The sequence below is a fragment of the Nicotiana attenuata genome, unplaced genomic scaffold, assembly GCF_001879085.1.
Source record: "Nicotiana attenuata strain UT unplaced genomic scaffold, NIATTr2, whole genome shotgun sequence".
NCBI lineage: Eukaryota > Viridiplantae > Streptophyta > Magnoliopsida > Solanales > Solanaceae > Nicotiana > Nicotiana attenuata.
In genome coordinates, this window is record NW_017670508.1 from 25,054 (window position 1) to 97,142 (window position 72,089).

At 40.3% G+C, this 72,089-nt stretch overlaps 3 protein-coding genes across 3 annotated transcripts; 1 reads left to right on the plus strand and 2 right to left on the minus strand.

The window, feature by feature from the left end:
- Positions 1–15,097: 15,097 nt before the first annotated feature.
- LOC109240361 lies at positions 15,098–15,487 on the plus strand. Its single transcript, XM_019406992.1, has one exon. The coding sequence runs from the start codon at positions 15,098–15,100 to the stop codon at positions 15,485–15,487; it is 390 nt and encodes a 129-aa protein (XP_019262537.1).
- Positions 15,488–28,285: 12,798 nt separating this feature from the next.
- LOC109240368 (metal transporter Nramp2-like) lies at positions 28,286–32,239 on the minus strand. The gene is made up of 4 exons (XM_019406999.1): positions 31,481–32,239; positions 30,642–30,778; positions 29,892–30,544; positions 28,286–29,009 (listed from the first exon to the last, which is right to left on the minus strand). The coding sequence occupies exons 1-4, from the start codon at positions 32,029–32,031 to the stop codon at positions 28,806–28,808; spliced, it is 1,545 nt and encodes a 514-aa protein (XP_019262544.1). The 5' UTR covers positions 32,032–32,239; the 3' UTR covers positions 28,286–28,805.
- Positions 32,240–32,935: 696 nt separating this feature from the next.
- Positions 32,936–37,496, minus strand: LOC109240369 (metal transporter Nramp2-like). The gene is made up of 4 exons (XM_019407000.1): positions 36,609–37,496; positions 35,737–35,873; positions 34,982–35,634; positions 32,936–33,639 (listed from the first exon to the last, which is right to left on the minus strand). Exons 1-4 carry the CDS (start codon positions 37,220–37,222, stop codon positions 33,415–33,417), a joined length of 1,629 nt encoding a protein of 542 aa, XP_019262545.1. The 5' UTR covers positions 37,223–37,496; the 3' UTR covers positions 32,936–33,414.
- Positions 37,497–72,089: the final 34,593 nt, after the last annotated feature.

The window sequence follows — 72,089 nt, forward strand, 5'->3', positions numbered from 1 at the left end:
TTGTTTCATGCTTTAATTGTTGAATTGGTGGTTGCAAACACTAATTCGTGCCAATTTGACTTAGACTCTTCTTGAGAAAGAGAGACTAAGTCTAGGAAATTTAGGCTAACAAGGAATTGGGGTGTATTCAAGAGATTGATAGCCCCAATTAAAGGGTTAAACCTAGAGATAGTAATACCCGACTTGAGCCAATTTTGCTTGTTGTTTGAACACCCAATTGGGCTTGAGAAAGCCAATTAGGGCAAAGTCACTCAAACTACCGTGAGGTATAGAGTGAGTAATTATGTGTCGCCAGGCCAATGACAATATTCCAGAACCTCCCCCAGTTCCTCCGAGAGTTGCTCCTCGGGTGCTTCCAAATGAAGGCTACGCAAGTGCAATTGTCCCACCCCGAATCCCGGTGGGCAATTTCCAAATTACAAATGTGGTGTTGACTTTATTGGAGCAACGAGGGTACTTCACAGGTGCTCCCCATCAGAATGCATATAAACATCTCAAGGGTTTTGTGGATACCTGCTGGGGAAGCAAACATACTAATGTGTCGGAGGATGCATTGAGATTGAGATTGTTCCCTTTTTCACTTAGAGGGAAAGCTTTGGACTGGCTTGAAAGGCTTCCCAACCATTCATCACTACGTGGGATGAGTTGGCTGACAAGTTTATAGGTAAAATTTTCTCCCCTGGGCATATGGCGACATTGAGAGATGAGATACTAGCCTTCAAACAGGAACCTAATGAACCACTTCATGAGATCTGGGAAAGGTATCGGACAATGATGAAACAATGTTCGACCAATGACATGACCGAAGCAATGATCCAGCAAACATTCTACCGTGGCATTAACACGACCAATCAGTGTGTAGTGAACCAGCTAGCAGGGGGAAATTTTATGAACACACCTTATGCTGAGGTGTGTGAGATATTGGATGAGATGGCAGATACTTCCTCAGCTTGGCAGAGTCGAGCTAATGTGCCACAAGGTGATCCCACTGTCATTCACCTGCACAAAGAGCTCCACGACCATGGCCAGGCAATAGCATAGTTAACTACAACAATGAATCAGTTGGCAAAAGCTCAATTGCAACAAGTTCAAGCGCTAAGACAACTAAATGTTATGGAAGGGGTGAACATGTTGGTCAACAAGAGGCAACAAAGAAGTCAACAAGGTCAAGGAAGTCAAGATCAATATGACCAGGGTAATAGCGGTTTCAACCAAGATGATGGGTATGATGAACAAAGTGAAGAAGTCCAGTATGTGAACAATTACCAAGGACAGCGGGGCAATGCTCCAAACTAATAACAACAGTGGAGATCCCAAGGAAAATGGGGGAATCAAAACCAAGAAGGAAATATCAACTGGGGGAACAACAATCAGAATTGGGGCAACCAGAACAACCAGGGCAACTGGAAATAATGGAAATTGGGGAGGAAAGAACAACCAAGGGGGTTGGAATAATGGCAACCAAGCGAATTAGGGGCAAGGCTTTCAAAGGCCTCCGATGTATCAACAACCAAACAACCCGCCTCTATTTCCGTCCCAAGGTCCTAGCTCATCAAACAATGAGATGGGAAGGATCGAGATGATGTTTGAGCAGATGATGAAAAAGAACGCCGACTCTGATGCCCAGTTGGCATCCCATAATACTTCAATCCGAAACTTGGAGGCTCAACTTGGCCAGATTTTGCAATCTTTGAACACTCGCCCTAAGGGGGCTCTACCTAGTGATACGGTAGTAAACCCGAAGGGTGGGAACAATACCAGGCATGCAATGGCGGTGATCACAAGAAGCGGTAGAGGTAGTGAAGTGAAAACCTCCAAGCAAAAGGAAGTTGTGAGTGATGAGGTTGAAGTGCTAGATGATGATGTCCCAATAGTTGATGAGCAAGTGAGTGAAGAGAATTTGAATGCGGAAGTGAGAATTGATATTCATGATAATGAGGTGGAGACTGAAAATGATGTGAACCCGTCTAGGGAACACGTGATAGACATACCGGAAATGGTAGTGCCCAAGGTTAAGGCTCCTTTGCCAAGGCCTCCTCCACCTTACCCTCAAAGACTGGAAAAGCAAAATAATGAAAACCAATTCAAGAAGTTTATTGAGATGATGAAAAGCTTGTCGATCAATGTTCCTTTGGTGGAAGCTCTTGAGCAAATGCCGGGTTACGCCAAGTTTATGAAAGACTTGGTGACTAAAAAGAGATCTATGGATTGTGAGACCATCAAAATGACTCATCAACTAAGTGAAATTGTGCACTCGATGGCTCCAAAGCTTGAAGATCCCGGCGCTTTCACCATTCCATGTACCATTGGGAGTGCGGATTTTGCAAAGGCATTGTGTGATTTGGGAGCAAGAATAAATTTGATGCATTACTCCGTGTTCAAAACTTTGGCGGATAGAGCTACTTCAATGAGATTGCAAATGGCGGATAGAACAATGAAGAGGCCGCTTGGTATTATTGATGATGTTCTTGTCCGTGTTGACAAGTTTATTTTGCCTGCGGATTTTGTGATTCTAGAGTGCGAAGTCCACTATGAGGTGCCTATAATATTAGGAAGGCCTTTCTTAGCAAGTGGGAAGGCATTGGTTGATGTGAAAGCAGGGGAGCTCACCTTCCGGGTGGGTGACCAAAAAGTTGTCTTCCATGTGTGCAAATCAATGAGGCAGCCGAATAGTACTGAAGTTTGCTCTTTTGTGGATCTTGTAACGGAGGTGATAGTTGATGATACTAGTGCCATGATCAATGTGGAGGATCCTTTAGAAGCGGTATTGTTGAACCATGATGTGGCTGAGGATGAAGGTATGGTGGAGTGTGTCAATGCTTTGCACAGAATAGGTTATGAGCCCCGTAAACTCTCCTTGGATCTTGAGAACAGAAAAACTCCGCCAACAAAGCCCTCAATTGAGGAACCTCCCGTATTGGAGTTGAAGCCTTTGCCTTCACACCTCAGGTATGAATTCTTGGGCCCTAGTTCAACTTTACCTGATATTCTTTCTTCGTGTCTTACTTACGTGCAAGTAGATGCCACACTGGAGGTGCTTCAAAGAAGAAAAAAAGCAATTGGATGGACTCTAGCTGATATTCGGGGAATAAGTCCCGCCTTTTGCATGCACAAGATTATACTTGGCCAAGCCCTCCGTGGAACATCAAAGGAGGTTGAACGAGGCTATGCAAGAGGTTGTCAAAAATGAGGTGATCAAGTGGCTAGATGCAGGGGTTGTGTACCCCATCTCGGATAATTTTTGGACTTCACCGGTGCAATGTGTGTCGAAGAAGGGTGGTATGACTGTGGTCACCAATGAGCAAAATAAGTTGATTCCCACCAAGACTGTTACGGGATGGAGGGTGTGCATGGACTACCGAAAGATGAATAAAGTGACCCGCAAGGATCATTTTCCATTGCCCTTTCTTGACCAAATGCTGGATAGACTTGTTGGGCGTGCCGTCTACTGCTTTCTGGATGGGTACGCATGTTACAATCAGATTTTGATTGCTCTGGAGGATCAAGAGAAAACCACCTTCACATGCCCGTACGGGACCTTTTCATTTTCACAGATTCCATTCGGTTTGTGTAATGCACCAGCTGCATTCCAGCGGTATATGATGGCTATCTTCGCGGACATGGTGGGAGGACTTCTTGGAAGTGTTTATGGATGATTTTAGTCTTGTGAGAGACTCCTTTGATGAGTGTTTGAATAATCTTGACAAGGTTTTGGCTTGATGTGAAGAGACAAATCTAGTACTCAACTGGGAAAAATGCCACTTCATGGTCGAGGAGGGTATTGTCCTCGGCCATAAGATCTCAAAGAACGGTATAGAGGTGGACAAGGCGAAGATTGAAGTGATTTCAAAGCTTCCTCCTCCTACTTCCGTCAAGGGGGTTAGGAGTTTTCTTGGGCATGCGGGTGTCTACCAAAGGTTCATCAAAGACTTTTCTAAGGTAATGAATCCTTTGTGCAAACTATTGGAAAAGGATGCAAAGTTTGTGTTTAATGATGAATGCATGAAAGCTTTTAAACTTCTCAAGTACAAACTGACAACCACTCCTATTATTACCGCACCCAATTGGAGCTTGCCTTTTGAGATCATGTGTGACACAAGTGATGTTGCGGTAGGAGCGGTCTTGGGTCAAAGAGTGAACAAGATGTTTCACCCGGTGTATTATGCAAGCAAAACAAAGAATGATGCTCACGTAAATTACATAGTGATGGAAAAAGAATTGCTAGCAATTGTGTTTGCAATGGAGAAGTTTAGGCCTTATCTCATGGGTGCCAAGGTAATAGTTCATACTGACCATGCAGCACTCCGCTACTTGATGACAAAGAAGGATTCTAAGGCTCGGTTGATGATATGGGTTCTATTGCTTCAAGAGTTTGACCTTGTCTCACTTGGAGGAGGAGGAGAGGCCCCGTGATGGCCTCGAAATTAATGATTCATTCCCTGATGAGCAACTCCTCTCCATATCTGTGAACAACATGCCTTGGTTCGCGGATGTTGCCAACTTTCTTGTGATCGGCATTGTTCCGTGTGAGCTCTCTTCTAACCAAAGGAAGAAGCTTAAACGGGATAGCTTGGACTACTACTGGGATGAGCCTTATTTGTTCAAGATTTGTAATTATGGTGTGATCCGGAGATGTTTTCCAGAAGAGGAGCAAATGAGTATTCTTGATGCTTGTCATTCCTCCCCCTACGGTGGTCATCATGGTGGGGCGAGGACGGCTTCGAAGGTGCTTAGCTATGGTTTTTATTGGCCTACATTGTACAAGGATGCGGGTGAGCTTGTGAAGAGATGTGATGAGTGTCATAGATCTGGTGGAATTTCAAAGAAGGATGAAATGCTTCTCACCACTATTTTTGAGGTTGACATATTTGATGTGCGAGGAATTGACTTCATGGGGCCTTTTGTGAGTTCATGTGGCAACACATACATTATGGTGGCCGTTGATTATGTTTCCAAGTGGGTTGAGGCCGTGGCTTTTCCCAACAACGAAGCTCGGAGTGTAGTGGCATTCCTCAAGAAGAATATATTTACAAGGTTTGGCACTCCTAGAGCAATCATCAGCGATGGGGGTTCTCATTTCTGCAATAAGGCATTTGATACTTTGCTTGCAAGTATGGTGTCAATCACAAGGTATCAACCCCTTACCATCCTCAGGCTAGTGGGCAAGTTGAGGTCTCCAACAGGGAGATAAAGAGCATATTGTCAAAAACAGTCAATGCAAATAGGACTGACTGGTTAAAGAAGCTGGATGATGCTTTGTGGGCTTACAGGACTGCTTACAAGTCTCCAATTGGTATGTCTCCATACCGGTTGGTATTTGGGAAAGCATGCCATCTTCCGGTTGAGTTAGAGCACAAGGCCATATGGGCTTTGAAGAAGTTAAATCTTCAGTGGGATGTTGCAGCAAATCTTCGGGTGAGCAACTCAATGAACTTGATGAGTTTTGGTTCCATGCTTATTCCAGCTCGTCCTTGTATAAGGACAAGATGAAGTACTGATATGACAAGTATTCCCGTAGCAAGGAATTCAAGGAAGGTGATTTGGTTCTTCTATTCAATTCTCGGTTACGACTGTTTCTGGGAAAGCTCAAGTCAAAATGGAGTGGCCCTTTTGAGGTGGTGCATGTAACTCCGTTTGGTGCTCTTGATTTGAAAAACAAAAGTGGTGAAATCTTCCGAGTTAATGGGCATCGAGTGAAGCACAATCTTGGCAAGTTTGATGAGCCACGTGGTGGCAATGATCCATCTCAAGTGATTGATGGTAACCTGCGTCGTGCCGCAACATTAAATCAGGCGCTTCTTGGGAGGCAACCCATGTGTTTTCTTCCTTTTGATTTACTTCTTAGTGTAGGATTTGTATTGGACTAACTGGTTGTGAGATGTGTGTAGAAATGTTTGATGCGCTACAGGACAATACTGGGCAAAATTTGGCTAAGGCTGTAACTGGACCGCTGACCGCGGTCAGCAGAAGCATTTCGTTGAGGCATAATTTGGTAGCGGACGCGGACTTTAAAAGTCTGAAATGAGACCTTTCTGAAGTTTCATCTGCGTCCGCGGAGGTTTTTTCGCGGTCAACGGAGAAGTTCCGCTGCCGCGTCTTATTTTTTGCTCTCAGTGGATATGTTGAATCGACATCCTTTCTGAAAGGTACAGCGCGGACCGCGGTGAAATTCTGCAGCGGCGCCAGGTAAGATTTGTGGGCCCCTGTTATTTAGTATAAATAGAAGGTCCTGGGACCTTTTACCCTTTTCGCTCCTTGAAATCTCAAAAGACTTTTTCTACTGTTCATCTGCCCTAAATCGCCCATTTGCACCACTCTAATTAGAAGTCCATTTCCAACACTAATTCAATCCACTGGTATGCACAAATCATAACATTGTTTCTTTATTTTGTTTTCTTTTCTTTTAGTTTAACTTCATCCTTTTTTCCTTTTAGTTTCAACTAGGGTTCATTGGTGTTAATTGAATTATGCTTAAATGGTTAGGGTTAATTAGTTAATACCTAGTAGAGGTCAGTGGTGTACATGATACCCGCTAATGATAAGAAAATTTGGAACCTTAAGATTGCCCAGTTAATTTGTGAGTTCCGCGGCCGCGGATGTTTTTCCGCGGTCAACGTTTATATGAAAAATTGAGTTTGAATTCCACGGACAGCAATGGAAAATACCGCTGTCAGCGGACCTATTTACGCTGAGGCGCTTCATTTTCCGTGGTCAGCGGAATTTATATTTAGAGAAGTATCACATTGAGTCCGCGACCGCGTTTGTTTTTCGCAGACAGCGATTCAACTTCTGCGGCCGCGCCCAAAATTCCGCGCTCAGCGGTTTCTAGATTCAAAGGATGGGTAGTCTGATACCCATTCCTCTGCGGCCGCGGACCTTTTTTCGTTGTCAGCGGTAATCATTCCGTGGCCGCCCTCCTTTTTCCGCTGTCAGCGGATCTGAGCTTCTGAAACACTGTCAACTTTTATTTGTTTTTCTTTACTGTTCTTTCAGCACCAATGCTAATGATCTTTCACAGATTGTGTATGCAGACAATGGTAAAATCTAGAGGTGGAAGCGAGAAACAAAAAGGGAGACCAGAGTCCTCCCAGGGTAGGGGACGAGGGAAAATCAAGTTACCCCTTGCAGTGTGACAATCAATTGGGAAAATGTGGAAGGATATCAAAGCTGCGGACAGAGCCTCATCTCACTCAGAGGGCAGTGACTATGTTCCTTCTTGGGAAGCCTCAGAGGGTGATTCCGTCCCTACTCATGTGCCGAACTTCTCAGGAAGATTCCAGTTGAGAGATGAGCCTACACCCCCTACTTCTCCTGCTTCTTCTACTTCTTCTGAATCGTCTGATGGCTTAGAGGAAAGTGGTGAATCTTCAGCATCAGCTTCTCCTCTAGTGTCTCCACCTAGACAGGAACCAATTAATGTACAGGCTGAGATCCCTCATGACGGGAGAGGTGGTGAAACCCAAACAGGAGGGTTGGAGAGGACAAGAAACCCGGTGGTGTGGTAGCAAAGATTTGTCAGTGAGCAAGCCTACCACAAATTTCAGGAGTGGTGGCCTCAAAGGTCACTCATACTTGAGCGTCAATTTATAGAAAGGGATCTTCTACCCCACAACCCCAGTGTGAAGCGGCAATTTGATGAAAGGGTGGGGTGGAAACACTTCATAAGCAAGCTGCCGGATGCTAATGAGCACTTAGTCAAGGAGTTTTATGCCAATGTCGCCCACATCAAAAAGGGCACATTTATGACTAAGGTGCGGAACCTGAAGATCAGATTTGATGGAAAAACTCTGAACGTCTATGCTGGGTTCAACGACGAGGATGAATCCTTGTATCTGGAGAAAGTGGTGATGGATCAGTCAGTCCGCCCGTGGTTGGCATCAGTGATTGCTCTCCCGTGGACTGCCCTTGCTTGGCTAACTCTTGGGGTACCAATCTACAGGAACACCCTAAGCTTCGAGGCGAAGGGTTGGGAGACGTTTGTGTGCAGCCGGTTAGACCCCACTACTCATGACAGTGACATGCCAGTCTCCCGGGCGATTATAATGGGGGCCATCATGGCGGGGTACCTGATCTATATCGGGAACATTATGTCCAGGGTGATCACTAGGGTGGTCAACAAAAATGAAAGCTCATACCCTTTCCCGAACTTCCTCACTATGTACCTGGAGGATCAGGAAGTTGAGGGAAGGGACTTTGATACGAAGGTGAAACCAAAGAGGCCATTCTCCTGGTACAACCTTCAGGGTTCCGACAACCCCAAGGCCAAGGGCAAAGCTACTACTTCCACTGGACAGTCTGAAGAGCCAGCAGTGGTGGCCACTGCCTCTGAGCCCTCCTCTACCATGCCACATACTTCCACAGGACCATCCACTTTAGTGCCTTCTTCATCAGCATACCGTCCGACTGCACATAGGGTTAACCAGACTCTCTCCAGCATCAACAATTGGATGCAGGCAGCTTCATCTAAGCTGTCTGCCATATCTAGCACAATGGCAGCTCAGTCCATTCCAGCTCAACCTAAGGTGCCCGCTTCAGTGGAGGAGTCTCTTCGGGAGCTTCTGGACAACCAGAAGAAGCTCCTGGACAACCAGAAGCTCATCATGGATGCTTTGGCAGATCAAGGAAAAGCAATCAAGGATTTGGACAAGCACACGAAGAAGCTGAAAAAGACTCGGGCCTCAAAGGAATCAGTGAAGCTGCTGAGAGGGGAGGTGGAAAAGATTAAATCAGCTGGCGACATCCCATTGGAGCTACTATGGGAGGAGCAAGTCCCAACAGCTCAGGCAGCACAGGCACCAGTGCAGGAGAGTGATAGAGAGCCCGTGAAGAGATGGATGATCGCTCAGCCTGATGATGTGGAGATTGAGCTGGAGGACCCTGATGGAGGCACCTCAGGTCAGCCACAAGACCCCGAGGGAGGTGACCCAGGGACTCAGCCACAGGACCCCATGCGGACAGAGGACTCATAGGGAGTTTTCTTTACTCTCTAACCCCTATTTGATCTTATTTTTGCTATTAGCATTGAGGATGATGCTAGTTTTTATTTGGGGGGTCGTCCTATTTTGATGATTTGATAATTGGATTGTGATTATGATACTGATTTTTCTTCATTATTATTTTTCACTTTTGGTATGTATATAACTGTACCATTTAGTTTTCACTTTTCGTTATTTTTCAAATTCGGTATGTATATAAAGTTACTTTTCCATGTATATGTTCATTCCCTCTTATGCATATTCGTCTCAATCCCCTTTTGTACATATTCAGCTTACTTTCCGTATTTTACTTTCTTTTGCAATTGTCCTTAATAGCATAGCTTCTTATTTCATTTAGTAACTTCTTTTTCAATTGGTAGCTTCTTACTTTTACAAGTTTTCGTGATCAATAAGCCTTTGGTTTTCTTAATGCCACGGTTCTTTCCAAAGGTGGAATTTGTGTGAACCGGGTGGCTCTTCCCGATGATGGATGGCATGGCAACCTTCTTAAGGGTTTGAGTCTGTTTTCTTTTTTGTTTTTGTGTAAATAGTAGCAAGTGAGAAAAAGCATCTCAAGCAAAGCTTCACTTGAGCCTAACACGTTTACCTTTGACCTTATGGTTAGAAATAAATTGATGTGTAAAGGATGGTGATAGTTGTGACCTTTAAACTCTTGTGTTGACTAAACAATCATCGAGTGGTTCTGCGGGACCATTTGTGTTGCTCAAATCTTAGCTAAGGTTGTTAGGGGCCCTCGACTCTGTCTCTTTAGCAATCCAATAGCTTGTGTGGTGAAGTATTGATTTGCAAATCCAAGTCCCGTGCCAATAAGTCTAGAACTTGCCCTGAATGTTTGTCTAGGCGAAATCCTAAGTGTAGCTCGACTTGAGAAATGATTATAGGCTCTCCTTTGATCCAAATTGAGACTTGAAAGCATCCATAGCCCACCAAATATGCTATCCCTAGTCAACCCCGTTGAGCCATAGCCCTTGTTTTTTTTTCCGATAACCATGATACAAGCCTTTATCCGTTGTAAAATGACCCTCTCTTGGCACCCGATCTTTCCTTAGCACAATCAGCAAAAGTATAAGTTTGGGGGGGGGGGGAGAGACGAGGAATGCAAAAGTGATAAGGCAAAAAGAAAAAGAAAGAAAAGCCAAAAAGTCAAAAAGAAAGTGAACAACGTAGAAAAATGAAGGGAGTCAATGAAAGAAAAGATGAAAGGTTTGGAATGATTAGAAAGGAGAAAAAAGATTGTCATGAACAAGAAAGAGTGACAATGTGCTATCTAGTCCCCCAGGGAAGAAGTAAATGACTCAAAGAGTCAAGAAAATATGAGCCAAAATGAAGAAAATGAAGTGCTTAAGGAAAGATGAAACCTACATAGACCGATATATCCTACCTTGAACCAAAAGCCTTCACTACATTCCCACAAAAGCCCTATTTGATTTCGAGTTGAGTGAGCTTACATTAGTGGTGACTCACATAAGGCGCAAGCTTATGGTACTTAGAGCCGGACTTGTGACCTTCCTTTGAGAGAGATGAGTGTATTTTCCACAATTCTCGTTCTGAGTGCTACAATCTAAAAGTGAGGTTTGCATATGGAGAGTCGAGGAGTATGAGTTTGGGTTCCACAATGACCAATGTATTAGAAAAAGTTTCCTTGATGAGTTGAGTCAACTCTTGATGCTTTTGTGTCGCACTATAGCCATGGTGCTAAAAAGGTTGTGTGTTGTTAATAATGTATTTGAGTTGAGGGTAATTGTTAGTCCCAATTGATGCTTGATGAGGTCACCTTAGGACAACTAAAATTTTCCTTTCTTTTATCTTGAGGAGGTGGAACTACTTTGTTTGCTTGAGGACAAGCAAAAGCTTAAGTTTGGGGGAGTTGATAACTAGGAATTCTAGCCTATTTTATGGTCCCTTTTGCTTAGGTTTTAGATTAAAAATGTGTACAAGCATTCCCGAAAGCTAACTTATTATGCTTGTTTGCAGTTTGGTCAAAAAGTTGCAAGAAAGTCATATCCAGCTCATAAAGGAGTGAAACCTGCACAAGTTCAAGCTGAGCCAAAAGCGCTGACAGCGAAGAAATAGTGCAGTCGCGGAATGTCCACCACTGAGGCGTTCTTAATTACGCTCTCAGTGGACTAGAGGTTCAGAGACAACAATTTTGGCTCAACAGACACTGCTGCCCGCGGTGAAATTGAGCGGCAACGGAATTACCCGACGCGGACGCGGTCCAAATTTTGCCCTCAGCGGAATTGAGAATCGAAGGACTAGAGATTGGAGCTCAATTGAAAAGCGCGGTCCACGAACATATTTCGCGGCCGCGGTTGAAGATAGCGCTGAGGCGGTTGCTTTTCCGCTCCCAGCGGAATCAAGTCCAGACCATGCTCAAAAGAGAAGAACCACGGTCCGCGCTTGCTTTTGTGCGGCCGCGGAAGTCTAAGCGCTGAGGCGACCAGTTTTTCGCTGTCAGCAGAATCTCTGTAGGGGCAATTTTGTTCAGAAAATTTAGCTGTATATAAATAGTTCTTTTTCAGATTTTTAGGGTATCTTTTGTTTTGTGGAGCACGTGAATAGCCACTTTTTGCCTTTTAGAGTAATTTTAGAGCATTGTTAACTATTAATCTTAGATTTTACTCTTGTAATTACTTTTTATGGCTTATATTTCATCTTCTCCTTTGATTTCTTCCTTGATTATGAGTAGCTAAACCCATTAGCTAGGGTTGTGACCTAACACTAGTGTGGGTATTTAATGGGTCTTCGATTTTAGGGCTTAATTGTTTATGGGTTAATGATATTTAGCTTGTTTCATGCTTTAATTGTTGAATTGGTGGTTGCAAACACTGATTCGTGCCTATTTGACTTAGACTCTTCTTCAGAAAGAGAGACTAAGTCTAGGAAATTCAGGCTAACAAGGAATTGGGGTGCATTCAAGAGATTTATAGCCCCAATTAAAGGGTTAAACCTAGAGATAGTAATACCCGACTTGAGCCAATTTTGCTTGCATTGTTTGAACACCCAATTGGGCTTGAGAAAGCCAATTAGGGCAAAGTCACTCAAACTACCGAGAGGTATAGAGTGAGTAATTATGTGTATTGGTTATATCATGATCCCAATTATAACAAGTTTGCCCTAAGTTTTAGACCCCGTTAGATACTCACCTAGGTGTAAGTCACTTCTCTAGTGCCTTTTTACCAATTAGAAAACCCTTACAAAAAAAATATTGTACTTAGATTATTTTCATCCTTCATTAGTGTTAAAAGTAGAATAGAAACCAAACAAAGCATTATTGGAAGTGCAACTAAGAACAATGCACATAGCTAGATTAGATAGAAGCCTAATTCCAAACTAATATTAGCTCTTTGTGGAAATCGATCCCGACCCCTCGGGTAAAAGCTGCATCGACCACTCTTGCCATTTTATAGTGGTATAGGGTTGGAGCCGATCAACGAACAATCCATTTACAGGGACCCTTCAGTCCCGAGTCTCGAAGCTAGAGAAGGAAGTGAGCACATTATATACCAAGCTTTTGAAATTATGGCCGCCGACCAATGCGAAGAACGGGCCCCATTCCCTCAACCTTGCCTATCTAATGCCTCGGTGATGGTCGCCACTAAAATGATTCGACATGGGTACAAGCCCAGAAAGGGGCTCGGGGTATCTTTACAAGGCATCACTGAGCCTATCACTTTGATCGCCAATGAGAAGTTCTTCGGCGTAGGTTTCCAAGCTATAAATACCGATAGAAAATGGGCTGATGAGCGCAAGGAAAATGGGTGTGTCCTACCCCATTCCATTCCGCATCTCGCCAAGTCATTTGTTAAACCCAAGTATGTAGAAGAAGAAGAAGAAGAAGAAGAAGAAGAAGAAGAAGAAGAAGAAGAGGCCTTCACGGCCGGAGAGATTGAGGATATTTGTGAAGACATAAAACAAATGTTGTATGAGTCTCACATGGTCCAGCCGGGGGAAGGCACGAGCATTGCTGAGGTGCTGTACATGGAACCAAATGCTAAGCTTCAGAATTGGAAGGCTACTCCATTCCCTGTCAGGCGGGAATCCCGGTAGTCCTGTCTTGCCATATTTTCTACATTACGAGTTATTTCAGGGTGTAACTCGAATGTTTTTACTTTATTGTCTTTTGATTTCGATACCCTCATATCTTCAATTCAAAGAAATGAAATCAATATTTCATCGTCAATGGATCTCTTCTTTTTCTTTATTCTGATTCTTGTTGTTTTTCTTATCTTTTTCTTTTTCAGTTCTAATAATGCGGACTTAAATAACATGACATGCTTGCAGACTTCATGCCCAGATCCTAAAATATTGTCTAACTGTGACATAATGAATCAAGAACCAGAATATGACGAAGATGAGGGTTTTAGGGAAATAAATCGAGAACTGGAATAATTTGCGAATAAGACTAAGCCAAACTTAAATGAAACCGAGCTAGTTAATTTGGGGCAGTCCAGAAGAGGTCCGGGAAACCATGATAAGCATTCACGCAGATAAAAGAACTAGAGATGCATTGATCCAACTTTTGTTTGAGTTCAAAGATGTGTTTTCATGGTCCTATGATGATATATCAGGGCAGAGTGTTGATTTGGTGGTACACAAATTTCCAACTTATCCCGGTTATCCACCCGTCCAACAAAAGCAAAGAAAGTTTAAAACGGACATCAGTGATAAGATCAAAGAAGAAGTCACCAAACAATTAAAAGCTGGTGTGATTCGTGTAGTCCGATACACCACATGGTTAGATAATGTGGTTCCAATGCCGAAGAAAGATGAGAAAACCCTAGTGTGTGTTGACTATCGGGATTTGAACAAGGAAAGACCCAAGGACAATTTTCCATTGCCAAATATTCATATCTTTGTTGACAATTGTGCCAAACACGAGATACAGTCTTTCGTGGATTGTTGTGCTGGGTACCACCAGGTTCTGATGGATGAAGACGATGCAGAAAAGACAACTTTCACCACACCGTGGGACACTTACTGTTACAGTGTCATGCCATTTGTTCTGAAGAATGTCGGGGCAACCTACATGCGAGCCACGACTGCAATCTTCCACGACATGATGCACAAGGAAATTGAGGTGTATGTGGATGATGTGATCATTAAATCTAGAACGCAGGAAGACCATGTGCAGGATTTGAGAAAGTTCTTTGAGCTTCTGCGCAGGTATGACTTGAAATTGAATCCAGCTAAATGTGCATTCGGAGTTCTATCTAGGAAACTTCTGGGGTTTATAGTCAGCCGGAGGGTTATCAAGTTAGATCCGACAAAGATAAAGTCTATCGGGATTTGCCACCTCCGAGAACCAAGAAAGAGGTCATGAGTCTGCTAGGGAGATTGAATTACATTAGCAGATTCATTGCGCAGCTCACTACCACTTGTGAACCCATATTCAAAATGTTAAAGAAAGACGCGTCGATCAAATGGATAGATGAGTGTCAAGAAGCTTTTGATAAAATCAAAGTATATCTGTCAAATTCGCTAGTATTGGTTCCACCTGAACCAGGAAGACCTTTGTTCTTGTACCTGACAGTCTTGGAAAATTCTTTCGTCTGTGTCCTCGGGCAACATGATGTGACCGGAAAGAGAGAGCAAGCCATATACTAACTGAGCAAGAAATTCACCAGCTATGAAGCTAAGTACACATTGTTGGAAAGAACTTGTTGCGCCCTAACTTGGATCGCCTAGAAGCTCAGACATTATCTGTTGGCCTACACCACATATCTCATAACCAGAATGGATCCTCTGAAGTACATATTCCAGAAACCAATGCCCACGGGGAGGTTGTCAAAATGGCAAATCCTGCTCACGGTAATGAAAGCCCAAGCCTTGGCGGATTATCTAGCTGAGAACCCGGTTGATGATGAGTACCGACCCCTAAGTACCTACTTTTCGGATGAGGAAGTAAACTCGATTGAAGTAATTTCAGAGGACACTAACCCTTGGAAAATGTTCTTTGATAGAGCTGTAAATGCAAAAGGTGTCGGGATTGGACAATTTTGATTTCGCCCACATGTCAACACTAACCAGCCACAACCAGGCTTCGATTCTTCTGTACAAACAACACCGCTGAGTATGAAGCCTGCATTATGGGCATGAATATGACAGTTGATCTGGATGTGGAGGAATTGTTAATCATGGGAGATTCTAATTTTATCATTCGGCAAGCCCAAGGTGAATGGAAAACTCGAGACATCAAGCTTATCCCTTACAGGCAACATGTTGAAGATCTCAGCAAACGGTTCAAGTCCGTCGAGTTTAGGTTTATTCCTCGATTCCACAATGAGTTAGCTGATGCATTAGCTACTTTGGCCTCAATGCTACCCTATCCGAGAAATGTCTATATTGACCCGCTGGAAATCCAAATTCGAGAAAGGCACGATTATTGTAATGCAATTGAAATAGAACTAGATGTTCAGCCATGGTATCATGATATCAAAAGATTTTTGAAAACAAACGAATATCTCGAGCAGGCCAGTAGAGATCAATAGAGAACTATCGGAAGGCTTGCCAGCAGTTTCCTTTTGAGTGGATAGGTCTTGTACAAAAGAAATCTAGATTTGAGTCTTTTGAGGTGCGTAGATGCTCGAGAAGCTAAAAAGATCATGAACGAAGTTCATTCGGGAGTATGTGGGCCTCACATGAACGGATATGTCCTTGCAAAGAGAATCCTCTGGGCAGGTTTTACTGGATGACTATGGAAAAGATTGCTTTAGTTTTGTCCGAAAGTGCCATCAGTGTCAGATACACAGTGACCTCATTCATGCACCGCCTTCAGAGTTGAATCCTATGTCAGCACTTTGGCCGTTCGTTGCCTGGGATATGGTTGTCATTGGGCCAATCAAGCCGAAAGCTTTAAATGGGCACAGATTCATCCTGGTTTCCATTGATTATTTCATAAAGTGGGTCGAAGTAGTCACTTTCAAAGCCGTTACCAAGAAAGCGGTGGTGGATTTTGTGCATTCCAACATTATTTGTCGGCTTGGTATTCCTAAAACTATCATTACCGATAATGCTGCGAATCTGAACAGCCATTTAATGAGGGAGGTACGCGAACAATTTAAGATTATGCATCGTAACTCTACCCCTTATCGGCCCAAAGCTAATGGTGCTGTTGAAGCTGCAAACAAGAATATCAAGAAGATCCTCAGGAAAATGATAAGTTCTATACAAAGGCATGAAAAACTGCCTTTGCACTACTGGGATATCACACCGTACGTACATCAGTTGGGGCCACGCCATATTTATTGGTTTATGGCACTGAAGCCATAATACCTGCATAAGTTGAGATTCCCTCTCTTCGAATCATTGTTAAAGCCGAGATCGAAGATGATGAATGGGTCAAGACCCGGTTGGAACAATAAACTATGATTGAAGAAAATCAGATGGCCGCAGTTTGCCAGGAAATTCGAACTGGGGCAACTCGTTCTGAGATGTATTCTCCCGCATCATGAAGAAGCAAAAGGAAAATTTTCTCCAAATTGGAAATGTCCGTAAATTATAAGAAGAGTGTTGCCGAAAGGAGCGCTGTATTTGGGAGACATTGAAGGAAATGACCCAGAAGCAACTGTCAATGCATATGCGGTCAAAAGGTATTATGTTTGACCCTTTTACGCAGCTTTAATGCTCTCTTATTAGGATGACGAATGCTTTCATTCACACTACCCCAAACACTACCAATCCTTGCAAACCCTTTGAGCCGGTTCCCTTTTTCTTTGGTTACCCTCTTTGGAACCTGAAAGTGTTATGAAAAAAAGAGAAAATAAAAAGAAAGAAAACAAAAGAAATCAAAAACATAAGTCCCTTGAACTACGTTCGACTTGATTCCGAAAGGATACGTAGGCAGCCTCTCATTGGGGTTCAGCAACACCAAAACAAAAATCAACATTTCCCCAAAGTTGAAATTGGGGCAGAAGTTATAATGATTCGGCGATGAGTTTGTCTGAAAGGTTCCAAAGTTGTAATTCAATCCGAATTCCATTAACCCAAATCATTTTCAAGTCCTTCCGATCGGTCGGCAAAGATGTTCAAGTTGGAGGATGCGATTACTTGGATCTGATACAACAAAATGAGAGAAATAAAATGAGAGTCTTATTGGTGAAAACCCTCACGGGCACCGTAAGGCGATGGTAAGTAGAGAAATTGAAATGAGAGAGTCTTGTTAGTAAAAACTCGCAAAGAGCACTATAAGGCGATGGTGAAAGAGAAATGAGAGAGGTCAGTTGGTGAAAACCCACAAAGGGCGCCACTGATCGAAAAGAGGATCCTTACAGCCATCGGTATTCGATAGAGTCCCGACAAGGTTTCTCGATTTTGAGGCATAAGTTGTGATAAATTTCTGAGAGTTGAACGGTTTACACAGATCGGACATCTAGTCCAAGAGGCATGTCATGTTCATTGAAGTCTGCATGCACTCCAGATAAGTCCTTCTTTCTTTTCTCTGAAAGGGATACCTTTCGTCTAAATTCATTTGTCCATTCCATTGTCTGTTTTTCTTTGAGCCCCTTTCGGTTTAACTCTGTTCCGAAACTAAGACAGAGAAGGGATGGAAAGACTAATTTACAAGGTTATCGCTTGATACGAGCTAATATGCGAAAAAGGCACCCAGCCTCGGCAGGGGCATCAAGTCGACTCCGACTGGCCATGGTGGCCGATGCTTCGAAATCAAAAACTCTTGAAAGAAGAAAATAAAAGTCAAATGCCCACAAAGGCAAAATAAAGTTGAACGTGACTAACCATCATGGTAAAGTTTGGAAAATCCAAAGGTTTCTCTAGAGCAAGAAATGAAACCGGTCTCTAGGAAACAACCAGTTGTAGTTGAAATCGACATCAAAGAAGCCAGCCAAGATCAAGTGATTGAAACACTCAAGGCCGCAAAACCAACCAACGTTTCAAACTGACAATTGTTATTTTTTTGAACCACAGGAAACAGGTGCAATCCAAAACAACTTTGCAAGAAGCAGGTGCAACCAAAAAGAAAGCGCGCAGAGACTAAAATAGCTCTGCAACAACAATAACCCCAAAAGGGAAGTTTTCTCCAAGTTCTTTCCCGCATTTTACTCATTCTCTTAAATAAAATTAAAAAGAAAAGAAGAAAGAAGGAAAAGAAAGAAAGTTCACAATCGTGTTAGTATAAGGTCTCCAATCCCTAGCTGCATTTTCCAACATAGTGTCCCCACTCCCTAGTTGACTTTATTTTTAGACATAAGGTCTCCACTCCCTAGTCTCCTTTTCCAACACAGGGTCTCCACTCCCTAGTTGATGTTTTATTTTAGACATAGGGTCTCCATTCCCTAGTCGTTTTCCAACATAGGGCCTCCACTCCCTAGTTAAAGTTATTTTAGGCATAGGGTCTCCACTCCCTAGTTTATTTTTCCAACATAGGGTCTCTACTCCCTAGTTGATTTTTATTTTTACACATAGGGTCTCCACTCCCTAGTCTCTTTTCCAACATAGGGTCTCCACTCCCTAGTTTATATTTTATTTTAGACATAGGGTCTCCACTCCCTAGTCTGCTTTTCCAACATAGGGTATCCACTCCCTAGTTGATTTTTATTTTTAGACATAGGGTCTCCACTCCCTAGTCTCTTTTCTAACATAGGGTCTCCACTCCCTAGTTGACGTTTTATTTCAGACATATGGTCTCTACTCCCTATTCTCTTCTCCAACATAGGGTCTCCACTCCCTAGTTGATGTTTATTTTTAGACATAGGATCTCCATTCCTAGTCTCTTTTCCAACATAGGGTCTCCACTCCCTAGTTGATATTTTTTCAGACATAGGGTCTCCACTCCCTAGTCTCTTTTCCAACATAGGGTCTCCACTCCCTAGTTGATGTTTATTTTAGACATAGGGTCTCCACTCCCTAGTCTCTTTTCCAACATAGGGTCTCCACTCCCTAGTTGATGTTTATTTTAGACATACGGTCTCCACTCCCTAGTCTCTTTTCCAACATAGGGTCTCCACTCCCTAGTTGGTGTTTTATTTTAGACATAGGGTCTCCACTCCCTAGTTTCATTTTCCAACCTAGGGTCTCCACTCCCTAGTTGAAGATATTTTCAGACATAGGGTCTCCACCCCGTAGTCTCTTTTCCAACATAGGGTCTCCACTCTCTAGTTGCTTTTATTTTAGACATAGGGTGTCCACTCCTTAGTCTTTGTTTTCTCAGGGTACACCAATCCCGATATTGTATTTGCTTTCAATAATAAAATAGTATAGAGTTTTGTTACAAATAACTCACAAAATTTTCCTAGTGAAAACTGGGGCAGAAAAATTTCGTTCGTTCTTTTATTTTGGTGTCTGAGTAGGTTTTACCTCGAGGCACAGGGTTCAACATGAACAAAAGAAGAGGTCTCAATCCAGAATAAAGAAAAAGAAAAGAAGTTAATCCAAAATGCAGTAGCGGATGAAAAGATGTGGACTGCTCAAGGCATTGAAGTCACGAGCATTGCATGTCTCGTTTTGATGAAGAAAAGCCGTAGAAGAATGAACTAGCACCTGCAGCTAGCAAACATCAAGATTCAGGTCAGAGTCTGCGTAAGGAACAAACCAAGACTCAAGATCAAGCTTCAGAAGACTTATAGATAGAAATCTTGTAACTCATAGTTGATAGGCTTGTTTTGTTGCTTTTCATTTTTGATTTTGGTGTAATAAGGAGCTCAGCAAGAAGTAACAACAGTAACGGCAGTAAAATCACAGTTTCTCGGTAGTCCCAGCTACCAAAATTCCTAGAACTACACTGACCTGATTCCTTTATAGCCAAGGATATGTAAGCAACCTCCGAAGCAAGGTTCAGTCAAAAATATTCAAAATGCTTCCCATGGAGTATCAAACGGGCAAAAATTGCTCATAATTGCTCACTTTATCTTTGCCCGAAAACTCTTTATGTTTTCGAGCAAAGAGGGGCAGCTGTAAGCACGTAATTTTTGCCCGATGAAAAAACTCCTACAAAATTAACAAAAAATAAATCTTTCTAATAGTTTTAATGTTATAGAATTTTAGGAATTCCCCTGTAATTGTTTGTTTGCATTTAGTTACATTTTGTGCATTTTTAATATTTTAAAGTCATGAAAAATACCAAAAAATATTTATTTCTTCATTGCATAGCATTTTAGATCTTAATTGCATTTAAAATTTAATTACACGAATTAATTATATTATTAAACAAAAATCACAAAAATACCATGGGCTCTTATATTTTTAGCTTTTAGTTTTTAATTATTAATTTTCTTTCATTAGTTTTAGGTTAATTAATTATTTAAATATTAGAAATAGTGAGTAAGTTATTTTGCAAATTAGAATTAAATAAGAATCTAATTAGGATTTTTAGTTAAATTTGTAGAATTTAAGATGAAAGAAAACAAAGAAAAGAGAGGTTTTGTTTGGTCTTTTGCAAACTGGGCCAAAAGCAATGGTTTCCCTTTCGATTGGGTTTGATTCATCCTTTCAATTTCAATTGAGTCTATCTCAAAATTCATAATCAAATGTGGATTTTCAGTCGCAAAATGCAAAATTCAAATTTCTGAAAATCGAAATCATTAACTATTGACTTAGAATGCATGAATGACTCTTGGATTTGAATCTCCAAATTTTATTTTCCTAATGACATAAGAAAATACAACTTGATATATAACTAATCCAATGCTGTCCAAAATCCACCCCCAGCCCAGACCTTTTAAAAAATCCGGTCTATCCTCCCCTCCCAAATAACCAAAACACCGCCGTTTGGTTGCATCAATTCTTGGCCGTTGATTACCCATCATCCAACGGCCCGGAACTGATCAAGACACCCCTTAGTGGAGTGGGAAAGGCAGAAAAGACAGGAAACACAAGCTCAAACTTCAGAATTTTCATTACCTAAAACTGCCCAAAATTCCCCCTCCTAACCCTAGAGACCTCCACACACTTCATCTCCTTCATTCTCTGTCCCGCCGCCCAGAAATTGCCCCATGGCGGCGGCCCGTCGCCAAATCTCCCCAATTTTCACCAGACAATCCTCAGCCTTCCCCTATAACTAATCCCCCATTAATTTTCCCAAAATCCTCACGAAGGTCGCCGAATTTCAAATCTTAGATTACAGAAAACCTAAGGTTATCTCTTTCTGATGTTTTCTTTTACTCGTTTTGGACTCGAACTTACGAGAATCAATTGCTCTTAACACGAGCAATCAATTAACGCAAGTTTGAGCCCATTTCGATGTCTCTGAGGTCTGGTCGAACACTACCTACTAGTCAAATTCTAGTCACCCCATTTTTGGAGTTCGAAGCTATCTTTTACTTCCCAACCTTTCCATGTTTTCTGTGTTTCACCTTCGTTTATTTTACTGGCCGCATTTTTTTTATCTTGGTGATATGTTTGCTCGATTATTGACTATTGTGCGCATTAGTTGCTATTATTAGCTCTGTTTGTTCACCACTGGAATAAGGTATTGATGATCATTCCTTTTAGCTTTTGAATTAATTTTGGAGCAGTTTGTAGTTCATTAGGACTAAGTTAGAATTTTGAATTATTTTCAATTGATATCTGGCGGTGCATAGTATCAATAGAATGGATCAGTTGCTTTGGGTTGAGAGTGTGGATTGGGCTAAGAATCAGGCCCAAATGCAGGCCCAAATGCTGCTAGAAATTTAGGTCCCCAAAACTGAGTTTATAATGGTTGAGAAACACTCCAAAACAAAGAGAAATAATAGGATAGAAGAAAATTTCTGCTACTATTTAAAAGGGCTGCTGATTTACTTTCATATTTTGGGATTTTAATCAGTTTCGTGAAGAACATTCTTGTTTCCTGCTGAATCTGGGAACTGCTTGCTCGGCTAAGTTCTAGCTTTCATCATTTGGCCTTTATTGGGCCTCTCATTGTTGTTTGCTGCGAATTAGGTATGCTCCATACTAAATTAGTTGTTTTTTGAGTTTATGAAACGAGGAAATGAATTGTTTATGGCCTGCTGCTTTGATTTCCAAATTTTGAATGTTTAAGTATGATATTCAAGTTTTGAATTCCCTGCTAAAATCGTATATGAGTGGCATGTTCTGCAGCATCCAATTTAAGCCTTTTTCGTCCACTAATGTGCTTCAAACATGTTATTTTTTCCATGTTGAAATGAATCATGAATCATTCGTGTTATGAAGATATTGATATGGCATTGTCTTTTAGTTTGTCTGTTTCCTTTATCTTCGACTGAAAAATTGCACTGGTGATTTTATATTATGAACAACTTAAACTTGTGATGTTGGCCAGATAATAAGAGCGATTTAAACTTGCGGGAATATAGGATGTTGGAGCAAAGCTAGTTATTCTGAAGCAATCCATGAAATTCTGAAACCGAGATTGTATAAATATATGTGTACCCATATTTTGTTGGTTAAGTTTTGTAGGATAACACCAATTGTGGCTAGGATTATTTACTTTTGTAATAGTCTAAGTTTAATGTGCGATTTGTCTCTTTGATTGGCATTTCAAAGTTGTCAAACATTTAGCTAGATTTGTAATCATATTTGAAAGCTCGATGTTGTAATCTATTGTTCGGTGATTTGATGATCATAATTGTCATGTTTCGCATACTAGCTAATTTAGAGGATGTGTCTTTGTTCTCTATTGGCTAACAAGTTATTGGGCTCCAGGCCCATCTCGGATTGGAGAAAAGAAAGGGGCTAAATGACTTTCCAACCCATTTTGCTTTATTAACAAATCAAAACTAACCCAAAGAATTACGTTGTACGTAAGATGTTTGGCAATCTGCCAACACACTTGTGTTCTTTTTTTTCTTTCTTTTTTTTTTTTTTAAAATTCCATATACTTGGACCTTTCATGCACGATTTTAAACTTAGAAAAATCAATCAAACCATGAATACTCGTAGTTTCCTTTAGGCGCGTAATTATTCATCACAACTATGGGTACAATTCCCGTGACGTAGTTGTGATACATAATTCCCAAAATTTGGGTGCACATTTCATGTGACTTGATCATCACTTCAAATAATAATAAAATCAACATGTTGTAAATCGCGGGTGCACTTCATGTGGCGTGATTAGCAATATGTACAAAAACAAACGAGTGCGCGACATCGCGTCTTGTTCAAACAAATTTCATAAATATTAAAAGCGATTTAAAATTTAAAAATACACAATAGGTTTTAAACATGTAATAAATCAGATAATTAGGCCAATTATTAATAGTTGAGCGACCGTGCTAAAATCACGGAACTCGGGAGTGCCTCACATCCTCTCCCGAATTAACAGAATTTCTTACCCAGTCTTCTGGTTTCGCAGACTTTAGAACATAGTCAAATTTCCTCGATTTGGGATTTAAAATAAATCGGTGACTTGGGACACAATAACAAATATCCCAAGTGGCGTCTCTAAGTTAAATAAATAATTTTATTTCGATTAATGTCACTTTAATTGAAAACACTCCCTATCCCCTCGGGAAAAAGGAGGTGTGACAGATTAAAAATGATCGAGGGCAGTGCCTATTGTCGATCCTTAATATCTCAAATCTTGGACCCTCAAATACAACTTTATAATTTTATGCTAAGGCGTTTTAACCCTTACATAAATCAACAAAAACACAACAGATTCAGAAGCCATGGAATGGAAAAGTTTTATATATTCATCAAAATCTTTTTTACAAGGGCAACACGGCCCGATGGAGGTTCTTTACAAAAGGCCAAAGCGGCGTCGACAAAAATACAAAAACTATCCAAAAGCTTAAAAGGCTTAGTTGTCTCCGGGAGCAGCTTCATCCTCGGGGCCCTCTCCACTTTCGGATCCGATCAGGCTCTTAGAATCGTCGTCATCAGGGTAAGCTAACCCATTGGCTTTAGCTTCGAGCTCCTTAACGCTCTCGATCTCGGCTGTAAGATCGAAGCCCCGAGCATGGATCTCCTCAAGAGTGTCCCTTCGGGATTGGCATTTGGCGTGCTCGGTGACCCTATTTGCTCGAACATGAGCAGCCTCGGGGACCTCCTTTGCTCGGACCTGAGCAGCTTCGGCGTCGGCCCGGTAAATGGCCACCACTACATCAGCATTGGCCTTGGTCGCTTCAATCTCCGATTTGGCTGCTTCAAGCTCTCGGACCAGCTTCTCTCGATTGGAAATTGCCGAACCCAACTGAGACTGGAGCTCCTCGATTTTTTTAGCTTGCACCAAGTTTTTCTCTTTCATGCTTCGAAGTTGAATTTCAGCCGAGGCCAGTTGGGCCCTAGCAGTCTCCTTTTTGAGGCAAGGCGGTCCATGTCTTCTTCCACTCTTCGGCCTCAGTTTTCACTGCATCTACTTCCTCGCGGAGTTGCCCGATCACATCGAGCTTTTGTTGGACCTGCGGGTTCGAACCATTAGCCATCACGCCCGAGTCACCGCCATTAAATTTTAAGATTCTTTTTACCTGTTCGGCCAGTTCGGCATGTTATATATGAGCCATTTCTAGCTCAGCACGACGTAAGCCCTCGGACCTCGGCGTCATACTGGCTCAGCTCCCCTCGGGATCGGAGGAAAGCCTCATGATGAAGCACTGAAGCCTACAAACATAGAAAAATGAGTTATATAAAGGGAGAAAAGTCTAAGTACAAAAATGGACATCGACAAGGAAATCTATGATTACCTAGTTTAGAGCCTGTTGAGCTTCGTTTAAAAGACAAGGTGTTTCCACCTCATCCATCTTGGCTTGGTCTTCTTCAGTGACCAAGCATCGAAGATAGCTAGCCAACCCTACGGGGGCATAAAGAACCCGAGCATCCTCCAGGACCGAGATGATAGTTGATCGTTTACGCTCGGGATCAGCACTGGGGGCCGGAAATTGATTGGTCAGTTTAAATCTCGAGGAAGCCTCACTCGAGCTCTTCCTCAGTACCACCAAGTCACCTAATGAATAGCCACAGAAAGGGTCTTCTACTCCATGGACCCCTTCCCCATGGCAAGTCTCCGCCGCCTGAGCTTAATCTATCATCGACTCAGTGAATGAAGGAAACGAGGGGGAATCTACGATATTTATCACCCCAAGTAAATAAATGGGGGCTCCGCCTTCATCTCGGGAAGCTTCAAGCTCGGTTTTTACACTAGCATCAACCGTCTCCTTAGTAGCCTTCTCACCTCGAGGCGAGACATCTTCGGCTCTTTCTGGCTCGGGAACTTCGGCTGAAGCCTCCCCCTCATTCACATCAAGTCGAGGCAGAGCAGACTCAGCTGCCACCGGCTCAGTAGTTCCTTGAATCTGGGTGCCAGCTCGCACATGGGCCACCGGCCCGAAGTCTTCTTCTTCTTCTTCTTCCTCGGGCTCTTCCCTTAGCCATTGGACTGACTCCAAGGTTAAAGGGATGATGTTCCCTTTGGGTTTACAGGCTGTTTTCTTTTTGGGCTTCTGCCCCTCAGAGTTTGTGGAAGTCGAAGCCCTCTTCCTTTTCTTCTCCCTCACCGGCTTCGAAGTAGATGATGGGGGAGGGATTTCTTCATCACCAAAAGCGGGCCTCATCATCACATCCTTCCGAGACCTACAAAAGAAAAGAAATGAGTAAGTTCGGAAAAATATTCGAACAGTGATCAAATCATTAAGTCAGGAAGAAAAATTTTACCATGACTACTAGCCTTCCATCGACCCTTCTCCAAATCGCGCCATGCGCGCTTAGCATGTGTCGACTGCTATATTAATCTCCTGACCTAGTCCTTGATATTGGGAACTGTGCCTGGCATCCAGGCAATGGCTGCATCAAGTAAAACACTGGTAAGAAAAGGTGACAAAACGAATGCAATAAACAGAAATTAAGGACGGAATTATACTTATGCTTGATATTCCATTTCTCAGGAAATGGCATACTCTTGGCCGTGATCAAGTCCGGGGTCTTCACTCGAACAAATCGGCCCATCCAATTCCGGTCTTTGTCCTCATCTATGCTCGAGAAAGGTGCCCTGGTGGCCCGACATTGAAGCTTTATTAGTCCTCCTCGATAGAGCCGGGGACTATATACGCGGATGAGATGGTCGAGGATGAAGGGAAGCCCATCAATTTTGCTTACAAAGAAACGAAGTAGTATCACTATTCTCTAGAAAGAGGGATGAATCTGGCCGAGGGTCACCTCGTATTTCTTGTAGAAATCTATGATAATCGGATCCAAGGGGCCCAACGTGAAGGGGTAAGTGTAAACACTTAAGAACCCTTCCACATGGGTGGTGATTGATTCTTCTGGAGCTGGCACCACCACATGTTTTTTACCCCTGTTGCAATCTTTTTTAACCTGGGAGAGGAGTTTTTCGGTTATCGAGCATATGCACCTCGATACCAGCTCGCATTGATCTGGCACCGAGGAAGTCTTTTCAACCTTGAAATCAGAATCGAGGAAACATCCTTCGGGAAAAAACTCTTCAGGGCGTGGCTCCGCTGCCGGTTCCTCATTGGCCGGCCATGACGATGAAACAGTCTCCTTTTGTGGAACGGTTTTTGAAGTCTTAGACATTTTTACTTTTATGAATGAAGAAGAATGGGAGCTAAGGAGGAGCGCTTGGTATTTTGTGATGAAACAAGCGAAAAAGCCTAGAGATCTGAAAATACAAAGCCTTGAGGGAGGCAAAGGATTTTGTAGATTAGAGTGAAGAAGATTTGAAAAGTAAAGTTTGAAAAATGAAGAAGGAAGGATTATAATTTCTCAATGACGGTTCAAAGCCGGTAATGGCCTACCGTCGACTGACGCGCATTAAATGCCTGGAAAACTGTACCGACAAGACGTTTCAGTTACCTCTACTGCTTGCGTCATGATACTTACGTCATGATGTATCGAGGTGAAGATCGAGGGCTCAAATCGTTTCTTGTCATTACTCTCCAAAAAACGAGGGGACTATCTGTATACGGTCAAAATCGAGCTTGCCCTTTTTGTATGATTAATCGAGATCGGGGTGTGGCAGGCCAAGGTTCGACTCCATGTCATACCGGACCATGACATGAAGTTAGATTGCCAAGCTCGTGACTCAGGGACCGATCGAGATCGAGACCAGCCAAGATCGAGACCAAGCAGGATAGAGATCGAGCAAGATCGAGGGAAGCCCGCCAATCCAAATAACGAAAAGCCAAGATATCCGTGATCGGGCGAGGATCACGGCGGGAATCTTGGCACGTATCAAGAAGAGGCCTATTAATCAGCTAATCATGGGATTTCTTACTGTATTTAGGATTGTATTAAGGGTAGGACTCCCCTACTATTTAATGGGGGTCTGATCATTTGTAAAGGACATGATACTCACGTTACATAAAGCATTATACTATCTTCTTCTTAAGCTCTCAATACTCTGTTATTCTGTTCATATTTTTCAGTGAAATACTTGTTTGATTCGAAGGCGACCCGGCTCGAGAATCAATGCTATACATCTCTTTTGGTTTGCTTTATTTCTATTTGAGGTTAATTTCAATATCAATTTGCGTTTTTCTCAGTTTGTGCCAAGTAAAATCACGTGTCCTTAAAAACACAATATAAATTCAATTGTTATCCATTTTTAGGGTAAACAAACATAAACTTCAAACATTAATGCTAGTTTTGGAAAAAAAAATATTATATAAGAAAAAAATGTCTGTGGAGACAAGATAGTTGAAACTAAGTGGGCGTTTGGACATAAAAATTGTAAAATTTCAAAAAAAAGGTGAATCTTTTTTTTCAAGTGAAAATAGTATTTAAAAATTAGAGTTGTGTTTGGACATGAATATAATTTTGGGTTGTTTTTGAATTTTTGTGAGTCATCCGAGTAAAAATTATAAAAACAGCTTTTTGGAGTTTTCAAATTTTCGAAAAATTCCAAAATTCATCTTTAAGTGAAAATTATAATTTTTATAGCCAAACACTGATTTCGAAAAAAAAATAAATGTTTTTCGGAAAAAAGTGAAAAAATTCTTCTGTCCAAACGGGTAATAAAATACTAACGGAGTAACAACATTTGAAAGAGTAACTAGTGTGGTGAAATTCAATCCACGTAGAGTGTGCAATTTTTTGTCATCATCATATTTGGCGAAAAAACATAAATTAAAACGGGATCTTTTTTTTAAAATGATAATTTTTTATGCAGCTCAGATGTAATTGATAATACTCGTGATCACTATAAATTTTTTATTTTTTCAAAAAATTTGACCAATTCTCGATTTTCTGTGTCGTTCTTGAGCAGGGGACATGCTAATCTTCCTTGTATCGTTCCAACTTTACGGATGTCTCGAAAGGGACTAATCACTATAACTTAATATTGCCATTTGTCAAAATGTACATCTTTTTATTCTCAGGAGTAACACTCAAGGGGTGGTATAGATCGACAAGTTATACCGAGATTATAATGCAAGAATTAATTACGTAGGAATTAATACTCGTCCTCTATCCTTTTCATTCTTTGAAATGGAGGGAACAATATACTGTTTTCGTCCAAGTTTATAACACTTCCAAGTTTATAACACTTCTATTATGTACACAGGATTAAAAGAGGAAAGTAGTGCATTCCATCCCCATGTTTGAGCTCCTGATCTCTTCATACAGTAATCATGAGACTTAAAAACTTCATCTTATAGAGACTTGATCAATGTCTCAGCTTTTTTCATAGTTCTGTAGTGCCAAATTTGCAAAACTTTTCGGATTCAAGCTTCTTTAGACCAAAAGGTTGTTGTCAAAATAGGAATCTCTCCTTTTCGAATGTATTCTCCTGCTCTTCCATTTCCCTGATCACACAACAACAACAATAATATACGCAGTGTGATCCCACAAGTGAGGTCTGGAGAGGGTGGAGGTAGAGGGGTAGTTTCCCTGATCACGTTAGGTTGTAATAGTTCGCAATTCTCAGATAAAGCTGTTAGTTTAATTTGTAAGGTGAGTAAAACCATTCAACTCCGCCTGGTTGTGACGCTGGGAAATGAGATATACAAGAAAAGCCACATATGCTGAAGCTCCCATGCAAACAACAAAACCAAACAGCAGGCCGTTAACTTCAGAAAGGAAGAAGCTCAACATAACATATCCATTGATCATTATTACCAGAGCAGCTACTGTCCAAACAGTTCTCTGCAATCAACAAGTGAAATATGAGATACTGAACATAAGGTCCTCAGTCCTCTGTCATAAATATTTGGTTTTGAGAAAAACAAGATTCCAGCCTTTAACTAAGGACAGCCATTCATTTCTTTTTTAGTTAAGACCAATTTTAATTGAAAAAGCACGTAAAAGGGGTGCAGCTCATATGCAGAAAGCAACCTAGAAACCTGTATGCGGGATAGCTCTAAATGAAAAAACGGACATAATCTACATGTTTAGGGAAATACAAAAGCCCTGCCAAATAATCTAAATTTTTAAACAAAAGTTCTCCACCTATCATAGCTACATTCTTAATTTCCTATAGTCGTAGCTTGAATCATATCTTCAAAATTCCAATTCAGTAAGGGTAACAAGAATAGGAAGAAAGAATAGAGGTTGTACTCCAATTTTCTCACTTGCAGTTCAACTTAACCTATTTAAGAGGGGAAGTACAGACATTATGGCGTTTTAATCACGCAAAACAATCTAGAACTGAGGAAACTGTAATGGTGGAAGCAAAAACATAGAAGAATTTAACATTCTTCCTTAATACAATGAAGAGATAACAGTTGTTCTTTTTATCAGCTGAGTCTGTTTATAGCTTAGGACAAAGAAAGCTACAAACAGTGACATCAACAAAGAGAGGTTTGGATCCTTCATACGTACTGATGTATGGGAAATCTCTAAAGTGGTGTGAGCAATTTGAGTCAGTTTAATTAGCAACTAGTAGGTATTAACTATGCCAATTAATTATATGCAAGACATACATGTCACTGATTAGTCTTTTGAGAGGCTAATCATCATGCTAAAGGCCATTAATAAGGCGATTCCTATCATAATCAGTATGGTAGAGCTTCTGATATGACTAATTACCTCCATAAGCTTCCCAATCTTGAAGACTTCCATGATCTGCTCATTTGACACCAATGTTAGAAGAGGAATAATAGCAAATGGGATCACCATTCCTTGAAGTACATTTAGCCATTCGTTCAAAACATCGAGTGAATCCTCTGATCTGTTGAAATATATGGCCACGACTATGGTTGGCACGATAGCACAACTCCTTGTAATCACTGACCTTATCCATTTCTTCATCCGCAGATTCAGAAAACCTCCCATAATAAACTGACCAGCATAAGTACCAGTCATCGTGCTACTTTGACCAGCGGCCAAAAGGCCAATGCCCCATATGTAGAGAATTGGAAACAACCCTCCACCATATCTTTCTTGAAGATATTGCCCAGCATTTACTAGCCCTATGCTATTCGCTTGTGGAGTTCCATAGAAACCTTTGGCAAAGACAGTTGTTACCATCAAATTGATAGAAAATGAAACAAAAACAGCAATTGATGACTCGATCGTATAGTAGTTCAATGCCTCTTGAACTTTTTCTTTCTTTTTGGGATCAATTTTCCTTGTCCGCACCAAAGCAGAGTATAGGAACACATTGTGAGGAGTTATGACACAACCAACAACTCCAACAGCTTTCTGAATTGTCTTTGAGCTGAGCCTTGGTAGCAAAAGACCTGAAAAACAAACCAAGCTAAAGAATTTAACGTAGGCACAGAATTGATATTGGCCGCAGAAGTAAGGAAATGCTCATGTGAAAACAAGTTTTCTGACCTATTATGAGTTCCTTGCCATTAGGCCTAGTCTCAGCAAACATCCAGGCGAATGATAATGCCATAGTGGAAATTAGAACAGCAAAAAAAGCTTCTAGTTTCCTTACTCCATAATTTTCCAGAAACAAGAAGATGAAGCTGTTATTGAAACATCACAATCATTGTCAGCAGAGCAACATATCAACAGGCGTCAAGAACATTTCATCACATAATTTTATTCATATTCTGTAGGCCAAGACATTGAAAATTAACATTTTCAGTTTCAAAGGATTGAACTAAAAAACTGAAGGTGGATCTAGGATTTTTAGAACATGGATGCACCACTAAAAAAAAGGAGAAAAAAGAAAGCTTTTAGTTGGAACTGATCCCTCTTCCTTTGGTAAATAACTCAACACTCCACCAAACGCACAATTAAGCCTTTTTGGAGCATGGGGCCAGCAATAATTAGATCAATTCTAAGAGATATGTACATAAAATACCTAGTTTGTCGGAAAGACCATAGATTCACGTGCACCATAATTTGGGCCTAAATCCGCCACCCAGGACAACGCCAAAGGATGTGGGTTAACAACCAGTGAAGTGAGTGAAAATCATAACAGAGACTAGGGTTTAAATCCCCATTGTGACAAAAATGATAGGTGATTTCTCCTAATCTGCCTAAGCATTGGTCGACAGAATTATTCGGCTACCCTGTGGTGGTGGGAGGTAGCCGGGCATCCAATGCAACAGTATTCGGTCGAGACGCGCACAAAGTGACTCGGAGACCATCATTATAACACAAACAAATACTAACAAAAAGGGGAAACAAGAAAAGAAACAAAAGGAAAAGGAAAAGCTCACCAATCTGAAGCAGTAATGAGGACACCACCCCAAAGAGGAATAACCCCACTACTAAGTATCTTAATAGCAATGGCACTTCCTATAACTTCCTGAATATCAGCTCCAATCAGAGCCACCTCCGCCATTAACCAAAGCAAAATCCTGGCCCAATTTGGATATTCCTCCCTGCAGATTTCAGCCAAGTGCCGCCCCGTAGCAACACCCAATCTAAGAGACAATAGCTGTATAAGCAAGCCCATAAAAGTGGACCACATAAGCAACCAAAGCAACGAGTAGCCCGCAATGGCTCCAGCCTGTAAATCTCCTTCCAAATTTCCAGGATCAAGAAATGCGACGCTCATTAAAAATCCAGGCCCTGTAAACTCCCATAGCTTCCTCCAAGAAAAAGGTGGGACCATCTCTGGAACATCACCGGCGTCAACTTTCTCGATTTCAATGGCCAAGACTTTATCTTTAGCCTGATGATTATCATAATCATCACCATCATCATCTGATAATAGACGATTCGATTCTCGTATGCCATTGTGCTTCGGTGATGGAGAACTCATCATAGTTTTCTGACTTAGTTGTAGACGTTTTTTTTACTAGACATGGCCAAAATTTTGGCTCTGAATTTCAATGACGGAGCTAAATATTTAAAAACCAACAGACCTAGATCTTGTCGATGAAGGTGCGTACAATAAAATACGACAACCATTTTAATATTGACCACATAAAAGTGAAAGTCAAGGAGACAGGATTCATCAGCGTCGGTGATTAAGGTTGGGGGACCACCATTTGCATTTGTTCTGTTCAAATTTGCTATTTCTTTTAAGTCATGAGGCCCAAGAAGAATTTGATCATCATCAAAAGTAGTACTTATACTAATAATAAGAATGCTTGCCTTTTTTTTCTTTGAGAGAAAATAATTGATTGAAAGTGCTCATTTCTCAATTTTTAACATTCCTCCTATGCCGTTCCATGCAAAACCGAGCCGATAAGGTCGGCTCGTGTCGGAGTTTTTGATGGAAATGCAGGTTTTGATATGATACATATATTCCTACTTGTTATTCTTTTGTTAATCCATCATCATTTGTAGTTCATCACAATGTACATAAAATACAAGGATTTAGTAAGATAGATGGTATTGTGTTGATTCCGAATAACTTTGCCTTTTACTGCAACAAGAAAACAAATTTAGAAAAATTTCAATCTATTGACCTATCTCTCCAAAATTTACACCTGCAATGCAAATATAATTAAGATATTTGCTGATTCAGTCTAATAAAAGTCTTTGTTTGAGTTTTAAAAAAAGGTATCAATGTCTAACAATACAAATTCCCTTTATCCTTCTTTAAATTTGGAAGCGGAATCATCCAAACACAGCACAATGAAAGCTCCTGTCCCCTCTACAACACACCCCCCTACGTAATGTCACAGAGCAAAAAGAGAGAAGCTATGGATAGGAGTTCAGCATAAAAAGTGAGTATATCACAAGAAAAGATCCAAACACTTCTTTTGTATTGATGTAAGTCACTTCTAATCAGCTGAACCAAATACTACATTACTGCACAATCGAATATTCTCTTACAAAAATTCAATGGCTTTGAAGTTCATCTGCATCTATTTGATAAAAACAACATTGTGGATCGAAGTGGCCTGCAATGAAGAAGTATCTTCATCCAGCGGAATATATACTTTCCTCATCCTCTATATCTGATGTCAATGTCCTGAATAGTTTGCTCCATTATTTATTTTGGGGAACCTACAGCTAAAAAGCAAATGCTGACAACTATTGGACATCTATTATGACAGTTAGGACACAATGAAATTGGAATCTCTTCAGGTGAAAAAAATGCTTCAGTAGCCAAACTTCCCGAGCCATGGCCTCTCTGCCATGTCGTGAATTACTATTTACGACATTTGGATTTGATGGAATATTAGTCTTAGATGTCTCATTGACCAGCATAGCTATATCCTTTTGTGCGGAGTAGGTTGAACCAATTGGCAACATTGCCACCACCATGTGAAATAAGGTACAAAATGAAGGCAATATAACCTGCAGTCCCAGCACAGACCAGAAAAGCAAACAGCAGCCCGTTGACCTCAGAGATAACGAAGTCCAGCAAAAGATAGCCGTTTATCACCATCACTAGTGCAGCAACAGTCCATGCAACTCTCTACAGTAATAATGAAAGGGCAGTTCAAAAGTAGGATTCAGAGGAAAAAATGCACCCCATACAAGACAGTCCAAAATTTAGAATACAAAACTTAAAATGCTAATAAATTTACGAGGCTTCATACATGCGATACGGGTAACTTAGTCTGCAATATAGCAAATAAGACAGAGAACTCTGAAAGGACTGCACATTTGATGTATTAGTTTGTCTTAGTCATAAATCTGTCAAGCTAGTGTACAACCACAAAACAAACCAACAAAAGAGTTCTATATGGAATGGAGTGTTCTGTAATATTTTTATTAAGATTGTTCATTATCAATTGATTTACATTCATTAAGCACCGAAAGATGTTGCCTAGCGGTCAATAGACCGTGGAGACTAACGTTCAGATTCTATTAGAGATAAAAGAAGCTAGTTATTTACTCGCATCTGTCTAAGCATTTGGTTGACAAAGTAAACTGGTATTGTATTGGTGGGAAGCAGCAGGTGCTCGCTAGATTAGTCGAGATGAACTCTGATCCGGTCACCATCATTCTCAAAATAAATGAAACATAAAACAACATATGTGTTGTTAATATTCAAAGTATCGCATTAGAACATCAAACACACATAACAGCTATGTTATTAGGAGTTAGGACTAGCCACTATAGCCAACTAGGATGTGGATACATATCTGTGATATCTGGTAAGGATACATGCAGGTATTGCCAACTTTATTATATTTTGAAAAATTTGCAACGAAATACTTATTCGATGTCACACCCATTAGATACAGGGTACACCAAGGCAATTGAAGAATCTATCTATCCCAGCAAAAGACTACTAGCTCAAAAGAAGTAAGATGATTCAAACTGTCACACCCATTAGATACAGGGTACATCAAGGCAATTGAAGAATCTATCTATCCCAGCAAAAGACTACTAGCTCAAAAGAAGTAAGATGATTCAAACTTCTAGGAGCGTACGTACCTATACTGAAACACAAGAAAATAACTTGATCGTGTAACTATTTATGCTATTATGGACTAAACAAGCAGCTTACACATATTTAAATGACACACTCATGGTGTTAATCACAAGTGGGTTGTTTTTGCTAGCTTATAGTTTTGATTTTTTTCATTCTCTGTCAACTTCTCAAAATTCTAGACTTTCTGACATCAAACTCACAGAAAACTGCTAGCCACTTAAATAACTAAGATGATTTAAATTATGAAAGCCAGTTGTTCTGGAAAAAATATAAACAAATAAAGGAATTGACCATACTTGAGACAGCTTCATATCTAATCTTCAGAAAGTAATAGACATGAAACTGAAACCACAGATAATGGGGAAGGTCAACTTACCTCGAGAGTAGGCCCAATTTTAAAAACACCCATTAACTCCTTCTTGGACACCAATGTCAGAAGGGGGATAAGCGCAAAAGGGATCTGTATAGACTGAAGCACATTAAGCCACTCATTCAAAACGTCGAGTGATGATTCAGTTCTATTGAAAATCAGAGCAACAATTATTGTTGGCACAATAGCACAACTTCGAGTAATCAGCGCCCTAAGCCATTTCTTCAAACGTAGATCGAGAAAACCTCCCATGATAAACTGTCCAGCATAAGTACCGGTTATTGTACTGCTCTGTCCCGCTGCCAATAATCCAATACCCCAAATATAGAGGATTGGAAACATTCCCCCACCATACTTATCCTGAAGATACTGCCCTGCATTTACAAGGCCTAAACTACTAGCTTGCTCACTTCCATAGAATCCCTTGGCGAAGACAGTTGTAACAAACAAATTGATAATAAAGGAGACAAGAAGGGCAAAGGAGCATTCTATTGAGTAGTAATTCAATGCCTCTTGAACCTGCCCTTTTTTCTTCGTATCAATCTCTCTTGATTGAACCAAAGCTGAATGCAAGAATACATTGTGAGGCATTATTACACAACCAACTACTCCAACAGCCTGCCGAACTGTCCTTGAACTGAGTTTTGGAATCAAGAGACCTATGAAGATGAGAAAAAGCAATTTGACAAGAAACATATCAGCACCTAACCATAATGATTCCATGTAATTAATTTAAACAAATGCTAGAATAAGAAATGCACCTGCTAGAAGCTCCTTTCCACTAGGTTTAGCATCTCCAAACATCCAAGCAAAGGACAGTGCCATAGTCGAAATAAGAACAGCAAAAACAGCTTCCAACTTCCTTATTCCATAGTTCTCAAGAACCAAAAGAAGAAAGCTGCTTGCAAAAACAGAACAAAAGAAAACTAGTTAACAGATTGATCAACTAACAAGAGGAGTATGCAAACGTAAAATCACGCTTATGATGGTAACTTATGCAAACTAAAGCAGATTACTTCCATTAGCAACATACTATGTCAATCAATCAACTACACCTCAATCCCAAAAAATTGGAGTTGGCTACCTGAATCCTCTTTATCCATTCACTCGATTCAGGTCCATTATATTCCAATTTCCAATACTATTACGGCAAATTAAAGGTTCTTTAAGCCTCGCACTTATCGCTACACAACATACAATTCTCTAAATCAGGGGCAGATGTAGAGTTGACGCTATGGGTTCGGACTCAATAGCTTTGGCCCAAACTTCATCTTATTATTTTTTTTTTTAAAAAAAGCAGCCCGGTGCACAAAGCATCCCGCATGCAATTATTAATTTAGAACCTAGTAACTCAAAAAGGCTAGAATCCAAAACTCATAAACTTCAAATGCTGACTACGCCTCAGCTTTAAATAGAAGAAAAAGACTCCTAACAAACCCAGGCGTGAAGAAAAAACATACTCCGTACTATATGGAAAATCAAATCGTGATCCCAGTTAATGAACATTAAAAAGACTATATTTTTCGCATTTAATTGGCAAACAAAATAATACTAGTACTGCCCATTGAATGCTAATTTGAGCTAAAGTACTGATCTTTTTAAGCTAATCAACTGAAAAGTAAATCAAATTTACCAATCAGAAGCAGTAATAAGCACACCAGCCCAAAGTGGTAAAACCCCACGACTGAGTATCTTAATTGCAATTGCACTTCCTATAACTTCCTGAATATCGGCTCCGATCAGAGCCACCTCAGCCATGAACCATAGTAAAAGCCCAGCCCATTTAGGATACTCTTCCCGGCAAAGCTCCGCCAAGTGCCGGCCCGTTGCAACGCCTATTCTCGCCGACAGTAACTGGATCAACAGGCCCATAACAGTGGCCCATAACAACAGCCACAGAAGCGAGTAACCCGCGATTGCTCCAGCTTGTAGATCTCCTTCCAAATTCCCCGGATCCAAAAAAGCTATGCTCATTAAGAATCCAGGACCCGTAAACTGCCACAGTTTCTTCCATGAAAATGGAGGCACCGTGCTGTAATCAACACCGTCGATCGGTTCTGAATCAAAATCAACGATGTGGATCTTCTCCCCAGATCCGTACGCAAATTCTTCTTCTTCGCTGCCATCATCAGCATCGCCGTTAATTAACGGCGACGTTGATTGCGGCAGAGAGGTACTAAGGAGGTGGCGGGATTCTTCGTCTTTGGAATCCGAGGGTGTATTTTCTTGTTGTGGAGGTGAGCTCATTGTATCATTTTACCAGTCACCGGAATATCCTCAATTATCCTACGCTGTTCAGAATTGTTAAAAAAGAGAGAGAGAGAGGCGTATGTTAGCAAAAAGGTGGCGGTTGCGGTGGCGCTGGTGGTAGACGGCGGTGGCGAATAGGAGGAAGCCCGATAGGGAAAGAATATGGGATTGTGTCGGGCTCGTGGCGCTAAGTGGCAAAGGTCGTTATATATATTTATTTTTTGTGAAAAATATTGTACTAGGAGCTAAGCTACTGTTAGTATGTTTCGTGTGCTTACTGTATTATCCAATTAGATACTGGTGGAGTTTTTTGTTTTCCTGTAAAGGTGATTTGATCGTTACGTTATTCTTCAATTCCTTAGCCAAAAGGAAAACTTTCCAATTTATTCAATTTTTTTATTTTTCGAGTTTAGCTGAGGGCTTATCCGAAACAATTTCTTCTATCTTTACAAAGATACGTATAAGGTATATATATATATATATACACTATACTCTCTCCTGCTTATAAGATTCTTGTCATTATGTTATTGTTATTTTATTGTTGTTATTGATTATTTGAGTTTAGCCGAAATTTTATTGAAAACAACATCTTTACCTTCATAAAGATAATGGTAAGATATGATACACATTACCTTTTCAGACCTTACTTATAGAATTTTACTGGGTATGTTATTGTTAATGTCTCGTTTTTTTAGTTTATTTTAGATGTCCAATACTTTGTAGAAAATATAAGAACGTCTTAGATTAGAGAACTTAATTATTCAACGTTCAAATGAAAATAAAATGAGACTAGCTTAATGAATTAAATGAGTAATAAATATTCAGGTAGATGTGAGTTGTTCTACTTTAATTACTAACATTTTGTTGCCAAAGAAACTTTGTTCTGTTGAACTTATTGGTGCTTTTTATAATTTTCTTACATTACGCTACTCTTATTTTGATAGGTACTAAATAATCAATTCGTGAATAATTACGTTAAAAAGGGAGAGAAAAAAAAGAGGCAAAAGTTAAAAAGATAAAGAAATTTGTCGCTTCTTTATTTATCTTTATAAAAGTATCTTTTTGAAAAAATAATTCAATAAATTGTGTCATACCATCAATCCTTAAAGCTTTTTATGCTTCCAACAAAGGTTGTGATGGAGTAATAAATACTCATTCATCCTTAATCAAATATCTCGATATCGAGCCCTAGATATGAGTTGTTTTTGTTAGGAAGCGTTATTTACCCCTAAATGTGGGACTTTTCATTGGGATTTCAAATTTAATCAAACCCCAACACGAGTACCGGATATCGAGTTAAAGACAAAAAAAATGAGTTTTTTATGCCTGAACCAGCAAATTTCTCCTAGTAAAGTACTAGGAGTATCTCGAAAGCAACCAACATTATAGTCTAATGAGTTTGGAAGTCTTTTTCTCAAAGTGGGTTTTACTATACAAAAACATCACTTTAATACCCACTCATGAAATACTTCACAACTTTAATCTTCATTAAAACAAAATATAACGTATTTTTTTATTTATCAATCAACTTTATAGAAAAAAACAATTACAAGAACAAATTAAATACAAGCACTAGTGCTATAAGTTTGGTCGTTTCTGGATTATTAGAGAGGAAAAATCGCATGATTTATTTGTGAACTAATTTTAAGGGGAAAAATATAGGTGACTGATTCTTTGTGAACTTTTATTAGTACTTATCTATAGTGGAGTTACTTTTTTTATCGTACCATTAATAACCTTAGTTGAAAGTTTTTTCTATTTCTTGTTGATTTCAGACCCTTTTTAAAATTCAAATAAAAGACAACTCAACTTTCAGGGGGATAAATACTACTTTTTTCTAATGCTGTAATCTTGGTTTTCCTTTTGCACTTAAATCAAAACATGAATGCGAAAAGTATATACATCTGGATTTATCTATTTTAAAATAATAACAAAAAAAAACTTGAATCATATTAAAGAAAGAGAATATACATCTTTAATCATGATTAAGAGGGTGTTTGGATTGCCTTTTAAGCTGGTCAAATCAGCTTTCAAGGTCTTTTTAGTTTTTTTCAGTGTTTGACAAAGTTAAAATGTGGTTAAATAAGTTAAAAACTGCTTAAAACAAGCCAAAAGCAAAACTTATTGCTTTTTGGCTTAAAAGTTATTTCCGCTGAAAAGTCACTTTTTAAAGGCAATTCAAACGGGCTCTAAGCTAAAGAAGCGGGGACAAAAATCGCACACATATAGCAAAACCGATTTATTTTGTCATATATAAATATAAATTGTTAAATAAATGTTATTTATGAACCCTTCGAAATTTAATATGGACGCAATTGAGTTACGTATTTCATCAGGTAATGAGTTGAGTTGTTGAAAAAAGAGAAAACGCATGAATGCACCAAAAGCAAGAGGGGATATCAGAACTGAATTTCAATCTAATTAAAATATCGTTCGTTGGTTTTTTGAAGTTAAAAAGGCAAGAGACATTATACTTATTCGGTTCAAATATTCCTGTTTTCATTTTCTAGAGCATAATATAGTAGAGACATTATGCAATCTTCAAATGTTTGAGTGTTTGTTTGTGCTTTTCTCTAACAGAAAAAAAGTTTTTCGAAAATTTCTTTTCCAAAGAAAATTGTATTGAGGTACCTTTTTACAAAAATTCATTGAGAATATTCACAAAACTTCTTTATTCAACAATTGACGAATCCCATTTTATCTTTGCACAATTTTTTTTTTTTAAGTTCTTCTAAAAAAGATTTCCCCAAAAACTTTTTCCATAAATTGTTCAAACGGATCGGACATGACATCATATCAGAACAACAAAACCATACGTTCCCTACTCTACATGAAAATATATGGTACGTAAACGAAAAAAGAAAGAAGGATAAGCTATGCATAATTTTCTTTTATGAGTTTACATTAATGTTGTCATAAAAAACTTATAATTATTGAACTCTTAAGTAAGAAAATTGTCCTTAATTAAAATAAGTTCTAACATATAGGGTGTGTTTGGTATGATTTTCCAATTTTCTCATGTTGGTTGGCTCTAATGTTTTGGAAAATATTTTCCTCATGAATTCATTTTCCTCCAATTGGAGGAAAATATTTTCCCTAACAAGAGAAGGGAAAATATTTTTCAAAACTCTTTTTCAACATTCCCCACTCTATTCCCCGTCCCCACCAACCCACCCCCACAGCCACCCACCTACCCACCCCCACAGCCACCCACCTACCCACCCCCACCCACCCCAACCCCGTCCTCGCCCCAACCCTACCCTAAATAGAAATTTTATTAATAATAGTACTTTATTTTCATGTTATAGACAAAGTATTTCTTTTTCATTTCAATAAATGAGTATTTTCTTTTTATCATATGATTTTTTTTCTTTTCATTTTAACAAAAAAAGTACTTTCTTTTCATGATATAGAAAAAGTATGTTCTTTCATTTCAAAAAAATAATGTAGTAAAAAGTATTTTCTTTCATTGCAACAAAAAAATGTAGTAAAATATTTTTCGCAAAAAGTTTTTCACCTCACCAACCAAACAAGGAAAAATAAGTGATAAAATCACTAATTTTCCATAAAAATATTTTCCCTCATACCAAACACACCCATATTGTTGCTAGTTATGTGTTAGGATGGCAATCGACCAATTAACTTTAAAAATCATTCGCATTTAAAATTATTGCATTCTCAATGGCAACCTTCAACCTTGATCTGAAGGAATTTATCCTTTCTCATTGTAAACTTAACTCTTGTTTCTTATATTTTTGCTACAAAAAGGTAACCTATATCACATATGAAAGCAAAGTATGTCCTATATTATATATGCAAAATAACTTTATCTCACATAATTTACAAACAAAAAATGTCCTTAAATCTATAATATATAATCAAATGTTTTTAATGCACCATTTTTTTGAGAATCATCAAGTTATAACAGACAATCTCATTAGTGAAAGAACGTTGTTGCTGTTAAGTTTAGAAATTTACTAATGATCAATAACCCTAAATAAGTTTTGGCTAATAATATACTTTTGTATGCAGATTCCTATTCTTGTAAATAACAACATTGCTAATAGGAAGGATGATCTACTCAACGTCTACATAATCTGAATTGGAAAGTACATCAATCAAGCCTAAGAAGAAAGGAATCAATCAGGATTGACCAAGATTCTATTCATGGACGGCAATCAAGATTTGAATGAAGATTGTGCAGAAGGTCAAGAAGGAAGCAATCCGCCAAAATTGGAATGAAGAAAGCAATCAACCAAGATTGTCTCAAATCAAGGAAGATCAAGGGAAGCAATTCGTAAGGAATAAAGATGAATTTAGCTATCATTCTAAGCTGGATTCACGAAGCAACCCTTGGGTCATTCTCTTAGATGTATATGCCTAACAAGGAAAGAACTCCTAGAATTGCTGCAATACAATCCCAGAAAACAAGAAAGCAGAAGACTCAAAAAGGCTATAAAGGAAGAAGCAGAAGAACTTAGAAAGCTACGCAACTACGCAAACTGTTTTCTAAGCCTTTCTAGTTCTTAGTACAAACACGGTATTCCTGAGTCTACAAGTGTCACAAAATATAGGAAGAGTTAGAACACAAAAGAGAGTTGTGTCAACATTACAAAGATCATTGTTGCTGAATATCGTTGATGGTGAACGAACTAAAACCATCACTTTTGTAATCCTTTATCAAAGATCTAAGACAACCCTTGTGACCCAAGGAAACTGGACGTAGGTACCACACCGGTACTGAACCAGTATAAAAACTGATGCGCCTCATTTACTTTTCTGTCAGTTTATTTCATTCTCACTGAAGTTGTTTACTGTGCAAAACTAGTCGACTAAACTCACATTTAGGCAACCAAGATTTTAAATTAGCTACAATTCACCCCCCTATTGTACTTTCAATTGGTATCAGAGCAAGACTCACGAACTTTGTTTAACAGCTAGCGAGGAAAAGATCAAGGGATCGAACACAGTCGTCGGTGCATTATTTCAAGAAGGAACCTCTCAAGTACGACCTCCATATTTCAACGGACAACACTTTTCTCATTGAAAAGTTTGTATGGAAACATACACCAGGTCATATGACATCAAAGTTTGGCGCGTGATCAAAAAGGGAAATCATCCAATTCCGCCAAAGAAAGATGAGAATGGTCAAGTCATAACATCAACTGATCCACTTGACTTAGATGATTACACTGATGAGCAAGCTGTTGTCATAACTGTGAATGCCAAAGCAAAAAATCTACTGTATAATGCTATCAGTGGAGAAGAGTATGAAAGATCTCAAGCTGTGAAACTGCTAAGGAAATGTGAGATAAATTGGAGGTCACATATGAAGGAACCAACAAGGTAAAAGACACAAGGATCAATCTTTTGGTTCATGAATATGAGCTATTCCAAATGAAGGATGGAGAATCAGCAGACGAAATATTCTCCAGGTCCACCAAAATCCTTGGAGATCTAAAATCTTTTGGTAGAACAATAAAGAGAGGCAAACAAGTTAGAAAAATTCTTAGAAGTCTACCCACAATTTGGCAACCCAAAGTTATTGCTCTGAAATGTCAAGACCTTGACAAAATATCCTATGATGAACTTAGAGGTGATCTAATAGCCTTTGAGAAAACTCACCTGGACAGGCAAAATCAACAAGAAAAGAAAAAGACAGTTGCCTTTAAAGCAACTGTGGTTGAACCAGAAAATAAAGAGGAAGGTGGAGAACAAGATGAAAACATAGCCATGCTCTCCCAAGTTGTAACAAGCATGATGAGGAAGAACAGAAATAGCAAGAGAGGTAAATCAAACTTCAGAAAGGAAGGACGAATAATGAAAATGATGGAAGATGCCGTGGATGTGGAAAACATGGACACATCAATCTAACTGTCCCGAATTGAAGAAGAAGCTGAGCAGGAACATTCAAAAGAAGGAGTCCTTTGGAGCCTAGAGTGATGAAGAAGAATCTAACCATGAAGAAATTGCAAATATGTGTTTCATGGATGTGATGTGCACGAAGTATACCTGGTTGATGAACTCGGTTACAATCTTCTCATTATCAGTCAACTATGTGAAAATAACTATGAGGTTCGTTTTAAGAAACATGGGTAGTTTATAGAAGATGAATCAGGTAAATTTATCCTTTCAGGTAATAGAGACAGGAATGTCTATACTATCAGTAATGTAGATAGCCTTAGTGATCAAATCTGTCTTACTTCCATGATTGATGATCCTTGGGTTTGGCATTTGGACATGCTAGCATGTATACTATTCAAAAACTTTCTAAACACGATCTTATCATTGGTCTTCCAAAACTAGATTTGTCAAAAGATCATATTTGTGATGCATGTCAACTAGGAAAACAAACTCGTTCGTCTTTCAAAATCAAAACATTATTTCTACTACTACACCTCTTCAACTATTGCATATGGGTTTGGTCCAACTAGAAATACGAGTATCGGTGGTAGAAAATATGCTTTTGTTATTGTGGATGATTTTTCTCGATTTACGCGTGTTATTTTTCTAAGTCATAAAGATAAAGTCCTAAGGAATTTTGAAGTTTTCTGTAGAAGGTTCAGCGTGAAAAAGGATACTACATTTCCACTATCAGAAGTGATCACGGAGGAGAATTTGAAAGCAGAGCTTTTGAAAACTTTTGCAATGATTAAGGATCTCGCATAATTTGTCTTCCCCAAGATCGCCACAACAAAATGGAGTGGTATAACGTAAAAACAGAACTCTTCAAGACATGGCAAGAACCATGATCGTGGAAAATTCTCTCCCATACCACTTTTGGACAGAAGCCGTAAGTACAGCATGTCATATCATCAACATATGCCTTATTCGACCAATTCTCAAGAAGACTCCATATGAACTATGAAGAGAAGACCCAACATCAGTTATTTCCATTCTTTCGGATGTAAGTGCTTCATTCACAACATCGGAAAAGATAATCTTGGTAAGTTTGATCCCAAAAGCGATGAAGGTATTTTTATTGGATACTCTCTCACCAGTAGAGCATATAGAGTTTTTAATAAGCGTACTTTATCCATTGAAGAATCTATACATATTGTTTTTGTGGATACTAACCCTCATTTGAAGAATGTTCATCTTCCTTGTCGCGCACCCTTTTTTTCTTCCCCTTCCATCGGGGAGGAGTACGGGTTTCGACATTCATGGGGTGTAAAGACTCATTTCCTTTTGGGAATTGGGTATTTTGAAGAGTCGCCACCTAACGATTTTTAAGGTGCGTTAGGGCACCTATAGGGTTCAACTACAACTACCTTTGATAACCAGAGATAGGGTAAGGGCTTGAAATTGTCCCAAGGGAAGGTGTTAGGCACCCCTCAGGATCCACTAGTGTGGTTCCCGGCCAGATAGTTTTTTGTTTTTGTGAATTTGTGCAATTAGCAAGTAAACAAATAAGGCTCAAATAATAGGGGATTTTAAATTTAAATACACAAGTGTTTGAAAAACAATAAAAGCAAGGTTTTGAAAAGAGTTATAATCTAAGCATGCTTGTGAATGAAAAAGGGGTCCTAAGTTTGTTTGTAATATGGATCACATCAATGCAATACCCGATAATCACTCCTCAAAAGAGGGGCTACACGTGGTATTAGCGCACCGGTCATCATATCCATATCTACCCTTCCCACCCCGTGAAGGTATTAAAGCGAGGATTGGTCTCGACCTCTATTGCATGCTATTAACCGTCCCATTCCTATCAGCCCCGGAGGAATTTAGGACTACTATTCCTATAAGAAGGAGGTTCTAAGCTGACTCTTAGGTTTAAATGTAAAATGCTAAGGCGACATACAAAACAAGTAGAACTGCATTTAGAGGGGAAACATATAAACAATTAAAAGGCTCATATATACCTCCGCAAATAATGCATATAAGCAGCATGACTTAAACACAGTTAAGGTCTAAATTTTAAATCCTAAAGCAGGGTGTTTGAGTCAGAACCAGATTCATTATATAACTCAGAAAAGAAGTCTGAATCAGACCTGTCTGCTGGTTGTAGCAGTTGATAATTAAACAGAGGCAGTTCCAGTTTTATTTAAGTAATTACCTAAGGCTCGCCTAGGCGTGAACAAGATTCAGTAGTTATTCAGGATTACTGACAGTTGGAGACTATTGTTATTACCTAAACATGTTGTTCTTGGTGTTCAGCACATAGAAATTATGGCCAATTAGTTGTAAAGACTAAATGAAATTGTTTTATTCCTTTTCATGCATTCGTAATTAGCCTAAGTGTGTTTAAGCGAATATAAGTGAGATCCTAAAGACATGGTATCTAAATGAAAAGAGGTGCAGAATGATGTATATATGCAGAATCCTAAACATGATTTCTATTTGCGAAATTATTAAAGTTACTAGGGCATGCAGAGATGATATATTTGTTAATGTTGTTTAGCCTAAAACAGGATCTCTAGGTGTACATGGCAGTAGGAACATGATTGCAGAAATACTGGTTATTAATACATTTAACGCAGAAATTGCTAAGTGGTATGATGGTGAAATGGACATGCTGAAAAATGATAAGTGTAAATCCTAAGGAACAGGATCTCTAATGCTTGAAATGAGTCCTAAGCATGTATTCTATTGCACAAGTAGGAATGTGAACCTAGTAACATGCTTTCTACCCTTTTAATAGCTAAAACATGCATATTCCCCATCCTTTTTCACTAGTCAACCCCATAATGTTTATAAATTATTACAGACCAAATGATTGAATTACAAAAGAAGTGCAGAATAAGAAATTACAACCAAAGGAAGCCTGATCTTGACTTCCTCTCTGAGTTATGTAATTAATCACTTCAATGCCAACGTTATTCCAAAGCCTTTCTCATATCTGGGTGTGTCATAGTTCCCTAAGGACCTCAAGGGGTCCCGGGCAGTGCTCATACCCAGATTTGCATAACCAAACAGAATGAGTGTAGTGTGGAAGGGCCAACTCTTATGTGTCCAAGTTCAGAGGGAGCTCAAGGGTCCCAAGGCAAGGCTCACACAAGAGGGGGTAGAACCTAGATTCTAAGAATATAGTGAAAGTGCAGAACACATGTTGAAAGAGATTTATTTAAAGAAGATGTACTAACCGTCCATTTTGAAAGCAATTAGTGACAGAGGTGATTGAAACAGTTGTAAATGAAACTCAAATTCCCAAGATGGGATCACACACAGAATCACAGTCATACAAAGGGGTCAAGGGGTTTGGACACACATACATCAACACATTAACTCCATTAAGCGTCTTAGGACTCGTTTGGACATGCCACAAACAATGGCTATACTTGGCATGATCACAGGCTAGTCAGAAAGAGCATAATCACATTGAGGGAATAGGGACTTAGGATAGCAAGTTCATAGTAAGTGACAAACATAAGGGAGTGAATTAATCTAGAGGGAAAGGGGATATTACAGCATGCTAGTAATGTAACTTGACTGCAGAACCACAAGCAGAAGTAAACAAGAACGAGGGAAACTGAAACATTTAAAGAAGCATATTGTTGTTGAGGTTTAAAAAATTAACTAGGACATACCAGTAGAGAAAGCAAGGTGCAGAAAGGTACAATAAGCAGGATTCCATAGTCTAACTTTGGCTTTCAGCCGGCTAGATAAAGCAGTAGCATAAGTAATAATAGAGAAGGAAAGAGTTTTGAGTGTGTAAGTGTGTGTTCTGAACTCAAATGTTCGTCGTGTGTTTGAAAGAAGAGAGGGTAGGGTATTTATTGTTTTGAAAACGAGTGAAGAATAAGGTAACAAGTAAAGTTTCAACTCACACATGGAAATAACCACAATCAGAATCAATTAACACAAGTACTTCCTTTTAATCAAGGGATTACTACTCAAACGGATATTAACAGGGCTAATTAAGGAAAGAAATCAGTTTAAGACAAATTGATTCTTGCCATATAAGGGGCAGTAAAAGTATGAAGGTAAATATTTGAGTCTAAGTACAAAATATACTTAATTTTGGGGAAAGGATTCAAGGTAAAAATATCACAATAATGAATGGAAGGGAATCGATCAATTTAGACAAAAGCGAGTAAAATTAGGGTTTATAAGGGAACCCTTTTCAATCAGTCGTAACATTGAGGAAATCAAGATCAATCAAGAAAGAATCATGACTCTGCTTTTCAACATATAAATAGCAAGGGATGGACAGGCATACTAGACATGCAGGGACAAACATATTGTCAAAGAGGAGCAAATTGAACATACAGCAGTAACGGTAGTAAGTTAGGATTAGTATTAAAGAAACCTACTCGAAGCACAGTAGGCAACAAGGTCAAGTAGTCATGGATCATATGTAGAGCCAAAGTGTAGAAATCAGTCTTAACAGGTAAAGAAAGTCAGAAACAAATAAAGAACTCATAGTAATAAGTGAGGAAAACCCTTTTAAGAAATTAGGGTTTATGCCATAGTCGAGTTAAAAATGGTAAGAACTCAGAACTAGGTAAGTCAAGCAAGAAAATGATTCAAACACAAAGGACTCAATCAAAACAGACATTCATACAAACAAACAAAAGACAGCTTCAGAACTCGGTTAAAACCCAAAAGTACCTAGGGTTTCAACACGATGAACCAGATAGAAGAAAAACATAATCACATCATTTAAACATAGTAAAACAACACTGAAAAACGGAGAAGAGGTCTTTAAGAAGAGTTTTAAGAAACACTAATTTGAAAATGAAGAGTCACTTTGAAAGGAAATCAAAAAACCTTTTGGAAAACATCAAGAAGTTCATAACGTGCACAGATCTAAGACAGATCTGAAAGAAAGTCAAAAAGCTCTTAAAGCTAGGGTTTCAAAGAACCCAGAGAAAGTGAGAAAGACTTTCAAAAGTTACCGATCTAGCCGGAAAAGTCAAGGATCTGACTTGAACAGCCATGGATGGCCAGAAAAAGACCAGAGATCGAAGATGAGCAGGGATTGGACCAGATCCCTTCGAGATCTGTCCATGGAACCAAGAAAATAGGTAACCGGTAGACATAGAAGACGAGTACACGCCTCCAATCACCATGGAGTCCATGGATTAGGTGGGGATTGAAGGGAACTAGGGTAGATTTGGGTGGCGGCGGCTAGGGTTTAGGCGGTGTTGTAGAGAGAGTTTGAGAGGAAGGGGATTCTAAGGTGGTGGATTGTAACAAATGGTAGGGTTTTGGGGTCATTTGGGACTAACTAAGGTAAGGGGCGATGGTGGCCGTTGATCTGAATGATCAACGGCCTAGATTAAAAGGGTAGATGGGGAATCCGGGTTCGGGTTGGTTTTAAAGGGTTTAGTGATCGGGTTAAATTAGAAATGGGCTGGGGAATGGGGTTTGATTTGGGGTTAAATTGAAAGCTAATTTAGGCTAAAATTTAAATAGCCACTTTTACCTTTAATTTATATAAAATAGTAAATGGCTTCTGAGAATAAATTGAAAATACTAAAATGCTTTATAACACATAATTAACAATTTAAAAATACCAGACTCAATTTTATGAATATAAGACACAATTAAACCTTAAAAATGGCTAATATTGCAATTGTGTACAATTTAGCTTTAAAAATACTAAATGAATTTGTAAAAATATGTAAAAAATTATTTTACCCATATTTTGGCATAAATATGAAAATCCGATAGATGAATTACCCAAATAATAATTTTGGACATAATTATTGGGATTTTATGGATGAAACAAAAGGGAAATAGATCAATTTAAAACCTTAAAAATTATGGAAAAATAATAAAACGCTTGGACATGCTTATATGTGTATATATACGCTATTTTGAAAGTATTTTGCATATTGAAAATATATAAGGAAAAATTGGGTGTCAACAACTGCCCCTCTTTACTCGGGAAGGATGAAAAAGTTTTCGGGTAAGGAAATGATGGCCAATTTTGATCGAGCGAAACGGTTTTGGAAGATTCAGGCCGCACCCCGGCTTCCGAGCTGCCTGCATATCCCCTGGTATTACAGGAATCAGGCCGTATGTAGTTCAGTGATTCACCTGTGGAGTGTGCCGATGAAGATATTTCAAAAACTGACTCAATATCTAAGGCTGGGTGAGTGGACGGTTTACGGGAATGGTTAGGTTTGATATGGCTGCGGGCATTGGAGCGGAACCGCTCCCACCAGGATGGCTGTTGCTTGCCGGTTTACCTGCAAATAAGCAATACAAGCATATGTAGTGGGCAAATTTAGACATGATGCAAATTCTCGCTGGACCATGAATGTTGTATTTGGATGATTAAGGTGACGTCTTTAGACCATGATGTCCTGGGCCATGAAGTGTAATAAAGGATTCGCAGGCCATGAAATGATGTTCTCGGGCTATGAGGATGGTGCCTCCGAACCATGATGCCTTTGAACGATGATATGCAAAAGATTGAAAGAAAATCCTCGGGCCATGACATGTGTTCTCGGGCTGCGAAGATTGTGCCTCCGAATGATGATGCCTTTGGATGAGTTGGCGATATTTCAGCCCATGAAGGATGCAGTAGCATGTGGTGATCTCTCAGCCGTGCAATGTAGTATGTGGCGATCTTTCAGCCGTGCGATGTGGCGATCTTTCAACCGTGCAATGTGGCGATCTTTCAGCCGTGCGATGTAGCAATGTGGCGATCTTTCAGCCGTGCAATGTGGCGATCTTTCATCCGTGCAATGTGGCGATCTTTCAGCCGTGCGATGTAGCAATATGGCGATCTTTCGGTCGTGCAATGTAGAAATGTGGCGATCTTTCAGTCGTGCAATGTGGATGGAGCCAGGGTTTAGTCTCGGAAGTAGATGTAGATGGAGGTAGAGTTTAACTTCGGAAGGCAGAATAGTAGCCTTATGCAAGAAATAAGATAACAAATGACAGTAGAGTTTTCTTAGCTGATAGCATATTGCGGCGTTGTGATTATTGGGAGCATTGTGACATACAGGACATCACTAGTGTGCGCAGAGCAATTGTTGGTAAGTGCAACGGTTCTAAGAGTTGTATTCCTGAATAATTTTTGTCTCATGGGTGTATAGTATGTTTGATGATTTCGCAATCCTAGTGCCTGCATCCAAAGAAAAATTGTGAGTTTTGTAAGGGGGAAGGTCAGTTCGTATCCCCGCTGGCTTTGCTTGACTTGCTCGGCTTTGATCTGTTGATACTGTATGTATCATTGGGGTAGCGTTGCTAAACAAAGCAGTTTCGATAATAAACATGCATGATTTTGTAAAAGTATGACATAAATGTATAATTAAACCAGCTTTTAGATGAACCGACGACTGTGACGTGGTTCGAGACATTGCAACCTCTCTTGCTACGGAATTTTGAGGGTCCTCCTCAAAATTCTGCCCCAGTTTGATGGGTTGACACTTCTAACTGTTGCTCGTGTGGCGATCGGCTGAAATTGCTTCGGAATTTTGAGGGTCCTCCTCAAAATTCTACCCTAGTTTCCAATTTCGGGGGAAAATGAAAATTTTATTGAATTATGACCGAACCCATAGGGCTGCCTACATATCCCCTCTTAAACAGGAATCTGGCCAGGCGTAGTTCAATTTACATCATATAAGGAAAGCATAAGGATTACACATAGTAACGCTTGACTGCGTCTGAATTGATCAGCTTTGGCCAGACTTCTCCGTCCATTTCTGTAAGTACGAGGGCTACTCCCGTCAAAACCTGGTGAACCATGTATGGGCCCTGCTAGTTGGGAGAGAACTTCCCTTTGGCTTCATCTTGATGCAGAAAAATTTTCTTTAACACCAGCTGCCCCGGTGTGAACTGTCTTGGCTTGACTCTTTTGTTAAAGGCTCTGGACATTCTGCCTGATAGAGTTGACCATGGCAAACTACGTTCATTCTCTTTCCGTCTATAAGGGCTAGTTGCTCATAACGACTTTTTACCCATTCTGCGTCGTCGAGCTCAGCTTCTTATATGATCCTTAGGGAAGGAATTTCTACCTCAGCGGGAATGACAGTCTATGTACCATAAACCATCATATAGGGGGTTGCTCCGGTTGATGTGCAAACTGTGGTGCGATATCCCAATAGAGAAAATGATAACTTCTCGTGCCACTGTTTATGCTTTTCTATCATTTTCCTCAATATCTTCTTGATGTTCTTGTTGGCGGCTTCTACAGCTCCATTCATTTGAGGCCTGTAGGCTGTGGAATTCTTGTGTCTGATCTAGAAAGTTTCACATAGCTTTCATCAAGTCGCTATTGAGGTTGGAGCCGTTATCAGTATTGATTGACTCTGGAACCCCGAATCGATAAACAATGCGGTCGCGGACAAAGTCAACCAGGACTTTCTTAGTTACCGCTCTGTAAGATGCTGGTTCAACCCATTTGGTGAAATAGTCTATGGCTACCAGGATAAACCTGTGTCCATTGGAAGCGGCAAGCTTGATTGGTCCAATAACGTCCATTCCCCAGGCGGCGAATGTCGATGCCCCTTTTTTCTTGCGAAATCGGGTTTATGACATTTGGGCGGACAACTCGTTTCCTTTTGGGAATTGGGTTTGAATTGAAGAGTCGCCACCTAATGATTAAGTGCATTAGGACACTCAGAAGAGTTTTGATTTAGAAAACCAGAGATTGGGTAAGGGCTTGAAATTATCCCGAGGGGAAGGTGTTAGGCACCCCTCAAGATCCACTAGTGTGGTTCCCGGCCATGCTATAATCCTGACTTTAAGTGCAAATAACAAGTATACAAATAAGAGTTACAAATATGAGAGGGGGGGGGGGGTTTCACATAATTATTGCAAGTAATTCGAAGTTAAAATGAAGTTAAAGAAACTGATATTTGAGAAGAAAAGCAATTTTGAAACTCAGAATAAACGGGTAAAAGAGAAGAAATTTCGTATAATTGCTGCAAGTAAATTGAAGTTAGAAGCAGTCAAAGAAGCTGAAATTTGAGAAAAAAAGTAGTTTTTGAAATTCTGAATAAAACAAACAAGTAAAGGGAGGGGGAGGGTCCTAGGTTTATAAATAATATGGATCACCCCACACAATACCTGGTAACCGTTTATACACGTGGTGTTATCGCGTGGTCATCATATCCATATCTACCCTTTCCCACCCCGTTAAGGTATTAAAATGCGGAATGGTCTCGTTTTCTTATTGCATGCTACTACCCGCCCCAATCCTATCAGTCCCGGAGGTATTTGGCACTACTAATCGTAAAGGGAAGGGATGTGAGGTTTTATGGTTTCAAAGGACAAAATTCTAAGGCGACAATCAAAACACATATGTAACAAATATGGGGAAGAAACACAACAGATAGAAAGGGCTCAGACAAACCTCCTTAAAACAAAGAGAAGCATATAGTTTAGCATGTCTTTTACACGTACTGTTTAGGTCTTATTAAACTTAAGAGTTGTGGCAGACTGATCTATAACATATTTCAGATAAGAAGCCCGAATCAGGCCTGCTTACTGGTTGTAGTTAATAAGAATCTGATTCAATTTATAAGTTATCCTATGGCTTGCCTAAGTGTGGAACGAAAACCTATAGGCATGATATCTATTAGTTCCAGAAGAGAAGTATACCGATTTTAAAGAAGAGAACTTGTTAAAAACATAAATTCTGCAGATGTTAAGAATTTGCTACTACTGATTTAGACTTATGGGCAAAATAGATGATTCAGATTTAGTTGACAACTCCTATAGGCATGCTTTCTAGGTGCTATTGATTTTAAAACATTTTTACAATCGAAACAGGAGTGCAGAAGTCCTATGGGCATGGTATCTAAATGTTGTCAGTTATTTTAAACCTATAAACAGGTTTGCCTAATGACAGATGATGATGCGAAATTCAGGAAGTCCTATAGGCATGTTAGCTATATGATATGCAGCGTTTGGAGATGACTTATAGACATGGTCTCTATATGATGCAGAAATGCAAACATGGTCTCTATATGATGCAGAAATACAGAACCTATAGACATGGTTCTATATGAAATGCAGAACCTATAGACATGGTTTATATATGAAATACATAACCTATAGACATGGTTTCTATATGAAATGCGTAACCTATAGACATGGTATCTATATCAATACAGAAACGAAAGTTGAAAGCAGGATATAAGTGCAGAAGTATAATAATCACCTATGAACATGATATCTACCCCTTTTTGCATGCATGATTTACCCTCCCCTTTTCACTAAAAGCCCCAATAGTTATTACAAGTTATTACAGCCAAGAATAAATAAGAAAAGGTAAAATTACATCAGAGAAACTAAAAAAAATTTACAACCAAGGAGAGCCTGATTCAGGTTTCCTGCCTGAAGCATGAAGTAAACCAACTCCAAAGACCAAAATCCAAAGCCTTTCTCATTTGGGTGTGTCAGAGTTCCCAAGAGCCTCATGGACTCCGGGGAGTGCTTACACGAAAATACAAGATTGAGTCATAGTGTAGTGTGGAAGAGCCATCCCTCAAGTGTCCAAGTTCAGAGGGAGATCAAGGTCCCAAGGCAAGGCTCACAGGAGGGGGGGGGGGGCAGAACTTAGAAACTAGGAATGAGTGTAAGTGCAGAGAAGGGATTCTGGGGGAAAAGCAAAGATAGGCTGGTGGCCATACCTAGCAATTGGAAGTGCTGGCACACCCCAACCAGCCTGTTAGACATATTGTTTGGGAGTTAGGATCCTCTAAGGGATCAAGTCCAAACATCAGTTTGGATGTTGCCATGTTCTGAACTTCAACTCAAATACATAAAAGGGGACAGGGGTGCAGGGATTCATAGTAGAAACATATGCAAAGGAATTGACATGCTAATTAACATTAAACATAGGCAGTAAAGCAGACAGGGGTGTAGGGATTCACAGTAGAAACATATGCAAAGGAATTGACATGCCAATTAACATTAAACATAGGCAGTAAAGCAGACAGGGGTGTAGGGATTCACAGTAGAAACATATGCAAAGGAATTGACATGCTAATTAACATTAAACATAGGCAGTAAAGCAGACAGGGGTGTAGAAGCTGTAAAGTAAACACATTGGGATGAGGCTGAAAACCAAACTAGAACATACCAGTTTCAGGGAAACAAAAGAAGAGAAAGCAGTAGTCTTGTAAAGCCAAAGTGCAAGCAAGCAGTTAGAACACTATGATTTTAGAAGAGAACTATGAGATTGAGTAGTGTAAAAGTGTTGAATTGAGAGTGTGTAATTGAAAGTGTCTGAAAAGTTGAATTCGAGGTTGTTTGAAAAGTGTCGAATTCAAGGTTGTTGGTGAGAAAGGAGTCGTGCCCTTTTATAGTGTAGAAGGCAAGCAGAATAAGGTAGGAGACTAAAAAAAATTAGTTGTCAATCAATTACACAAGTTTCCCTTTAGTTAAGGGATTCTGATTTCAAACGGGTAAAATAATTAAGGAAAGAGGTTGATCAAACACTTTTCCAAAGCAGCACAAGAAGGGTAAATACACAGAGATTTATTTAAGGAAAAAGTTTGATAGCACACGGTTTGTGCAAAATAAGGAAAGGCAATCAATCAACCGCCAGTAAAATAAGAAATCGAAGATTTCATGTGAATGAACCAGGTCAGGAAGATGGGAAAGATCTTGACTTAAGGAAAATCAGTACTAATCAATTAAACCTAAAAAAAAGGATTCTGAATCAATCAACAGTTGGAAACCTTTTTGGAAGAAAGGATTCATCACACATATAAAAACATACAACCATGCTCAAGTACGAAGAACTGTCATACCAATCAATAAAAGAGTCTAGCATAGAAAAAGTTTAGAGTCATAAACAAAGAAGTTCAAGCTTAGTTTATAGACTCGGAGTGAGTCTGAGAGAGTCCAGGGTTCCAAAATAGAACCCTAGTCCAAACACAAGATCAAAACTCGCCAAAACCCCAAATCCTAGGGTTTCCAACTCGAATCAGATACAGAGACAAGGAGACAAATAATTGAAACAGGTTCAGAGGTCTCATTCAGAGACTTATGAGAAAACAAACAGATACAATAGCAAGTTTGAAACAGCAAAGTGAAGAAACTGATTCGAAGCATGGTGAGAGTAGAAGGAACATGTTCAAGAAAAACCCTTTAGAAGGGACTTAAACAGGGTTCAGAAGAGAAAAGCGATAGGATAACACTTAAGAAAATAGTAGAAGAAACACGTTTAAAGAGAACTCAAAAAAGGTCCAGTAAAAGGCAATCAAAGAACTTAAGAACTCAGTAGAAGATACATACAGTATGAGAACACAAAATACCAGAAAAATATATCAACAAGACATAGAGGAAAACACACTAGGACGAACATGTAAGCATGGTGTATAAACACAGTAGAAAAACAAGGCACAGAAGAACATATATAGTAGAAAAACCAAGAAAGCAGTGGAAGCACATGCGTGACAAATATACACAAAGGAGAAGAAAAGTCGGAGACCAGTTTGAGTTTTTCCAGAAACCCTAAATCGAAGAGAAGTAATTTTTGAAAGAAAAAATTGGGGAAAACGTCTAAGAACTCAAGTAGAGCACAGATATTGAACCGATTTAAGAAAACAAACAGAGAAAACCTCGAATAGCTAGGGTTTCAGAGGAACCCTAAAGCGAGAAAGTCATGGAAAAGGTCCGATCTAAGTCGGATGAGTCAGAACCAGGCTCGAAATGCTTTGGATACGCCGGAGCAAAGCCGGAGAGGCCATGGAACCTTGAATCGGAGGAGATCTGAACGGACACCATCGAGGTCCTCGAAACTTCGAACACCAAGCGTTCAAGAGCGGAGGGAGGTGAGTATAGGCCATCCATGGCCTGAGAGGCCATGGATTTCGGTGAGATTGAGGTTGAATCATGGTAGAAGACGATTAGGGATTCAAGAACCTTCGAGAGAGTTTGAGAGAGGAAAGGAATTCAGGGGCGGCTGATAGAGTGAACGAGTTAGGGTTGGGGGTTTGGGTGAATTAAAATGGTAATGGGAGATCGTGGCCGTTGATCAGATTGATCAACGGCCTGGATTAAAGAGGGTTTGGGTCGGGTAATTAAAACGGGTTAAGGGTATGGAATTGGGGTGGTCCGGTTGGGATTCAAAATTGGGTCAATTAGGGGGGTCAATGTGGCTATAATCGAAATGTAATGGGCCTGCAATTGAAACGAAATGAGGCCAAATTTTAAATAGCTAGTTTTCCCTCTTTTATTTTATAAAAATAGTAAAAATGATTTTGAAAGCAAATTAAAAGTACTGGATCAGTTAATAATATATAAATATTAATTTAAAAATATTGGAACCAATTTCATAATTATAAAATGCTATTAATTCTTAAAATAGGCTAAAATTGCATTTACATGCAATTTGGCTTTTAAATACCAAATAAATTTATAAAAATGTATAAAAATTACCCTAGATACATTTTGGTATGAGAATAAAATAAGTTATTCACCAAAAATGATAATTTTGGGAATAATTATTGATTTTTGTACTGCTAAAATGGGCAATAAATTGATTTAAAAATCCTTTAAAAATTAGGAAAAATACTAAAACACTTGGGCATACTTATATATGATATTTTGAAAGTATTTGCAAGAAAAAATACTTAGGGAAAAATTGGGTATCAACAACTGGTCCTTTTTACCCGGGAAGGATGAAAGAGTTGTCGGGTAAAGATATGATGGCCAATTTTGACCGAACGAAACGGTTCGAAGAATTTGACCGTGCTCTGGTTCCTGAGCTGCCTACATATCCCTGGTCTTACAGGAATCAGGCCACATGTAGTTCAGGATCCGTCGGCGGAGTATGCCGATGGAGATCTTTCAAGAACAGACGCGATACTTAGGTTGGGATGGGTGGTTAAGAGTCTAATAGGGTTGCGGGAACCGGAGTGGGATCGCTCCGGCTGAGATGGCCGTTGCTCGCTGGTTTACCTACAGATAAGCAATACGCGCATGTATTGTGCATAAATTTAAACATGATGCAATTTCCCGTCGGACCATGAATTCTGTCCTGGGACGGTTAGGATGACGTCCTCAGACCATGATGTCCTGGGCCATGAAGCATATAATAAAGAATTTGCAAGCTATGAAATGATGCTCTCGGGCTATGAGAATGATGCCTCCGAGCGATGATGCCTTTGAATAATGATATGCAAGAGATAAAAGGAGTCCTCAGGCCATGGCATGGTGTTCTCGGGCTATGCGAATGGTGCCTCCGAACAATGATGCCCTTGGACAGTTTGGCGATCTTTTAGCCCATGAAATGCAATAAGTGGCGATCTTTCAGCCAATGCAAGAATGTAAATAAAATGGCGATCTTTCCGCCGGTGCAGGATTTAAATAAAGTAGCGATATTTTAGCCATGCAAAAATGTAAGTACAATGGCGATCTTTCAGCCATGCAAAAAATGTAATTAAAATGGCGATCTTTCAGCCGATGCAAGATTTAAATAAAGGTGGCAATTTTTCAGCCGATGCAAATGTAAATAAAATGGCGATCTTTCAGCCGTGCAAAATGTAAGTAAAATGGCGATCTTTTAGCCGACGCAGGATTTAAATAAAGTGGCGATATTTCAGCCATGCAAAAATGTAAGTAAAATGGCAATCTTTTAGCCGATGCAGGATTTAAATGAAGTGGAGATATTTCAGCCAATGCAGATGGAGGTAGAGCTTAACCTCAGAAGGTAGAATGGTAGCCTTATGCAATGCAAAAATGCGGATGGAGACAGAGCTTAGTCTCGGAAGGCAGAATGGTAGCCTTATGCAATGCAAAAATGCGGATGGAGACAGAGCTTAGTCTTGGAAGGCAGAATGGTAACCTTATGCAATGCATAAAATGCAGATGGAGACAGAGCTTAGTCTAGGAAGGCAGAATGGTAGCCTTATGTAATGCAAGAAATGCAGATGGAGGTAGAGCTTAACCTCGGAAGGCAGAATGGTAGCCTTATGCAAAAGATGAAAGACGAATAGTAATAAAAATTCTTAGCTGATAGCTGATAGCTGGTAGCTGATTGTGATATTGTGGCTGCTGGGGATATTGCATGCGAATAGCGATTGTGGAGTGATCATTCAGAGAGTTGTATTCCTGGATAGTATGAGTGTATAATATATAATTTTGCGACTTGGGTGCCTGCATCCAAAGAGAAATCGTGAGTTTTGTAAAAGAGGAAAGGTTAGTTCGTGTCCCTGCTGACTTTGCTATCCCTGCTCGGCTTTGACCTGATGACACTGTGGGTATCATTGGGGTAGCATTGCTAAACAGAGCAATTTTGGTGACAAACATGCATGATTTAGTAAAAATATAGTGTAAATGCATAATTAAAAAAAATAGTTTTCTTTAGATGAACCAACGACCGAGACGTGGTCCAAGACATTGCAACCTCTCTTGCTACGGAATTTTGAGGGTCCTCCTCAAAATTCTGCCCCAGTTTGTTGGGTTGCTGCTTCTGACGGCTGCTTGCTGATCGGCCGAAGTTACTTTGGAATTTTGAGGGTCCTCCTCAAAATTCTGCCCCAGTTTCCAATTGCGGGGGGGGGGGGGGGGGGGGGTATGAAAATATTATTAAATTGTGACCGAACCCATAAGGCTGCTTACGTATCCCCTCTTAAATGGGAATCAGGTCAGACGTAGTTCAAATTACATAAGGAAATCATAAATGGTTACACATAGTATCGTTTGACTGCATCTGAATTGATTGGTTTTGGCCAAACTTCCCCGTCCATTTATGCAAGTATGAGGGCTCCTCCTGTCAGAACCCGGTGAACCATGTACGGACCCTGCCAGTTGGGAGAGAATTTCCCTTTGGCTTCATCTTGATGCAGGAAAATTTTCTTTAACACCAGTTGCCCCGGTGTGAACCGTCTTGGCTTGACTCTCTTGTTGAAAGCTCTGGACATTCTGTTATGATAAAGCTGACCATGGCAAATTGCATTCATTCTCTTTCCATCTATAAGAGCCAACTGCTCGTAACGACCTTTTACCCACTCTGCATCGTAGAGCTCGGCTTCCTGTATGATTCTTAAGGAGGGAATTTCTACTTCGGTGGGAATGACGGCTTCTGTACCGTAAACCAACATGTAGGGGGTAACCCAGTTGATGTGCGGACTGTGGTGCGGTACCCCAATAAAGCAAATGATAACTGCTCATTCCACTGTTTATGCTTTTCTATCATCTTCCTTAGTATCTTCTTAATGTTCTTGTTGGCGGCTTCTACGGCTCCATTCATCTGAGGCCTGTAAGCTGTGGTATTCTTGTGTTTGATCTTGAAGGTTTCACACATAGCCTTCATCAAGTCGTTGTTGAGGTTGGAACCATTCTCGGTAATGATTGATTCTGGAATCCCAAATCGACAAACGATACGGTCACGAACGAAGTCTGCCATGACTTTCTTAGTCACTGCTCTGTAAGATGCTGCTTCAACCCATTTGGTGAAATAGTCAATTGCTTCTAGGATAAACCTGTGCCCGTTTGATGCGGCCGACTCGATTGGTCCAATAACTTCCATTCCCCAGGTGGCGAAAGGCCATGGTGAGCATGTTGCATTAAGCTCATTTGATGTCACTCTTATCATGTCTGCATGGATCTGACAGCGGTGGCAATTTCGGACATACTGGATGCAGTCCGTCTCCATAGTCATCCAAAAATAACCTGCCCGGAGTATCTTCTTGGCTAAGACAAAGCCATTCATATGTGGCCCACAGGTCCCGGGATGGATTTCTTCTAGTAGCCTGGATGCTTCTTTTGCGTCGACACACCTTAGTAATCCCAAATCCGGAGTCCTCCGATACAGGATTCCTCCGCTGTGAAAGAAATTGTTAGACAGTCTCCGAAGTGTGCGCTTCTGAGTGGTATTTGCAAGCTCTGGATATTCTCCTTTGGCCAAATATTCCTTGATTTCATGAAACCAAGGTTTTCCATCTGCTTCTTTTTCGACATGAGCACAATAAGTTGGCTGATCATAGATCTTCACGGGAATAGGATCAATGAAGTTCTTATCTGGGTGTTGTATCATAGAGGCTAGGGTAGCCAATGCATCGGCGAACTCATTCTGGACTCTGGGAACATGCTGGAACTCTATCTTTGTGAACCTCTTTCTCAACTCCTGCATATGGTGCAGATAAGGGAGTATCTTGGAGTTCTTGGTCGCCCATTCTCCTCGTACCTGATGTATAAGTAGGTCTGAGTCCCCAATTATTAGCAACTCTTGGATGTTCATGTCGATGGCCATCTTGAGCCCTAAGATGCAGGCTTCGTACTCGGCCATGTTGTTGGTGCATGGGAACCTGAGTTTGGCGGATACCGGATAGTGCTGACCAGTTTCTGATACTAGGACTGCTCCTATGCCAACTCCTTTGAAATTTGCTGCTCCGTCGAAAAACATCCTCCAACCATCATAGGACTCTGCAATGTCTTCTCCTATGAATGATACCTCTTCGTCCGGAAAATACGTCTTTAGGGGCTCGTATTCTCCGTCCACAGGGTTTTCGGCGAGATGATCCGCTAGTGCCTGTCCCTTGACTGCTTTCTGGGTCACGTAGACAATGTCGAATTCACTCAGCAGGATTTGCCACTTGGCTAGCTTGCCAGAAATAGTGCCTCAGCTTCTGGGCTACCCAAGTCAAAGCACAGCAGGTGCGCTCCAACAGAGAATATCGAGCTTCATACGGAGTGAACTTCTTGCTGAGATAGTAGATGGCCTGCTCCTTTCTCCCTGTTTCATCATGCTACCCTAGAACACAACCGAACGCTCCATCCAATACCGCAAGGTAGAGTATTAGGGGTCTACCTGGCTCGGGCGGGACCAAAACTGGCGGTGTTGACAAGTACTCCTTGATTCTATCGAAGGCCTTTTGGCAATCATCAGTCCATTTGGTAGTGGCGTCCTTTTTCAACATCTTGAAGATCGACTCACAAATAACTGCAGATTGTGCTATGAACCGGCTGATGTAGTTAAGTCTCCCCAAGAAACTCATTACTTCTTTCTTATTCTTTGGCGGTGGCAATTCTTGAATAGCTTTGACCTTTGATGGATCCAATTCTATCCCTCGGCGACTCACAATGAAACCAAGTAGTTTTCCGGCAGGAACCCCAAATGCACATTTCGCGGGATTCAGTTTCAGGTTATACTTTCTCAGTCTATTGAAGAACTTCCTCAAATCTTCGATGTGATCAGCGGCTTTCTTGGACTTGATGGTGATGTCATCTACATATACTTCGATCTCCTTGTGTATCATATCATGGAAAATGGTGGTCATGGCCCTCATGTAGGTGGCACCTGCATTCTTTAACCCGAATGGCATCATCTTGTAGCAGTACATTCCCCATAGCGTAATGAAAGCCGTTTTCTCAGCATCTTCTTCATCCATCCAGATCTGATGATACCCAGCAAAACAATCTACAAATGATTGCAACTCATGCTTGGCACAATTGTCAATCAGGATGTGTATGTTTGGCAAGGGGAAGTCGTCTTTTGGACTGGCCCGGTTGAGATCCCGGTAGTCGACACAGACTCTAACCTTCCCATCCTTCTTCGGCACTGGCACAATGTTGGCTAACCATGTTGGATACTCTACTACCCTGAGAACCTTAGCTTTGACCTGCTTAGTGACCTCTTCCTTGATTTTCAAACTCATATCTGGCTTGAATTTTCTGAGCTTCTGTTTTACTGGCGGACAAGCCGGATCAGTCGGTAGTTTGTGAGCCACAATAGATGTGCTCAGACCAGTCATGTCGTCGTACGACCAGGCGAATATGTCCTCATATTCTCTTAGAAACTCTGTGTATTCTTCCTTTTCTAATGGTGATAAGTGAACGCTGATTCGTATTTCTTTGATGTTTTCTGCATCTCCCAGGTTAACGATCTCAGTCTCGTCCAGGTTGGACTTAGGTCTATTTTCAAAATTCTCAACTTCTTTAACGATCTCTTCCGGTATATCATCTTCCTCTGAATCTATGTCCGTTTGTTGCGTTGTCTCGTTGCATGTCACAGTCATTGGTTCATCAAGATAAGTAATAGTAATGCTGTATAAGTAAAGTAATGAGAGAGAAAATAATAAGAGTAAGATTTATAAGAAAACTGAAGTGCTTTGATAAATTCCATAAATGTTTTGAACATTTGGAGCTCTTTCTTGCAAAAACAAAAATGCGAAAGGAAATTAAACTAGTAAAATAAAATAGTGCATGGTGCTTGTTCAGCCTTGCTACCACGAGGCTTGCCGGGCTCTGGTGGTTCTGACAGTCCAGTTATCGAGGCGTGCTCCTCTGCTTACTGCCTGTATGGAAGGGCCTTCCTCCCCCTCCTCCTCAAAAATGACACAACAATCCATATCATCGTCTTCTAGGAACAAATTCCTCATTGCTGCTAGTGTTTCCTCTTCTTCTGATCGATAGATAACTTTGGCCGGTTGGAAAGTCTATTCCAAGCGTGGTATTGGCTGCTCCAATGGATAGTAAGGACCGCGCCAGGGCGGCGACCATTCATTGAATTCTTTCCATGTATATTCGTACCCAATCCGAAGGTGGTGCCGTGTTTCTTGAGCTTGATGGGCTTAGCGATTCCTTGGAGATTCTTGCCAAGTCCCTTGCCAGGTTCATACCCGCTCCAATTCAATATGCTTTCAATTTTGTTGTCCCACCACTTATCCTTATCAACGACGTTGACTCGCTCGATGTGGCGGTAAGTTTCCCCACCTATCCTTCTTCTTCCTCCAATTGCTGGAATGGTCTGGCGGCTGTATATGGGATTGCTGCCGTCGCCATGAATGATCACCTCTTGGTGGTTCCACTCAAACTTCACTACCTGATGTAGTGCTGATGCTACAGCCCCAACGGCATGAATCCACTGTCGTCCCAACAACAAATTGTAAGATGCTGGCACGTCTATCACTTGAAAGTCAATATCGAACCAAATAGGCCCCATTTGCAAACACAAGCTAATTTCCCCAATGGTGGACCTTTGATCACCGTCAAAAGCTTTAACGTTGATGGCCCCGTCCATAATTTTGTGCAACCCTTTTCCCAATGTCCTGAGTGTTACCAACGGACAAATGTTGAGATTGGAGCCCCCATCGACTAGGATCCTGGTGATAAAGTAATCTTCGCACTGCACAGTGATGTGAAATGTCTTGTTGTGACTCAACCCTTCTGGTGGCAGCTCATCTTCGTGAAAAGTGATCTTGTGACTTTCCAACACCTGACCTACCATGTTAGCCATTTCTCCACCAGTGATGTTGCTTGGTACGTATGCCTCACTCAGCACTCTTAACTAGGCATTCTTGTGTGCATCAGAACTCTGTAGCAAAGTAAGGATAGAAATCTGTGCCGGTGTTTTGTTCAGCTGATCAATGACTGAGTATTCCTTTGCTTGTATCTTTCTCCAAAGATCATCTGGCCCAGTTTCTGTGATGGCTTGTCGACCAGAGGTTTGCTTACTCGACTCAGCCAAGTGTTCTGGGGTATAGACCCTGCCGGTTCTTGTCATACCCTGTGCCGTAACTGCATCCCCGAACTTGGCTTTTCCTTTCCTTCTTGCCTCGGCTGTGTATTCCCATGGTATGGCTTTTGTGTGGAATGGTGTTACGGCTGTCATTGCTACTGGAATGGGCACCCTTGCTTTGGAAGGTAATACGGCAACTTCAAATGGCTCAGGCGCCTTTAGAGATCCAAACTCGACCTCAATTGGTGTTGGCGTCTTTGCAGAGGCTGGTGTTTCAAACTCAAGTGGTATGGACATGTTCACCTCGGTATCTTCAGAAGACTGAATCTGGATTACAATCGGATTAAGGGTGACTATTAGTTTCTTTGGGTCGTCTCCTTCTGAGATCAAACCAATTGATCTTTTGGGATCCCAATCATCCTCTATTTCAATCATGTGAACACCTCCTCCTTTGTGGTCTGGTAGAGGGTTATTGCGAACGTTCGGAGCAGGCTCTTTTGCCACGATGATCTTGTTGTCAATCAGAGCCTGGATCTTATCCTTCAGGGAGCAGCATTCATCAATAGTATGCCCTTTCATGCCAGAATGGTATGCACAGGTTTTATTTGGGTTGACCCATTGGGAAGGGTTTTCAGGGGTTATAGCAGGGATAGGAGTGACATAACCAACAGCTTTGAGTCTTTCATACAGCTGGTCGATTGGTTCGGCAGTGGTAGTATACTGTTTGGGAGGTCTACGATCGAAATTTGGTCGGGGTCTTGGAAAGTTTTGACGAGGGGGAGGTGATTGATAGTGGGACTGTTGAGTGTTGTAGGCTTGGTAGACGTGTGCGGGTTGGGAATATCTGGGTGAAGCAGGTTGGTACGTAGGAGGTGGAGGTGATTGATAAGTGGCGGTGNTCGAACCTTAGCAGCCTCTGATCTCCAACGAGTGGCATACTCGCGGAATGTTTCTGTGGGTTTCTCTTTAAATTCTGAATGTAAAACACATCCGGTGCATTTTCCATATTGAACTTGAATCTGTCCATGAAGTCGGACGCCATACTCACCCAGTTTGACCACTTCTTTGGGTCTTGGCTAATGTACCAAGACAGAGCACCTCCTTTCAGGCTCCTCATGAAAAGCTTCATGCGGATCTTCTCGTCTTTTCCTACTCCGACTAGCTTGTGGCAGTATGTTCTCAACTGAACCCTGGGATCCCCTGTACCATCAAACATTTCGAACTTGGGAGGTTTGTACCCCTCGGGCAGTTCGACATCGGGCTGTATTCATAGATCTTCATAGTTTAGCCCCTCAATTCCTTACTTTCTTCAACGCCTTGAATTCTGATGGTCAACTTCTTAAGCTCTTTGGCTAGATTTCTGATGAGCAAGTCCTTATCATCGGACTCGGGTGTGTTTGAGGTGGGCTGGGTAAAATGTGGCACAGTCTCCACGTAGATGGGGGTGTTGTGTTGGGTGTGGAAGTGGTCATTTGTAGAGTTCAAAGGTTCCGGGATGAGCAGTGGAGCATTGTTGGGAGTGTGGCAAGTATTGCAGTGGTAGTGAGGAGCGGGCTGCTTTGGGATGCTTTGTGGAGGTATGGTATTCTGAGTATTTGGGAAGGTAACTTCTGGAGTGGTAAGGGAAAATGACAGACTTGCCAAATTCCGGACTTGATCAAGCTCTTCTTGGAATTTCAGTAGTTTTTGTTCTATTTGAGAGGCATTTTCCTTGGGGATCATAGCACCACGAGTGACCTCTACCCGTTCAGTTGAGTTGTTTGAATCTTCCATTCTTCTTTTGCTTTTGTGTCTGGCGGGACTGGGAGGAGGAGTAGGTGGAGGGCCCCTGGATCTTGTAAAGTATGCTGATGTTGTCAGAGTTCACGAACTAACCTTTGGGGAGGGGAATAAGCAAAAAGTAAAAACAAAAAGGTGATAAGTCAGTAAGGATCATAAGGAAGGAAAAATTGTTGCAATATTTAAACACGTAGTGCAGGAAATATAAAGCGCATCCTAATTTTGGGGACCTTATTGTGCCCAAGGTAGGCCTAGCGACAAGTTAATTTGGAGAACTTAGAATGCTAAATGCCTCATTTTATTGATAAAAAGGTAGACGAATCCCAGAACGACACTAAATAACAGGAAATAAAAATGTCACTAGTGGCCATAGGCCTTATTACATTTCTCAAAGCAAAAAAGGAAAATGCTTATCTATTTGGTCCCAGAAGGACCTTCCCCAGATTCGGCAGTGTTAGCTCCCTCGAACAGTTCTCCCAGCTCGCGCAGTCCTAGTAGCAGGTAAGCTCTGGCCAGATGTCCACCTTCATTTCCTTCAGCAATCGGGCAGTCTTTGACCCTCTTCAGAAACTTCCTTTCTAGTTCCACTATACCTCGCTCTAAACAGACCAGTCGTTTGTTGGCGCTGACAGCCATATCCTTCCATTCTTCAATTAGTTTTTGATTGGCTTCTTGTATTTCCCGGTGCTCATTTTCATATTCCTGAATCCTCTTGCGTAGTTGGTTGTAATTTACTTGTGCTTCAGCCTTTTCATCGATGATCCTGTGACCTCGAACAAACCCGGGTTGACCCAAACCGTTGTGATTGTCAGCCAGCCTGAATAGTGTGGGGTACAACCAGCATGGTAGCGATCTGGTTCGATGGTGTCCTTTCCCAAGACAATTTTGCAGTGCCACATATGCTGAGCTTGGCACCTGTACGGACTGTCGTCATTCTGGAATTCAGCCCGGAAGTGATTCATCTTGTCGACCCTTGGTATAACCTGCTTCCTGCCAGCCTGTCTCATAACTCGGAGAGGGACATAAGGGTAGGTCCCCCTCAAACCGATCAGTATCAGAAATAGCGCATCCCTGGATCGAACGATGAATTCTTCAGTAGGGAACCACTCGAACATCCATTGCACTCGGTCCTCAGTCAGATTGTCAAAGAGTCCAACCCATTCTCTAGCATTCTCCGGTCGGGTGAACATGTTGGGCATGTAATTCATTCACTTTGGGTGATGAAAGGCGATATGATCGTCCCAGTCCCTACGATGGATTTCCTGTCGGTACTCACCTTTTTGGAGATGTTCCATGAGCCAAAGTTGAAGTAGCAGATTACAACCCTCAAAATGTTTGGCTCCCTGTTGACACATTTCTAGGGCTCGGTATATTTCTGCAATGATCATTGGTACAAGACTGAATGGTTGTCCATCAATTCCTTCCATTAAAGTTTTGTGACCATAGCTAGCCTGGTATGGATTCTTGCTTTCTTCATTGGAAACACTATCATCCCCAAGAAGCAAAACATGAAGACAAAGACCCTTCGATGGATATGCCCCAATGATGGAAGAGCGTACTCGTCAGGATAAGTACGGTAAGATTTGTTGTGACCGTACCTTTCATACAAATAGTCAAAGGGAATGTACGACTCCTTCAAACATGTCAAGTCTGGATTCTTCTTTAGACCCATCATTTTGAGAAAACCTCTACCCTTGCGGTTTTCCGGCATCAGCAAGCCCGGAGTTTCCCACGGTATTCCAGCCACTCCTCCTATTTCCTCAAGCAAAGGTGCCATCTCAATGTCTCCGAAGCAAAATACCGACCTATCACAATCCCAGAATAGAGTGGCAGCTCCTATGATTATGTTGTCGGGTTGAATTTCTAGGAGAGAAGGTAGGTTTCCTAGGTATATCCTGACAAGAGCCTAATCGCTGGAATGAAGATCTCCCCACCAGTTTAGCAATTTGGGGTGAATGTGGATGACCATGTCGAATCTGGGGACTTCGTGCCTCATATTTCTGCAAGAAAAAAAGGTTAGGCCCTTACCCCCTCCAGACTCGACTACTAAATATCAATAATTGGAATATAAGCACTTTAGTTCTCCAAATAAATGCACAGAACGTGATAAGGTCCGTTTGGGTTTCAAGGAAACCTAGTGGACTTTGGACAAGGCTATCTTAAAGAGTCATTATGCGGACAACATAACTGACTCGGCTAGGTTTGACCATGATGCATGTACAATTAAACGGAGTAAGGTTTCTATGTGGTATTAGACTGGTACCCTTGAGCGGACAACTCAAGAGGGAAAGGCACGGAACCATCGAGTACACCGTTGATCGACTGATTTTACCGCAAATATGCCTTTGCCGGATTTAGGGGTGATGATATCGGAAGAGCGCAACCACTCATTCTAAGCGTTGCTATGGTCTTTTGTTTGGCACGAGTGGAATATGATGTTGAATATGCAGTTACAATGATCAAACAAGTTGTCACGTATTTGCACGTTCATAAAGTAATAATTACAACAGTTTCTCATAATTTACAACAGTATTAAAGGAAAGCGATAAAGGAAAGATTAAGAGAAATAAAGGAAAGAAACAAAAAAAAAAAGCCAAGGCAGTTTCGCGGTAGAAGAAGAAAAATACTTAAAGGCATTTAAACAAATAAAGACATATAAAGAAGCATAAAGTCACAAATAGCATGAAATGGTAAAAGCCTTAAAGAAATCCCCAGCAGAGTCGCCATGCTGTCGATGCCCCCTTTTTCTCCCGAAATCGGGTTTATGACATTTGGGCGGACAACTCGTTTCCTTTTGGGAATTGGGTTTAAATTGAAGATTCGCCACCTAATGATTAAGTGCATTAGGACACTCAGAAGAGTTTTGATTTAGAAAACCAGAGATTGGGTAAGGGCTTGAAATTATCCCGAGGGGAAGGTGTTAGGCACCCCTCAAGATCCACTAGTGTGATTCCCGGCCATGCTATAATCGTGACTTTAAGTGCAAATAACAAGTAGACAAATAAGAGTTACAAATATGGGGGGGGGGGTTCACATAATTATTGCAAGTAATTCGAAGTTAAACGAAGTTAAAGAAGCTGAAATTTGAGAAGAAAAGCAATTTTGAAACTCAGAATAAACGGGTAAAAGAGAAGAAATTTCATATAATTGCTGCAAGTAAATTGAAGTTAGAAGCAGTTAAAGAAGCTGAAATTTGAGGAAAAAAAAAGTAGTTTTGAAATTCTGAATAAAACATACAAGTAAAGGGAGGGGGGTCCTAGGTTTATAAATAATATGAATCACCCCAGACAACACCCGGTAACCGTTTATACACGTGGTGTTATCGCGTGGTCATCATATCCATATCTACCCTTTCCCACCCCGTTAAGGTATTAAAACACCGAATGGTCTCGTTTTCTTATTGCATGCTACGACCCGCCCCAATCCTATCAGTCCCGGAGGTATTTGGGACTACTAATCCTAAAGGGAAGGGATGTGAGGTTTTATGGTTTCAAAGGAAAAAATTCTAAGGCGATAATCAAAACACATATGTAACAAATATGGGGAAGAAACACAACAGATAGAAAGGGCTCAGACAAACCTCCTTAAAAACAAAGAGAAGCATATAGTTTAGCATGTCTTTTACACGTACTATTTAGGTCTTATTAAACTTAAGAGTTGTGGTAGACTGATCTATTACATATTTCAGATAAGAAGCCCGAATCAAGCCTGCCTACTGGTTGTAGTTAATAAGAATCTGATTAACGAAAACCTATAGGCATGATATCTATTAGTTCCAGAAGAGAAGTATACTGATTTTAAAGAAGAGGACTTGTTAAAAACATAAATTCTGCAGATGTTAAGCATTTGCTACTACTGATTTAGACTTATAGGCAAAATAGATGATTCAGATTTAGTTGAAAACTCCTATAGGCATGCTTTCTAGGTGCTATTGATTTTAAAACATTTTTACAACCGAAACAGGAGTGCAGAAGTCCTATGGGCATGGTATCTAAATGTTGTTAGTTATTTTAAACCTATAAACAGGTTTGCCTAATGAGAGATGATGATGCGAAATTCAGGAAGTCCTATAGGCATGTTAGCTATATAATATGCAGCGTTTGGAGATGACTTATAGACATGGTCTCTATATGATGCGGAACTGCAGAACCTATAGACATGGGTTCTATATGAAATGCAGAACCTATAGACATGGTTTCTATTGAAATACATAACCTATAGACATGGTTTCTATATGAAATGCGTAACCTATAGACATGGTATCTATATGCAATACAGAAACGAAAGTTGAAAGCAGGATATAAGTGCAGAAGTATAATAATCACCTATGAACATGATATCTACCCCTTTTTGCATGCATGATTTACCCTCCCCTTTTCACTAAAAGCCCCAATAGTTATTACAAGTTATTACAGCCAAGAATAAATAAGAAAAGGTAAAATTACATCAGAGAAACTAAAAAGAATTTACAACCAATGAGAGCATGATTCAGGTTTCCTGCCTGAAGCATGAAGTAAACCAACTCCAAAGACCAAAATCCAAAGCCTTTCTCATTTGGGTGTGTCAGAGTTCCCAAGAGCCTCATGGACTCCGGACAGTGCTTACACCCAAATACAAGATTGAGTCATAGTGCAGTGTGGAAGAGCTAGCCCTCAAGTGTCCAAGTTCAGAGGGAGCTCAAGGTCCCAAGGCAAGGCTCACAGGAGGGGGGCAGAACTTAGAAACTAGGAATGAGTGTAAGTGCAGAAAAGGGATTCTGGGGGAAAATCAAAGATAGGCCGGTGGTCATACCTAGCAATTGGAAGTGCTGGCACACCCCAACTAGCCTGTTAGACATATTGTTTGGGAGTTTGGATCCCCTAAGGGATCAAGTCCAAACATGAGCAACAATTTGGATGTTGCCATGTTCTGAACTTCAACTCAAATACATAGTAGGGGACAGGGGTGCAGGGATTCACAGTAGAAACATATGCAAAGGAATTGACATGCTAATTAACATTAAACATAGGTTGTAAAGCAGACAAGGGTGTAGGGATTCACAGTAGAAACATATGCAAAGGAATTGACATGCTAATTAACATTAAACATAGACAGTAAAGCAGACAGGGGTGCAGGGATTCACAGTAGAAACATATGCAAAGGAATTGACATGCTAATTAACATTAAACATAGGCTGAAAACCAAACTAGAACACACCAGTTTCAGGGAAACAAAAGAAGAGAAAGCAGTAGTCTTGTAAAGCCAAAGTGCAAGCAAGCAGTTATAACACTATGATTTTAGAAGAGAACTATGAGATTGAGTAGTGTAAAAGTGTTGAATTGAGAGTGTGTAATTGAAAGTGTCTGAAAAGTTGAATTCGAGGTTGTTTGAAAAGTGTCGAATTCAAGGTTGTTGGTGAGAAAGGAGTCGTGCCTTTTTATAGTGTAGAAGGCAAGCAGAATAAGGTAGGAGAATAAAAAAAATCAGTTGTCAATCAATTACAGAAGTTTCCCTTTAGTTAAGGGATTCTGATTTCAAACGGGTAAAATAATTAAGGAAAGAGGTTGATCAAACACTTTTCCAATCAACAGCCAGTAAAATCACACGGTTTGTGCAAAATAAGGAAAGACAATCAATCAACAGCCAGTAAAATCAGAAATCAAAGATTTCATGTGAATGAACCAGGTCAGGAAGATGGGAAAGATCTTGACTTAAGGAAAATCAGTACTAATCAATTAAACCTAAGAAAAAGGATTCTGAATCAATCAAAAGTTGGAAACCTTTTTGGAAGAAAGGATTCATCACACGTGTAAAAACAAACAGCCATGCTCAAGTACGAAGAACTGTCATACCAATCAATAGAAGAGTCTAGCATAGAAAAAGTTTAGAGTCATAAACAAAGAAGTTCAAGCTCAGTTTATAGACTCAGAGTGAGTCTGAGAGAGTCCAGGGTTCCAAAATAGAACCCTAGTCCAAACACAAGATCAAAACATGCCAAAACCCCAAATCCTAGGGTTTCCAACTCGAATCAGATACGGAGAGGAGTAGACAAATAATTGAAACAGGTTCAGAGGTCTCTTTCAGAGACTTATGAGAAAACAAACAGATACAATAGCAAGTTTGAAACAGCAAAGTGAAGAAACTGATTCGAAGCATAATGAGAGTAGAAGGAACATGTTCAAGAAAAACCCTTTAGAAGGGACTTAAACAGGGTTCAGAAGAGAAAAGCGATAGTATAACACTTAAGAAAACAGTAGAAGAAACACATTTAAAGAGAACTCAAACAAGGTCCAGTATAAGGCTATCAAAGAACTTAAGAACTCAGTAGAAGATACATACAGTAGGAGAACACAAAATAACAGAAAAATATATCAACAAGACATATAGGAAAACATAGTAGGACGAACATGTAAGCATGGTGTATAAACACAGTAGAAAAACAAGGCACAGAAGAACATATATAGTAGAAAAACCAAGAAAGCAGTGGAAGCACATGCGTGACAAATATACACAAAGGAGAAGAAAAGTCGGAGAACAATGTGAGTTTTTTCAGAAACCCTAAATCGAAGAGAAGTAATTTTTGAAAGAAAAAATTGGGAAAACGTTTAAGAACTCAAGTAGAGCACAGATTAGAACCGATTTAAGAAAACAAACTGAGAAAACCTTGAATAGCTAGGGTTTCAGAGGAACCCTAAAGCGAGAAAGGCTTGGAAAAGGTCCGATCTAAGTCGGATGAGTCAGAACCAGGCTCGAAATGCTTTGGATACGCTGGAGCAAAGCCGAAGA

What these genes read in the sequence shown, in the direction of transcription:
- LOC109240361 (XM_019406992.1), top strand. Translation starts at nt 15,098, where the DNA reads ATGACAGTTGATCTGGATGTGGAGGAATTGTTAATCATGGGAGATTCT.
- LOC109240368 (XM_019406999.1), bottom strand. Translation starts at nt 32,031, where the DNA reads ATGATGAGTTCTCCATCACCGAAGCACAATGGCATACGAGAATCGAAT. An exon ending in TGGCAAGGAACTCATAATAG is followed by an intron (nt 30,545 to 30,641) that starts GTCAGAAAACTT and finishes TTTGTTTTTCAG; the next exon opens with GTCTTTTGCTACCAAGGCTC. An exon ending in AGATTGGGAAGCTTATGGAG is followed by an intron (nt 29,010 to 29,891) that starts GTAATTAGTCAT and finishes TGTTGATTGCAG; the next exon opens with AGAACTGTTTGGACAGTAGC.
- LOC109240369 (XM_019407000.1), bottom strand. Translation starts at nt 37,222, where the DNA reads ATGAGCTCACCTCCACAACAAGAAAATACACCCTCGGATTCCAAAGAC. An exon ending in TGGAAAGGAGCTTCTAGCAG is followed by an intron (nt 35,635 to 35,736) that starts GTGCATTTCTTA and finishes TCATCTTCATAG; the next exon opens with GTCTCTTGATTCCAAAACTC. An exon ending in AAATTGGGCCTACTCTCGAG is followed by an intron (nt 33,640 to 34,981) that starts GTAAGTTGACCT and finishes TTATTACTGTAG; the next exon opens with AGAGTTGCATGGACTGTTGC.